Source organism: Primulina tabacum, chromosome 14, assembly GCF_025594145.1.
Source record: "Primulina tabacum isolate GXHZ01 chromosome 14, ASM2559414v2, whole genome shotgun sequence".
Lineage (NCBI taxonomy): Eukaryota > Viridiplantae > Streptophyta > Magnoliopsida > Lamiales > Gesneriaceae > Primulina > Primulina tabacum.
In genome coordinates, this window is record NC_134563.1 from 4045766 (window position 1) to 4117854 (window position 72089).

The window sequence follows — 72089 nt, forward strand, 5'->3', positions numbered from 1 at the left end:
TGTGAAAAAACAGGAAAGAAGACTATTCAATCAAAATAAGTAAAATTCAAATAAACACATATTATACAATATTTTTTTGCATAACATAATTAACAAAAAATAATATTTTTATGGTGAAAAATAATATTTAGAATAAAAAACAATAATTTCCGTGGATTGAATATTTTTCAGAAATAAGCATGATTAATAAAAAATTTGATATTTTTGCTAGCATGTTTTTGCTATTTGAATTAATTTCTACCTGCGCCAACCAATACCATGAATATGAATTTAATATTTTATCATCATGAACTATTAATTAAAAAAACAATGTCAAATTTGATGAAAAAATTCATATAAATTCGTCTCGATCAATTTTGTGATATGGATTTTAAACCCAACTCGATTTATAAGAAAAAATATTATATTTTATGTTAAAAATATTATTTTTTTAAAAAAAATTCATCTCATATATATATTCATGATCACAAAAACTCATGTGAGACAATATCACATGTCAATTTTTTGAGACAAATATTCTATTTATGTCACTCATAAAAAAATATTATTTATTGTAAATATGAACAAAATTGACTCTTTTCAAAAATAAAAAATCTATAAAATCGTCTCACAGACGATTATTCAAACTACCTTATCAAGATTTTATTTTCCCATGTATTTGTAGCAATTATTATATTTGAGTGAGGGGAGAGAAACTTCTCTCATATTTTAATAGATATATATATATATATAAATTAATGATTCTTTAACTTATTGGTGTAATGGACCACATTGCCAACAACTAGAGAACGTTTTAGAATTATACCACTGTGACAGACACTCGATAACTCCCCATCACTAATATAAAATATATATATATATATTCATACTCTATGGATGAGCACACTACTCCTGGTTCATCTCTAGCCCAAATGGAAGACAAGCTCATCAAGGACTCATGTACTCTCCTATAAATATCATATTTGAGTATTCAGTTAGGGGATTCAAGATATTGTTTTCAGCAGCAACCTTAGTTGTTCTCTCATATATCCTCAATTTCTGACTTGAGCGTCAGATAGACTACACCGGGACACCCTCTCGGCCACATTCTAACGATCTTATTCGTGATTTCTGGCTCAGGGTAATTTCAAAACCTGCGTCTGGACCAGTGACACTTACTGGAAGCGGACCCTGAACATATATATATATATATATATATATATGTATATGTATATATTTGTTAGGCAATTAAACATATAAATTATAAATATTAATCCCTTTATTTAAAAGATAATTATCATTACACATCTTTGTCACAAAAACTGTCAATCATGTCATTTTAATTGGTTGGGGTGTGGATGAAATAACATCAGTAGCCTTTCTTCCTCAACTTCTTTTGAACAAAATTAACCATTGCTTGTGTGTCTATTTACTATAATTGCTAATGATTAAGATTAAGACTATATCATCTCACAACCCGCTCCGAAAATATCCCGACACGAGTTTTCGAGATTTTTCCAGTCTCAATAAATGTCAGGAGAAGGATCAAGTATATAATATCCTCCGATAAGATCCTCGGCTCGAGATTATATTTTAAAAATGATATTATTGAGCTGTAACTCATACATAGATGGTCTAATATATTTAAACTAATTAATCTAATATAAATAAATAAATTCATATAGAATAATATTATTATTATAATTAAAATAAATTATATTATTTTTATTTTTTTTGTCCATTTCGGCTTTTAAATTTTATAATTTTTTTTTCTGAAAAAACAAAAAAGAGATTTTGTTTTGGTTAAATTATTATTAACTTGTACAAAAAACTTGTCACGGAGATATTTTGATGTTTCATGTTTCCTTGTATTATTATTCTTTTTCGTTGTGGTTTTTATTGGTATTTGTGTTCCTATGTTTTTTTTCCCGTAATCTCTTCTAAGGATATGTGATGTACGGAAGTTGTTTGATTTTTTTTTTTCATATAGACATATTATTTTCTCCCCATTGCTCCTTGCACTTCTAGACATTGTTTAGGAAAAAAATTTAGATGGACTTGTCTACAACTATTTTTGGTGGTGTGAAAGTTACACTTTGTGTTTCCATAAAAAAATATATATTGGGATGTCCTCTCTTTTATCTCATGGGATATCGGAAATTTGAGTCACAACATTTGTCGGGTATGGAATAGGGAGGAAAAAAAAGGACGGGTCCTAGCTGATTTCATCTCGAATAACAATTAATGGTGTTCTGAAACCAAATCAAATCGATCCAAGTTGTAAAACCAAACATAAATGTGTTCGGCTTTCAAACAATCGTTGTTTAGATTGGTTTTAAAATTAATCAAACCGTAAAAATTAATTTGTTTCGAATTTTAGATAATAATAATAAAAAAAAGATCAAACCAAATTGATTACATTAATACCAGGGCAATTTTTAAAGGAACATGTTGAGAAAAATGTCGGGGGTTGCCCCTCCTTTGCCCTCTCTTCTCGGGTCTGGTCACCCGATCACACTTCTCTCTCCTCAAAGCATTCCTCTTCTGCTTCTGAGCCTCATACATATTGATGTATTTTTCCGTCCGAGCCAAGATCTCTTCAAAAACTCCGGGCTTTTTCTTGGTCAATGATCGAAAAAATTCTCCCTCCCGTAAGCCCTGAGTAAATGAAGTTGTTTTGGTTTCTAGAGCACATGAAGGAACATCTAAAGCAACTCGATTAAACTTTCGGATGTATGTCCTTAAACTTTCTTCCGGACTCTGCTTCACCTCAAATAAACTTAAGGCAATTATTTTCTATTTTTTGCTGCTGCTGAAATGATGCAAGAATACTTTTTGAAAATCTTCGAAAAACTGTATGCTCTGAGGGGGTAATCCTTCAAACCACCTCTAAGCTGAGTCCACCAGAGTGGGTAAGAACACGTTGCACTTGATTCGGTCCTTATAGCAATGCAACATAGTCATATTCTCAAACCGGACAAAATGCTCATCCGGATCAGCACTCCCATCATAATCTTTGATCTTCGCATATTTGAAATTCGCGGGCAAAGGTTCCCAGACAATGGCATCAACAAAAGAGCATCCCTTAGTGATTACCCGAGAATTATTCCGGCTCTCCATCTCTCCCTCCAAATTTTTCATCTTTTGCCTCAACTCCTCCAACTCGTAGGTCACAGTAGGAGACTTAGAACCAGCACTAGACTCCTTCTCCTCCATTCCCACTTCCTCCTCTCTCCTTTCCTGATCTTGCTCATGCTCACCCTCTGGTTGAGTATAATGATGATAAGGAGCCTTTCTTGCTACGGCCTTCTCAACGACATCAGATATAATCCGAGCCAATCCCTCATGTGACAAAGTAATAACAAGTTGATGTCATGTGAGCGGAGGATCAACTTGACCAGAGATAAGTGGATCATCTCCAAGAACCCGCAAAGTATCTTGATTAGTTCTTTTGGTGTGAGTCATGTCTTCGTCTTGAACTCAAATTCCCACAGACGGAGCCAATGATGTGATCCTGTTAAATTGGGTAAGCTGGGTCGGGGCAATCCACTGAATCGAATAAGAGTTTTGTTAAGAGAAAATGAGCAATGAGATATATTCTGTGGAGAAGATATATCTCTGTAATATAGCTTCAGCTGTAACCTTCAAACAAGGAAATGAACTCGTGAATGAGCGCCAGACAGAGTGGTGTCCGGCATAGCTACTCTGATGCTTAAGTCAGCATGTGAAGATGAAAAAGGCTGTATATGTGTGAATATACGTGAATATGTGAAAGATCCTTCAAATATAAAACATATCTGTTATTTATAGGATGAAATCCTACGATTACCTTGTTTTCAGTGTCCACCTGCTAATTAGGGTAAGATGGCTGCTCATACCCTTCTTCTGACAACTTGTTCTGACACGCCAACCCATGTGGTTCTGACAGTAATGATTGTCAAGCATAAGGATATCTCATACTGGTACACTCGAGTGAGGTGTTATTTTCGAGGTATCCCGGATAAAAATCCTCCTGAAACTTGTATGAAAGCCCGTGCTTCTGGTAACCCGAGAAAAAGATGTCCTGGACATTAACCTGCCCGGCTACTAATGAGTTCCTTATGCGGCCCTATCAAAATTCGGACTATTCATTTAATATACCTGATCATCCATGATCCGGGCTCTTCAAGGGATATCATGTATGAAAGAGGTATGATACACATTTAGTTAGTTATTTATTATTTGAGTTATAAATGACTATATATTAACAAATAATTTTTTTTAATAGTTATGTGCTAATGGTATCACATATTTATAATTTTTCAGACGAATCGACTTGATTTATACTTTAAGTGAAAAACAATATTATGTTATAAAAATTAATAATTTTTACTTAAATCAACAGATATTGCACGATATTTCTTCATAGCATAATTAAAAAAATGATAGTTTTACATCGAAAAATAATACTTTAAACATAAAAAGTAAAATATTTCATGAGACAAATGCTTCAGTCAAATCAGCATGTATTATACAATAATTCAAAATATAACTAACAAAAAAATGATATTTTTGTATTGAAAAATAATATATTGTATATAAAAAAATAATATTTCTAATGAGTCGAATATTTTTAACTCAAATCAACATATATTACATAATATTTATTTATAAGATAACTAACAAAGAATGATATTTTTGCAGTGAAAAATAATATTTTGAACATTAAAAATATTTTTCATGAATCGATCCGATCAGATATCAATCTCATAAAATTGATTCATATTATATTCTATATTTATTTAAAATTAAAGTATGTATAGATAACTCATATTTCCTAAAAAAATTTGGATAACATATAATATGTACACAAACGTGAATAATATGTTATGGACGCATATACGTACATTACATAAATAAATACATACTAACACACGTAGTATGGCCCTGCAGTCTCCGCTAGGTGAGCGGTGGCGATTCAATGTGGTCGGTGCTGCGCGGCCGAGTTCTGCACTCTGCGTCATTTTTCATCACTCATCGGTGTGAAGACTTTGCTTCTTCTTCAAGTTTTTTCTCGTCAGTTCGGATTCTCCAGCATTTCACACGACGACACAGGCTTTATTGCGAAGAAAAAGGACTTGTTAAGCTTGGAGGAGGTTGAAAAAGTCCTCAATGATGTTGGAGCCAACGATGTTAGGGCTATTCCAGCTCCCAAACGACGTGAGTTCACAGATCACAAGGTGATCGCCACAGGTAGGTCTCCTTGGCACGTACGCAACATCTCTCAAGCCCTAATTTACGAGGCAGGTTTTCCCCCCATTCTAATCTGATTGTGTCGATGTGGCACCCTTAGCAGCTGACAAAAGAACGTAATCAGAGGCGAGACTTACATATTAAGGAGGTAAATTTAAACTTTTATGCAAATGTCGGGAGTGTTAATTTGATCCGTGTTTATTTGCTTAAATGACACAAGCATGGTCGTTGGTTTAAGAACTCCTATCTACACGGCGGGAGGCGCTTTGTACTTGATCCACCACGTCGTTTATGCCTTCATCGATTTCCACCGCATTTGTACACAGATTGTAATCTGAAATGTGTGTTTGCATGCCTGAATTACTTTGTGTTTGATGGTAAAGGAATTGCTTTTTATGATCTCAAATGGCGCGAGGATGGATAATGGCATCAAAGTTAATGCACTAAATTGCAAAGATAAACAAAACTTACTGATTATAAAACCATTTTATATATGTTATTGGTTTGAAAGGTTGAGTTTTGATGATAAATGTCAGTGAAATTATCGTATGTAAGACTGAGTGGTCGTGGGTTGACCAAAATTTATATTTGGTGTTATTGATGCAACCTAAATATTCTTACTAATATAATGTGATGTCTCGATCTCTATCACAGTAGTTGTAAATTATTAATCCCCCAAAATCGAAATTTATACCCAAGTTTAAATACAGAACACCTGCACATCTCCTGCATTAGATAAGCATAAAACCAATTGTTGTCATTTTATTTCGTGAAAAATCTGTTTTCAGAGCTTTATGAAAACGTTCCCACTGGTCAAACTGGTAATATTAGATAGTCTTAGCATGCTAAGCGTATGTTTTCTACTTTGGATCATTTTTTTTTTTTACTTTGCCTGCTTTTGTTGTTTCCTTCACTTGTTTCTCTATGGTACGGACAGTCATCATAAGTTATTCTCTTTAACTGTGAATTTTATGAAAGCAAAAAAATTCATGATTTAATATATGATTTTTAGTTTATCTTAGTCTACCAATGTAGTTTTAGTTATAAGTTATAACAGGCTGACATTTGATTCATGAATGTTCATTTTGTTCAAATGAGCAGGTTAAGCAAAAGCAAAGAGGAGCTGGTAGGATATTGCCGCCTACTGTTGTAGGGCAAGAAGGGGGAAAGTGGATTCGCTCCTCCAATTTGTTATTTTCTGAACTATTGCGTCACTAGTCTAGACAATCTTCATCAGTGCTGTAAGTCCTATGACTCATCCACTAAACCGACGTAATGTATACAAGGTTTGGAAATAAATTCCTTGCTGACATTTGCTACCTATGTTCGCAAACATTGCACTTGATTCAACTGCATTGTCCTTTTCCCCAACTTTCCAGCTTATTAAAAGGATATCCTATCTTCCGTATGTATGATCTTAACCGCATCTTATTTTATGGAGTTCAATTGTGTTTAGAAGTTAATTTAAAAGGGATGACATATTGGCGCAGCTAGTAGGGATTTAATATACACCTAATGATTGCATTTATTCTGATATCTGTGACATGCAAATTGATCGTGCATGCTGTTGATGAGGAAGCGAGAGCTTATTACAACTTTGAGGGGGCTTTGGACCTCAGATAAATCAAACACGGAACAAATTCAGGCATGCTACAAATCTATGTTACCTGAGGAATTAGTGCGAAAAATGGTTTCTTACAACATATTAGCAACTTCTGGCTTTCAAAATTTTCAAAAACTCAAAATATCAGAATTCGTGTTTGCAGTGTGATGTTTAATATACTTGCTTGCACCTTCCAATGTTTGAATAACTACAGGATCTGGAGAAGGCTTTTGTCAAGGTTCGCAGAAAGAATAACTCCAAAAAACCTTCAGAACCACGCAGATAATCTCGGTTGATGCCATTGACCACTGTGTTTCAGAAGCAGAAATCCCGATTCATCTGTATATTTTGTATGCTTCAAGAATGCTAAATTGCCAATGCTCATTGCTCTATTATTGGAATAACATGCACAAACATGTTTAAAATTTCATGTTTTGTTGTTGTTTATTGGGTTGCATTTGGATTGGGAAATTTAAAATCTTTGATAAATAAGGATTAGAGGAAGTTCAAATCCTTATTTATATTATAATTATAATAATCACAATAGATTTCAAATGTGACTTCAATAGTTTAAGGTTTTGAAATCCATTTTGATTAATATAATTGTAGCGTGAATAAGTGTAGAGATGAATTTGAATATCTTTTGTATAAGTCATCTATAAAACAAAAATAAGATTAAATCCATAAATTTTAAATCCTCACAATCAAACAAAATATTAATGTTTGATGTAATATCCAAATGTTCTACCGCAAGTTTGAGGCTCTAAGTAATTCTCCTATGTAAAGTTGAAGTATGACTGATTTTGCCATCTTCTCGACCTTGTTGAAAAGTGGCTCCAGTGGTAGCACGGTTTAATAAGATGCTACCCACCTAAAGTTCCATAGTGCAGGTCGCAGCAAATTTTTTGGTCATGTGGGTCTACACCTTTCCTTGTGGATCTCACATGGACGAAAGATTTTGGACTATTGAATACCTTGTAGTGCCACTACCTTCAGGGTAGTACTGTATCAACCCGGTGTGGACTGCGGGAATTCTCAGGCTCTTACTCATGAACAAAACAGGCTATAAAACATATTTATAAGTGGTATGTAACGAATGTCGTGAACGTGCAGCGTGGAGAAGACTATCTGTAGTTAGTAATGTAATGAATTCTTTGAATCATCACATGTGACTCCAGATAGATACCAAGAATTTCGAGTCGGTGTCTGCACATTTTACATGCAGAAGACTGAATATTTGAATATTTTTTCAAATTAAAACGTGTAGGTATTGTGGTTTTTAATTTAAAGAAAGAGATGTTGACAAACCGTTATAACTACTTGATTGCAATTGTCAATTGACTTAATAGGGAAAGTGATGTGAACGGTGGGTCAATCAAAAATTTATTTCATATAATTAATCAGAAACTTAAAAACTGAAGCCCGTGTCTGGTCCACTTCTTTTATAGCTGCCGTAATCATGTTTTCATGTATACCACGTAAACTTAGCTACATAAACCTTGTTCCTCTCTGCAGGGAAATTTGGGAGAAGTGTGAGGAAACTATAAAATAAAGTTGAAAAGTGAAACGTGGAAGATTATTATCTGAGATGGGTTTTCTAAAAGGACTCTTTCATCTTTTGATTAAACTATCAATCGTCATAAATTTGACTCAAATTTCTATCAACGATTGAAAAGTGACTCAGCAAAACAATCCTATGGTTCCTAATCCTTTGAAATTATTAAAATACAGCGATTGCCACAACTGCAAAATATTATTACAATCCTAATAAGGTTGCTTGAAGAGGCTATATGCCGAATGTTTGAGAAAGTAATAAAGTTGGTGTCAACCCAGTGATACTCCACAAGTGAGTCCATCACATGCTTTGACCCAATTCAAGTCCATAGCCAAGAACCAAAGCTCGGGTCTAACGCTAAATGGTATGGTCAGCCTATGAAGGTAGGTGGTGGAAGTGAGAGAGGTTTGTTAAAAAATGCAAGCCATGGGACGGGGGCTAGACGCTAAAGTGTTAAGAGGTGAGTCAAGGAGTGAGGTTGAGTGTGGCTGAAGTACTTGGAGTTAAAGTTAGAAGTGGAGAAGGGAGATGCACTAATATCCCAAGGCATGAGCCTCATTCTCATCAAGCTGAGCCCTAGCCATAAAGGCCCCTGGTATGAGCAAAGATAGCATGACAAAATAAAATGATGAATTAAGAAGAGAAGTCAAGGATTGGAGAGATAAATTGAATGATGAAACATCAGCCTCGCCTCGCCTCAAGGGCGAGGTCCGTAGCTTCAGCCTTGAATTGCTGGTGAGGTCACACACTGGATTGCTCTTGGAGGGCGAGCCCCAGATGTGAAGCTTATGAGCTACACACGCGTAGGAGTATGCGTGGTCTCTTACATTTATTCCTATAAATATCGGTTTTGTTTGTAACTTATTATTTTCATTTCAAGGGGCACCCAAACTCGTCTCTTTGCTTATTCATTAAGTCTCTGATTTGAGTGTTGGAGGAGCTACGCCGAGACAACCTCTCAGCCCCCTCTTAACACTCTTTGTTTGATTTCAAGTTCACTTTGGACTTGAAGCTTTGGGTTCAAGTTAGATTCGGATCTCAAATATGGACCCTCATATTATAGTGATTGTCACCCAGATATTCCATTAGCACAAAGTTTTTCTTGACATAATGATGTGACACATGAAAGGTCTTTCAAAAGCTTGGCCTTGAACTCGTTAATCCCCTTACGTTACCTGTCCAAAAAAATAATATCCCTAGTACTACGGTCAATTCAAAACATTGGTTTTCAGCTATACATCCTCATTTTTTTTCTTACTCGAAATTTTTTTGTATCTTTTACCAGAAATATTTGGAAGCCTTCCGTTTCTCTATTTTTGTTCCAATGGAAATCTCAAAACTTTTAACTTCAACTCTTCCTATATTCATATCATGGTTAATACTCATCTATTTATTGGGATACTTCATCATATTCAAGAACTGGGGTAAACAGTTTAGGGCTGAAGCTTCAAGCTGTCTCATGTCTTTAGCTCATGGCAACGCTGCATTCATTTTATCTATATTCTCAATCTTACAGTCTCAAAATAGCGTGACCCAACTTGAATTCGCTTCTCGAAACACTGCCTTCCAAAACTCAGTACTTGAATACAGCATCTCTTATTTCTTACTGGACCTGTTGCACTATATGGTCTTGGTCCCAAGCGATGTCCTATTCATTGTACACCATGTAGCAACACTATATGTCCTAATGACGTGCCGATATGTATTTGGAGTTGGGACAATCGCAATTCTTGGATTGTTAGTCCTTGCTGAGGCTACAACTACATGCCAAAACACATGGAGCCTGGCTAGATATCGCAAGGGCCAAGGATGAGTCGACCAAGGCTGCTGCGGTGTATAATTTCTTATCACCGATTTTTTATGCCTACTATAGTGTGGTGAGGGGGATTCTTGGACCACTGTTTGCGTACAAGATAGGATTGTTTTTCACCCGTGGTTTAGGTGGTGTTGTGTTCCCTAATTGGGTCTGGATTTCTTGGATTGTTGTCATAGAATCAGGAATTGGGGTCAGCATTTTGTGGGTTCTGCGTCTGTGGATTGCCTTCTATAGAGAGAGAGAACCAAGAAAAACACGAAGAAATTGAGTTAAGACATTCTAAGTCGGGTGCAGAAGTTCAACAAAAAAGTGTAAAGTTGCTTGGTTGCTAGCTAACCAGCTATACTTCGTTTCTAGGTATCTTTTACTCATCATTCTAAATCGATGTTGTACATGGCTGTTAAGATTGTGGTTGCAAAATCATAAATAGTTCACTGCATTTAATTACAAGGACCACAATTTATTTGCATAGTAACAACCACTCTATATTGCAGTTTAAAAACATGACAATAAAGATAGTTTATCGTACTAGTTAAATTAAATCTCCTTATATTACAGAGTTGAATCAGCACATACCAATTCAAGATTTTACAGCAAACCATCATATCGCGAGATTGTAATGCAAACTGCGAGATTGTAATGCAAAGTGCCAAGAGCATCAGCTTCAATCCCTCAGGAAGAAGAGTACGATGAGTGACTTTCAGATATGTTTTGAGATTGTATTCAATATGCCGTTATGGTATAGGTTAAGAGATTATGTAAGGTAGCCATCCATGGTTATGCCACTGGTTGAGAAACTATATGCGAACAATTGAAGCACTTGACGAATCAGGGTTGCCTTTATAGTTAATTTCTGCAAAGAAACCTCCTCCTTCGCCTCTGGCCAATCTCCCTGGATTAACACAAATACACTCGATTTGCCTTTCTCCTTCAATTCTTTCCTCAAGGGAGAGCACCTGTGCTCAAGAAAAGTCAATTTTATTTTAGTTTGTTAACTCATCTACAATAATCCACAGTGACTCCTGTTTAGAGAAATTGTGAAACTATGTTTCTTCCTTGTGATTAATAGAATTGTATGGAGAAGAATGGTTCTTAACCTTCACGAAATGAGCCAAGTCCGAAGGTAAAATGAGTATATCAGGAACTGACGATAAATGGAGAGCTTCATTTGCAAGGGAATAATCCAAGGGTACATCTTCTGCTGGGGGATATAGAGGATAGAAGCTGCTTCCGATGATATATAGGAATGAATCACACGACAATTTATAAAGGAAAAAACAAAGGAAACAATCCGAAGCATTGATCATTAAATCACCTGCATTGGTTGATAACATGCTTTGCTAGATTAGTCATGCGATGCTTGGACCCACTCGGATTTCGATAGATTTCCTCTGCACCAAGGTGCTTTAGTATGTCAACGTTGCAGCAAGCAACTTTCACCTATCGAACAAAGCAATTAATAAGGAAACTCTCTGGCAGGTAGAATCTCTTCCTCTCGTTCAAAAATTATCATTGGCAGTTGGAATTACTTCCTCTAGTACAAAAATTTCTTATTTTATGTTGGTGCAAAAAGGAGGCTAAAGAACATTTGCTATTATTCAGAAAATCGAGTGCCATGCGTGAAATTCAATGGCTGGTGGTAAAGTTTATGGAAATGCCAAACTAGGTGCTTCTAAAATCTTAGGTAATTTTTTCTCTGGAGATATTGGAAGCAATTTTTTTTTTGGGGGTTTTTTCCTTATTAAGCATAACTTTCATTTGATGTTTCATTCCTTGAACTTCAGGAAATGTGTCTTAAGAAACAATAACAAAAGCATCAAATCACATCCCCAGTAAAACACGACTATGATCATGAATATTGTCATTGTCACCTCATTTGCAGAGAAAGTTCCTGGGTTAGGCATGCTGTGTATCTGGTCCACACAAAAAAACAAGTCTATCAGTCATTTGACGTGATGAAATAGAATCATTTCTCGCGGAGCATCTTTTTCACCTGGTGATTGAAATCAGTTGGCTGAATATCGAAAGCAGGCTGTCAAAACAACATAGAGCATATTTTAATGCTAAAGTGACTACCATCTCAATTAGAGAAAAATTCAACATGCTGAGAAACGTTCATAAGTTTAGAAGCCACAACTTACCTGTGGAAAAACAAAGTCATGATTAGCATCCCGGATGGATGGTATGAGAATCACACGCACTGCAGAACCCATATATTCAACATAGTCTTGTAGCTTCAACAGATGAAGAAAACATGGGCATCAGAAAAATGAAATAGCCAATTCATTAGAGCATACCTTTTTTTACTTGACTAACCTTTCCAAGGATTTCAACCTGAAACATTTCATCAAATGTGCAGTTCACATATCCTTTCTTAAGCTCCGGATGATCAGAATCGACAAAAGGCCCTAGCTGTCAAAGACAAACAGAGAGTTGGAGATTTTCATCCCTCGTCACCAAGGACAAAAGTCAAAAGCAATGCTACATGTGGAAGGGAGGTCCTCACCAGGACAAGCAATTGAGGCTGCTTCCGGCGTGCATAGGCTAGAAGCTCAATTAAGGGCTCAAAGAATAAATTATCACTTGTTGTAAAAGGACCTGCTGCAACAATCTGTTTTGAGATTCAAGTGATTAAAGAACTGCATCTAGGATCACAAGGTTTTAAAAAATAGAAATCACAACCAATCAGAGAGTCCACATCATATAATTTCATAAATAAGTAGCTTAATTTCAAATCTAGTTCTGTAATTTATACATGCAATATAGCAGGATGATCCATTCCCTGGAAGCAATTTCAATTTAATAATTTATAGGTAAATAAAAGCAATCACAACCGCCAAATGGCACACAAAATACTCTCTACAACCTTTTTATGCTATTTTAGAACACACTCAAAACAGAGAACAATCTCAGATCCTCAAGGATTCTGTGATTAACTTATTTAGACCACTTACAATAAACATGAAGATAACATAATGTAAGCAAATCATCGGTGCATTTTTACAAAACTAAGACAATGGAAGTTCTGGATATTGTGCCAGACCCAAAAAGTATAAGCTAATCAAAGTTGTAGATGATAATCAGTACATATCAACTACCGATTCTTCCTCGTTATGTAACGAAGAAACATTTACATACCAATGACAGCTCAGGCACATCTAGAGAGCAATTTGTCATCTGAAGATTCTGATCTTTGGTTTGTCTTTTAGAAGGATGGTCCTCACTAGAATCAACAGACAAGGGGACATAATCAATAATCTTTGACGCAATAAGACAATGTCCACTAGGATTGAGCCCTTCAACACCCACAACCTGTATTTGTCAGTTTAAAAAAGTGACTCTTATCCTGCACAACTAATTGCAAATATAAAAGTATTTTATCAAGAAATGTCACCTAACCTGTCCTGGGAAAACAGAGAACTGGTTTAACTTTTGCAAATCAAGACGAACACGCTGTCCTCCGGAATGCTCAACACTGTCAATAGCACAAACCAGGCATAATGGTATGAATAACTGCCATAGACTTTTGTTAATGGATGATAATACATGCATTACTAAAAATATTGAGGCCTTGCCAACACTTGATGGAACAGTGTCACTCTCAAGTGTAGTTACCCAATTGTCACCATGGAAAGTGTGATAAGAGTATTGGCAAATTTATAACCAACCAGTCAACCACTATGATCTAGTCATACAGATAAAAGTAATTCATACTATCCACCCAGTGAGAGAAGTGAAACTGGTACTGAAAATGCATCGTTGAATTTTCTAACAATACAAGAGTTATTTCTACCAGTTCAAATGCCAATGCAATCCATTTACAGGGGGCAACAAAAAAATTGGCAGGAAACTTGAATATATTATATCCAGGACGATAGTGTATAACCTGCTTTGCAGCAAAACAGGCTTCTCCTTCAGGCGGCCTTCTTCCTCACAACAGATCATGCCAACAGCAAATATACTTTTCTGAAATAGCACAATTCTTTAGATGTTAGGATAAAGTATTTTTGTGAAGATAATATGATTGTGGCATTGAATAACAACTGCGGGAGATCATTCCTCCAGTTTAATAGCTTCTTGATTCCTTTAAACATTGCATATGAACACAATCCTGAATACTACGAAACAACCGAATTACCTGGGAAGCAATGGAAGGGTCGACTGGTTCATCACATATTCCAGCGGAGACATACAATATTGCTTGCTTTTTAATGCGATTTTCCAGGAAATTAAACTGAATAACCAAAAATAAGTTTGGGAGCTTTTCCAGCATAGAAAGGTTAGCAAACTGCAGTTCTAGAAAAAATACCTTGTCATCAATTCTATCATACAAGAACCTGCAACCTGGCTTGGGTTGAGAACTAATAATGTGCATGGTACACTTTTGGTTTGGCAGAACCCTTTTGATGATGTCATCCTCAGTATTTGTAAGATCTTCTTTGACCTTAATAATTGGTGTACTGTGATTCTCATTAAGTAAGTATTGGACTGCGAACTTGGTCTTTCTTTGCCCAAAAGGTGTCACTGAATCTGGAGGTTTTCCAGAGGGAAATTTGCTTCCATTTGTTTTTTCTGTCGAATCAGATGGTTTCTTATTCGCAGATGTGGGTTTACTGGTGGGAGTATCCAGTATGTTTTCTTTTACTTGTTGCAATTCACCATCCAATATCCTATTTAATGTAAAACATTCATAAATGGTTTTGTATATGAAACAGAAAATTGTGACAAACAAAGAACATTGTCAAACTACCTGTCGTGGTAAGGGTTTCTTTCACATTTATAAAGACAGAATCACTCATAAGGGAGATGAGCCAATGAGTAACTGATTTTGGGTGGTGAAATATCCAAAATGGGATACAAGATTCTGTTAAATAAATTGCTAGCCAAAGCATACAAGGCAAATGCATCGGAGTAAGCAATACCTCTTTAAACTCAAGCTAAGAAATTTACAATTATCATTTAAGTTAAATGCATATTCACAATTCACAAATGACATGAAAGTGTTTGTGTCATGAAATAGGTAATGACGACACTCGAGGATATATAATCACTCACATGGCAACATCATTGGAGTACAAATGCAATCCAGACTCTTTTTCTCTGACTTTATCCAGCTGTTCACTCTGCAGTTTCTCCAAAAATGCACCCATATGAGAGCTTCGAACAGTGAATTCCAACCCCCTGAGTAAATTAGTAAGATAAAAAACGAACTCATACCCCTTTGATATTAATTTGAAGCAAAAAATATTAACACACTCCTCTCCAAAAAATTGATTGAAACTTTCCTGGTTTCATAATTCCAACCTCTCCTAATTGCCTCATCGTAATTTCAACATTTCAGATACTTCAGAACTCAACTAAATAATTGCACATAATGGAAAATTACATTGACTCAAACAACTTACATAAACTTGTATCACTTCCAGAATTGCAAAACCGATTTAAAAAATGAAAGAAACATAAATTCAATCACTTCATAAATCATTCCAGCCCCGTCTTTTGCTTGACGTATAGAACACAAAAGAACTGTTTTCTCCAAACTCTAACCTGTTGAGAGAATAAACATCCCAGCTGGAGACGATATCTGAAGCACTGAGCTTGTAATTGATGCAAAACGAAAGACCTGAAAGTTCAACGATGTTTATGCATTAAAAAAAATCATACTCCCCCACAATTTTTGGGCGATTTACAAAATTGCAAAAATCGAGAAAAAGGAAACATCTTACATTTCTGAAGAATATCTTCCTCGTCGTCAAAACAGAAGCCATTCTTCGTGAATTCTGCTTTGATCTCCTCCTCCATTTTCGTAATCCAGAGTTTGGTCGAGGGTTTAGCTTTCTGAACATGCGGAGAAAACGTAAAGTTGGCGGGAATTATTGGCGGCTTTCTTCGTTGGCCCACTTTTTGGGCTTAGCCTGAAGCCCATGGCTGCCTTGGTTACTGGACTGGCCCAATTCGTCAAGGGATTGATGTGTGTGTGTGTGAATTTGTGCGTGTTTTTTTAGAAGGGAATTGTTTTTTTTTTTTTTTTTTTTTTTTTATAATTGCCCGGACTGTTCAATTTTCAAAAGCATATTGTCCATTGACCATTTGCCTATTTTACATTTGAATTTTTTGTTACACAAATTAATAAAAAATAGATTTTTATCTTCATCCATTCAAAAAATATATAGATTTTACCAACTCCGTTAGAAAAGATTGTTATAGTTTTCGTTTATTATTCGTTTTGGATGCAATCAGTCAAAAAATCCGTAGGTTTATATAGACATCAAACTCGATATCTGTCTCATATTGGAGCACTAAGTTTCCTTTCAACTTAGCTCTCAATAAAATCTTTAAATTGTTTTTAGTCCAATGAAATCAATAACTAGAATTTAGAAATCATTCTCTTATAGTTTGAAATCTGACCTTCAAAAGAAGATTTTCAACTTGTTTCAGAGTTTTTCTTTCTTATTAAGTTTGAGACACTTAGAGTAACTAACTTTAGTGTCATGGTCTGTTTTATTAATTATATATATTAATAAAATGTTAGAATTTTAATATAAGTTGTATGTAGTTCAGTTGATACAATTATTGTCACTTAGGATTAGGTTATAGGTTTAATTCCTACTGAGGTCATTTTTTTATTTTTCAATTTATTTTTTAATTTATATATCAAAATTACAGTGTAGTCCTTCACTATTTTTTATAATTATATTTTGATCCTCATTTAAATATAAATAAAATGAATTATAAAAAATATTATACAAGCACGCAACACGTGCGTCGATGTATTAGTACTTAATAAAAATTGGGAGGTGAATAATACTTTTCTTATAAAATTATTAAATAAGCCGTGCTGGTTGACGTGAAAAATAAAAACACCTTCGTTTCTAGAATAAATTAGAAGAGAAAAACTCTGAAACAAGTTGAAAATATGGCCGGAACGGCGGTGACCTAAGCGAAAATGGTTGGCGTCGGCGGCGATTCGAGTAGTGACTTAGATAAGTCGAAAGTGAACGCTTACCGCATTTCCGTGGTGATGGATCGTTTATTACGGCACGTCCGCGGCACCATTAAAAACGACGCGGAGTTCTTAAATCTCTGCCTTTCCCTGTCCAGGTAATCCTCCAGTCCAATTAGATTTACAATCTTTCTCAAGTTTAATATAAGTAGGATTACTATCTCCAAACGTGGAGCACATACAATACACCACAATGCGTAGAAAACTGTATTTTTTCTACAGATTTCTCTAAACAACTCAACGGTGCTCCATCATTTGAAAGTTTCATATCACTTCGGATTTCTCAAAATAATGAATTCAAGTACACTTCCGTGTGTGTGCGTTTTATATATATATATATATTTTTTTTTCACCGTTGATGATCAATTCTTGTTTTGTGGTAGCACAAATTGAATTGAGGTTAAAATGAACAAGAATATCAAGATTTAAACAAGTACAAGTAATCAAATATGCTTCTAAATAAAGAGTAGAAACTCTTGTGAGTAGGTCTCACGAATCTTTACTTGTGAGATCGGTCAATCATACCTATATTCACAATAAAAAGTAATATTTTCAGCATAAAAAGTAATACACTTTCATGTATGACCCAAATAAGAGATATGTCTCATAAAATACGACCCGTGAAACCGTCTCACACAAATTTTTGTCCTAACGCGATTGGTTTCTAAGATCACTTCCGGCTTTAGGCCTTTTATTAGTTAGTCCTGGTAAAGCCCCCAGGCGAATTATATTGAATCGGGCATCACAATTTGTTTAAAAGTAAATTCCAATTAACATGACTACGTACCACTAAATATATAATAACTAGCACTAAATTTTGAAGCGCCACGATTGATTTAGAAATCCCAAATTTCTTTTAAAATACCAAATTCCATAAACAATATGAAATATTTACAAGAATGGTTTCGAATCCTTAATGTCGAAATAAAATAAAATATTTATTGGTAGAATTTGTAGTTCTTGGCTGATAAAATGATGCTCCTCATTCCTCCAATGGGCGCAACTATCATCAACGCAACCCCGAGAATGATGCATATCTGAAATTCAAATTATAATATAATAATAATTATACATTTATTCCTTAAATATAAATAAATATATACACTCGCATGTGTAATAAATTTACCCAATTAGTAAACCACGACAGGCTGAAAATTCTCGGTTTTCTGACGACGAGCCAGATAATGCAAGGAAGCTAAAAACAAGAAAATGGTGTATTTAGTTTAATGAATTAATGTTGTTTTTGTCGAAAATCAAGAATTTGTAGGTCAACTTACGAAGTAGGTTGTTGGTGCCAAAGCAAATCCACCAAAGAATCCAAGAAGACCACCGAAGAAAGGGAATGTCATGCCAATGAACATGGTGAAGCCTGCAACATTGGAAACAAAAACAAGGGTTAATTTCATTTCATCAAGAAATTAATGATATTAATATATATCTTTTTAAACCAAAAAAAAGAAGAACACAAAATTCTTGATAGAAGATTACAATATTCTAGACATTGTGATTAAATTAATGTATATATCCTTACCAACATATAAAGTGCGAGTGGTGAAACGGAGCTTAAATGAAGGAGTGAATTTCAATCTCTTCACCAAGAAAGTCTCCAGCATGTCAAAAACAGGCATGGCGTAAATCTACAAGGAAACGCCACTCACCAAAAGTTAGATCCACACATCATATATAGATATATATTGAAAACAAAAGTTTCGTATATCGAACCTGATAGCTTCCAATAACGTGTATCAAGACGAACATGTTGGCCGTAGCAATGAGCCAAGTTGGTTTCTCCAGTGTAATCAAGATGTTGTCATCGACAGAGTTCCCGAATATGTAGTAACCAACAAAGGAAACGGGGAAATAACATAGTGCGACGATGATATATGCGAAAATGACACCCTTCCACATAGGTTTCTTGGATGGTTTCTCGGGTGTTGAAGGGATCGTTGCCTGAATTTCCAACACAACATTGTGGCCAGCATATGCAAAGGCAACATCTCCCAATGCATTGAAGAAGTTAAAAGTGTTCTCGGTCGCGTTCGCCCCTGATGGGGCATAGCTTACATCCTTCTGTACACCCTTATTAAGTGAGGCCGTCCAGGCAATGGTTGAGTAACTGTCCATGAAAGAAACAAGTAAGTTTTTAATAAACCAAAATATGCTAACAAGGGAAAGCCAGATTTGAGTATCTATGTCTGCCGTTTTGTTACCTGAGAGACATTACAGCAGCAGCGAGGGAGACAACAGAAATGGAGTTGAAGTTGGGAAGATGAGACAGCACAAAATGAATGGATGCAAATATCATTATGAAATAAGTGAGCTTGATCTCCTGGCTATCAGGCCAGACGGTGTGGTGGAATTTTTTCAGCGATTTCCCTCCAGTCACCATGTAAATGATACATGTACTAACTTCGACAACAAGCTGCTGAGGCACGACAATGTATAGCCCGAGTTTCTCGCCGAAAGCGTGCTGTCCCAACTCGTGGTACCTGTCAAACCTCTTGCCGGGAACCATTTCGTGCATCTCCACCATCTGCCACAAGGTGTATAGAGTAATGATCCATGATAATACCATGACAGTTACTCCAGGTCCCCTGACAAAACATGGGAAAAGTTACAAAAATGTAATAAAATGACAGGAAAGTTAGAAATTTCATCCGGTAAGTTGGTATATATATGTTTTTGCTTTTGAGTGGGTAATACTCATAGCATAAAAAGTAATATTTTTTAATGGATGACCCTAATAAGATATATGTCTCACACAAGTTTTTGCCTAGCTTTTGTCCTATATCAACAAATTTTGGTTTTAACTCAAGATTTCTTTACGTCGAATCATAATTTCACGAAATTCTCACATGAATTAGCAATATATTAGCAATATCCGGTATCACACGCATCAGCTCTCATTACACCGAGAAAAAACAACAACTTGTCAGATCGAGACTTATAGATAGAACCACGGCTTACCATCCCATGTGTGACATAGCATATGGAAGACTGAGCACACCAGCTCCAACCATGGCTGTAACATTATGGAAAGTGGAGTACCACCATTTGGCATTACGAGAAGAAGTGATGGGAAGCCAATCGTCGATGGCCTTCTGCTGCTCCGTCTTGGCATCGTCCCGTGGTTCTACAGATGGAGCCATTGTCTCCTCTCTTTCTTTGCTCTTTGAAACTGAAAAAGCAGTAGAAATTTCAAAGAGGAGATATGTATGATCTTCCTTTTTCCTTTTTTGTTCAAACCACAGAACGATAAAGATTCTTGTTCCTGTGCATTAAAGATTTATAGACTAAGTTTCTTGAAATGTAATGGCATTCCTATAGTTTCTCTTTGGGAATTAAATGGAGACCTGTGGGTGGGATTGCCAACATTTGTGGAGACTATCGAAGTTGAGAAACTGCGGGCGAAATCATTTGTTAGTTAGCAAAATTAAGGATTCTTTTAGTGTGGAAGGAATGTGCGTGAATTTTGGTTGAGATTCTTCCACATCTGTAGTTTGACCAAATCCAATGTTGATACACGCGGAATTAATTGATTTACTTTATGGGTATTTAAGAGGGAAACAGATTCCTGCCAAAAATTTGCAATTTTAACGCTTTTACTATATATATATATATATATAAATATATAAGTCATTAGTCATTTTCCAAATATATATTTCAATATATATATATTATATATATAAGTCATTACTCATTTTCCAAATATATATTTCAATATATATATTTAGCATTTTTTTTTCCTTATTTTTATTAATAAATCCCTGTTAAGTACAGGAGAAGATGCAATCATTTTTTGAATAAATTAAATAATGACAAAATGTGGGATCCCGACTCATAATAAATAACATTATCATAATTAACCTTAATGGGGAAATATTTATACAATTTATTTAACTATAGTAATACAAACAAACATACTGTTAACACAAAAGTAGATCTTTTGTGAGAGGATCTTACGAATATTTATCTATGAGACGAGTCAACTCTATCGATATTCACAATAAAAAGTACTCTTAGTATAAAAAGTAATATTTTTCATGGATGACCCAAATAAGATATCTGTATCACAAAATACGATTCGTGAGACCGTCTCACACAAGTTTGCCTTAAGACAATCCATAATTTTGACATCATAAGGTACAATTTCTATAGGATAACACACAATATCCAACTACAATATTTTCATTTTCCTATTTCTTTTGGTTCAAGTTCCGGTACTCCGATATTTGACATTAATAATAACAGAAAAGATAATAGAAGTTAAGTGTTCTAGGACTTGGTGATGACATAAATTTGGTTTACTTAATATAACGAGTCAAAATATGATATAGTTGCAATATATTTTAATATGATGTATACTGAGAGGAAAAATGGTAAAATGTTATGAATCAACGGGAAGTCAACATGTATATAATATTTATACTGGTTTCTAGAGTGAATATGATAGGCTAAATAGATAGTTCCAACCAACATTCAGTGCAGCACTTTTCGCCACCTACTCACACATGTTCAATATAATTAATTATTTTCGAGCCAAGTGAACTCACATGTTCGAATCGAAGTCGCGTTGTTCAGTTGAACCATATACCCGAGTTGATAAACTGTTGTTCATGGGACTCAATTCCGGATTGAAGCCGTATTGTCTACTGGACTCAATTTCTGGTATGATGATTGTTGTCCAGAGCTCCAATAAACAGTCATTAATCCATTCATTTATAGTAATTCCTGATTGATTAGAATTCAATATCATTCTCACATTATCAAACATGCATTACAATATGATAAATGTGAAGTTTAATATGATACAATATCTAATAAAGAGAACGATAATTTTATCATAAATGTCATATCAAATGCCAAAAAGCTATATATAAAGAAATTCGAAAATAAAATATCACCTAAACAGAGTACTCAATAGCTTGCTTTCTTACTCTGATTGCTTCAATAATTCATAGAATAATTTTTGTGATGTTATGTGTATTAGTAAGGCTATTAGAGATATTTGACTACCCTAAGTGTTCAAAATTTTGGTCAGAATTGAGCTTGATGTTACATTATATTTTACAAAAAAATAATATTATTCAAAATCATCTAAAAATATGAAAATTTCACAATAGGTGTATCTTACTGAATTCTATAATTTTTGTTCAGAAAAGTTTTCGAGCTTCCAAACTCATTTTGCCCAGATTGCGTATTTTCAAATTGATCTTTAAGGATTTGGTTTCTGGAAAAAAGTGGAGTCCATGGATGTTTAAGTTTATATATATGTCCAAAAACAGTGTGAATGAAAGCATCAAAACAATTCATAAACTTTTCAATAAAAGAACAAGTAATAGAACTTTGGTTTTCTTAAACAATTCATAATAAATCGTATACTAACTAAAAAACTCTGAAATTTAGACTCAAAGCCTAAAATCAGTGCAGAAATCTTCAGCTATAATCATATTTAAAATACATATGATAGTTTTTCTGATATAGTGTTCCTATCCTTGCTCAGGTTTCGAATTTTCTTGTTGATTTTGGTTGATGATATTGTTGCACCTCCAGCATAGATGAAATTCTGGATAGGACAGGAGTGATATGTATTTTTTTCCAGGATTTTTTTAAAGAAGGATTTGGATTTTTATGTGAATTTCTTCCCTAGTTCATTCTGTTTCTCTCAATGTTTACTCCTCCATCATCTTATTTTTCAGGTACTGAAGGCACGAAATTATCATTGTTTCTGATGGTTTAGAGTGTTTAAGTGGACAAATTTGCATAGAAAAAAGTTATAAAATGTTAAGTTTTGTGTTAGTTTTTGACACCTAGTTAATGTTGATTTGATTTAATTATCTATTTGCTAATTTTCCATTGGTTATCTACTTCCAACAGAGAATATCATAGGTGTATGTTTATATATTGATTACTTGTTACTCTTTTATTATTAATTTGTTATTGTTTATTATTTCTGATTATTTTAATCATTAGACATCTTATCTTTGAGTTCGAGGTGTTGCAAAAAAATATAAAGTTTTTCGTAAACTTTACTTTTCAATTATTTATTTAATCTCTTTGAAAAAACAAAGTTTGACGTGCATAATAGGATAACTAAAGGATTAGTAATTAGAGTGATTAAAAAATACGAAATATTGATAAATAACATAGTGAGATAAAATATATGATGTTTGGTATGATTTTAAAATTGTGGATTAATTTTGTATATTATCTTGAAATGACCAAAATATCTTCACTATGTGTATATAATCACCTTACCTAAATATAATAAAAATAAACAAAAAATAAATAAAAAATAGAAAATAAAATAATAATAATAAACAAATAGTAATTTTAAAAAATATTCAATTAATTCTTATTATTTTTTATTATTATTTTATTACCAATTCATTTCATATCGTTCATTATTATCTTTTTTTTTTCTTGTTAATATTTATTATATAATTATTTCTTATTAATTACAATGACTTTGTTTATTATACATTTATACGTTGATTATTTCTTATTATTTTGTTACTAATTCATTTTTATTTTACTAATTATTCTTCTTCCGACTCCTCACTGTTATTATTTATCAAAAAATTATTTCTTATTATTTATTATTAACTTTTTTTATTATACAAATCCTGATATTAATAGTAAAAATTTTATTATTCAATAATTTCTTGTTAATTTAATTAAATTTTTATCGTTATTTAATTTTTTATTATTGATATTAATTTGTATCTTCTCGTTTATTATTATTATTTTACATCTTATTATTTATTTATTTATTATTATTATTAATTTGAATAATATAATTTGAAAAATAATTAAAAATTAAATAGTGAGTAGTAAATCCGTAAGCTGGATTTAAGACGATTTTTAAAATTGTACAATTATATTTTATTGCATGAACTTTTATATTTTAATATTTATTTCGAATGTTTATCATAAATATTATTAAATCATATGTATAAATTTAGTTCATAATTGTTATTATTTTAAAGGGTAAAACATGAATTATACATTATTGTCCTTGAGTTGTATAAAGAATCATATGGGCAAGCTGTGATGGTTCATCTAGCATAAAATATATACAGTGTGGGCCCTGCACGGGTAATGTGAGAGCCCACAAGATAATTGAGAGTATCAATACTTGTATCAAACGTTTGATGGGGAGTGATTATTGATAGATCACCCTTTTATCATGCCAACCAAACTAACCCTACAATATTTTATATCCCAAGTCTCCCTCTCTCTATATTTGTACTTGATATATATATGATTAAGTATAATCTGGTATGATTGCGTTTACTTAGAAAGATGTGATTACATGTACATAAATCATACAATTAAACTAATTTTATAGGATGTAGAATAATGATAGATAAGTAATGACATGTTTACATTGATTTATCAATTTTATGATTGAAATTACGATTAAACTGACGAATTACAATTTTGCCCATGTTTATGATAAATAATCTTATTTTAATTTGTATTTATAAAATTGGGATTGTGATTTTATTGAAGAATATATTTTGTTTGTAAATTCATGTATAAGTTATTTTAATTCACCAAAATTATTGAATATAATTATTATTTATTTTTTAAAACATTTAATAAATTGAATAAAAAATTTCCATGAAGATAAAATAAAATTAAATGTATTGAATAATATCTTAAATTATTTGTTTTTTTATTCATGTTTTATAATTGTTTCAAATTAGTTTTTCATACACTATTTTTTCGGAAGTTTCTCACAGTTGAAAAGAATATTAATTAAAAATAATTATTTATCGTACTTTTTATTTGTGATAAATCATCAAATTTAAAGTCTAAATTAAATATGTATTGATCAACTTTACGAGTTAATAATACAAGTCATAAAAAATAGGTAAACATAAGATTGATATAAAGATTACTATAATCATATTCTATCATAGCAAGTAAACATAACCTTATATTACTAACTATTTATGAGTAGGTCTCTTGTGAGATGGTCTCAGCGAATCTTTATCTGTGAGACGGATCAACCATATCGATATTCACAATAAAAAATAATAATTTTAGCATAAAAAGTAATATTTTTCATTGATGACCCAAATAAGAGATCCGTCTCACAAAATACGACCCGTAAGATCGTCTCACACAAGTTTTTGCTATTATTTAAATCTTAACCTCATAATAAAAAATAAAAATAAAAAATTTGATCCAGAGATACGACCATAAAATGTTCTGCATATAATACAATTGGAAATATATATTTTCTTCAAATTATTTAAAAAAAAAAAACAGAACAAAATATCCATACAAAAGGTGCTCCATCCAAAACATACACAGTCCTTGTAGTCTTGCTAAATTTATTGGTAACTTGGAGAAGTAACTATCTTCTATACTCATCAAACAACATTTCATTATATAGCATTACATGTATTAAGATGTGAAAATGTTTGGATAAAATAAGACAATGACCAAAGCGAGGCACTTAGAAATTGGTCCGAACCTCGGAAAGTTATGATTTTCTATCTTTGATAGGGACCAATCTCCTAGCTTTAGCTCACTCCTACACAAATCTTGTATCCACATATGTGCACAAGAAAAGAAAAACACGAAATATACATTCGAGGTCATATGTAGTCCAGGTCCAAAGTAGAACTTTCTAAAGATTTGTACAAACACGCGAAATCTAACTCACTGCACAACTAACGTTTCCTCGTTCTGACTTTTCCTCGGAGGAGAGTTCATCAAGTTCTCGGCAGCCAGGCCTTGAGAGCCGAAACACAGGTAATTGTTCAGCAGTCTTGAATTGAAAGACTTGTGTTTACGCCTCATTTTCACGTTTTCGATGTTAGGGGATTGGTTTGAGCTCGATGGACCGGCACTTCTGCTGTCAATGTTTACAACCTTTCTTGCATCAGCAGTCGACCAAGGCGACTCAGAATAGGCGCTCGCAGGGGAACCCAAGTTTGACTTTGGCAGCATTTGCAGCACACCCTGTGTCAGCCCTGCAGCATATTTGTTCTTTGTGGATGGGCTAGGAAAATTACCTTGTACAGACGACGTCTTTTTATTGTTGGGAAACGAGGAAAACTGCGCAAATTGATGCCTTAGTGGGATAGGGCTGTTGCCGAAACTCGAATGCCTTCTGTCCGATACTACAGAATCGGTGTCTCCTAAGCTGGAAGCATCAGTATTCGAGTTTGCATTTCTTTCTTTCTTTGTAGGCCAACGGAGCAACATTTTGAAACGATTTGCAGCATTGCTTAGAGAACCAGACCTCCTATGTTTACCAGATTGCTGTATTTCACCCGAGTAACCATGCTCCGTGCCGGTCAAATCACCACTCAGGGGACACGCATCTTCAAACCCGGAGTGTAAGAATATTTCTGCATCAGGGATTTTGAAAACTGTCCCTGGACTACCTCCAATCCCATGCAATCTCAAATGGGAAACAATAGCTTTTCTTGTGATTCTATCTCGACAGTTTGAAATCCCTCCGGCTGATATCAACCGTTTGATCAGAATCTCAGAAGATGCTGATCTTGGCCGTTGCTTGAGGATATCCAAAGGTGTGTTTCCATCAGCATCGCGAAGATTAAGGTAAATGTAAGGAACTGACATGAGAAGTTCGACTATATCATACTGAATGTTCTCTATGACAGCCATGTGAAGAACCGTTCTGCCATCTTTGTTCTTAACATTGATTATGTCCTCGAGATTTACAAATTTTCCGCTAACCAACTGTTTCATGAGTTCAATTTGCCGATCGAGTCTCCGAAAAGTTGGGGTTCTAAAACCAGCAACAGCCATGTGAAGAAATGTGTCTCCATAATTGTTTGTTATTGAGGTTGAAGAAGGCGACGCAGATACAAGAATCTCGATGACAGCTAGGTGTCCTAGGTACGCAGCAACGTTTAAAGCTGTGTTACCTCGATTGTCAACGAAATTCATGATATCGAATGATGATGTTAAATACTTAACTACCTGCATATTGGTGAGCAAAAGAGTTGAAATCCAGTGCCAGAAGTGAATGTCGCGCAAAAGAAACAAATTGAAATAGGAATCAACATGAGCAAGAACGAATTTTGAAATTCTAAGGTACCATCACGATTAAATATTGATACTCTTGTAAAAGACACGTTGAGGCCTTTGAACCAGCAAAGATAACTAGATCGTGCAGCGAACAAGCATATACTACTCGGGGTGGTGCAGTCAACTTACTAAAGTAAATATGATTGTACCAACTGGGAATGAAAATCGAGCACCATGTTCCCACATTATCAATTAGCAAACACCAAGAACAATTTTTAACTAGCATAAATAACCAGAGGCTTCATACTTCTTAATTCTTAGCATATTTGTGAAGTGAATTCAAGAACTTCAATGATATATCCACACTGCTCAATAATACATAACGTTAAACACCAAAAAAATGAAACTAAACTAGGAGAGGTGCTGTTTTTTTTTTTTTGGGTGATGGAATCAACTGATCAAGACAACGAATCAATAAGAAGTTCAAGAAAGTGCATGAACAAAAGCAACTCACCTCAACCTGCCCTCTACCGGAGGCCGAATGCAAAGCAGTAGATCCCTGAGCATCCCTATAACTCAAAATATCACATCCATCCCTCAAAAAATCCCTCAACATCTCAACATTGCCACCTCTAGCCGCCGCATGAACAGCTCTATTTACCATTTCCGAATAAAAAACTGGCGAAATTTCCCTCTTTTGCCCCTTTGGTGAGAGCAGTGCGTACTCAAACAACATCCTGAAAACCTCGGAGCTCTTGCCCCTTGCAGCGGCGTAGAAGATATCAGTAACCCCATACTCCCCCTCTCCAAACACCAAAATGGGGTCCCTATCCAACAATTCCTTGACAAAAATCACATCCCCAGCTGAAGCAGCAGTATACAAAAGCCAACCACCATACCCAGCCCTGATCAAAGAATTGTGCCCTTTGTCTATTTCACATTCTTCAAGGAGTTTTTGGGCAACTTGGGACCTACATTTGGCAACATCATTAAACTTTTCCTCATCGTCCCACACGGTTTCCAGCCTTCGAATCCTTGGGAGAGAGGTCAACTTAATGAGAAGGTTTGGGTCAATGTAGAGAAGCTCTCTAACTAAATCATAATGCCCATTTGCAGCTGCCCAATCAATAGGGGAAGCAAACCACCATTGGTCTCCAGTGCTTTCCCATCTTAAGGGAAAGAAATTGGAAGGCATTGGCCAAGAAAAATTAACACAAAATTCTCAAATTTCAACACAAATTACAAAAAAGAAAAAATATATATGTAACCAGGAAATCACTAGCATATAAAAAATGATACTTTGGTTGAATAAACAGAGATTTGACAAAAAAAATTATTAGTAAAGTGATCAGCGAAAAACAGCTAAAAAAGTGATAATATTAAAAAATAACAGCACAGAAAGTAAGGGCTTGTGGGATCAAGATTTTGCTGAGTCCAAAGAAGGTTCTCTACAAAAGGGAAACCTCAACAGAAAAAAAAAAAAAAAAAAAACTGATCAAAAGAAGCACAAAGCAGCCATAAGCACCCAAATCAAAAAAAGGGATTTTACAGAGCAGTGGAAGGAACAGAGAACAGAGACTAAACACCGCTAATTATGGCAAACATGACAGTGAGTGGAAGAATTCCATTTGAATTATGAGTATTTGAAGATGATAATAGAAGGAAAAGAAAAAGGCCACACGTTTATATTTTAGTATAATATTGCTGAGTTTTTTTTTTTTTTTTTTTTTTGTGTGTGGACACCAAAATTACTGCTCCAAATTACTAAAAACATTTTTATTTTATAAAAATTTATTACTAAACTTTTAAAATATTAAAAATAAATATTATGATTAAACGGTTTGTCAATATATTTATAAAAAAATTTATCTAAATTAGTTTGAGTAAATTTTTTGTGAGATAATCTCACATTTTTATATTCATGGGAGACGACTTGGTCTATATCTTGTGTAAAAAATAATAGTATTGAAATAAAAAAAAATTCTCATGAGTTGGATCGGATAGGATAGAAGATATGTCTCACAAATTAACTCATGACACGTTCTCATAAGAGTTTTTTGTGAATTAATTTTAATATTGTCTTATATTTAATAAAAGAAAAATATGTAAAAGACATTATATATTTATATCAATATTTTAAAAATAATTTGAGGACATATTAGGTATTTGGAAAGTAAATAAAAAAATATGAATTGTATTTTTCTTTTTAAAAATATGCAAGATCATATCATTTCATTTAATTTCGAATACGATTTTTCGTTTTGAATTACTTTTATATATTTAATTCTTCAGTATTCTCTAAAATATTAAATAAATTATAAATTTTTATTATATAATATTACGTTTTTCAAATTTTTAGTGAAAAATATAATCATTAATTTTTTTGTATATTTATTGTTCATATATCAATATTATTATTATTTAATTAGAACTCTAATATAAATATTTTTAAAAATGTTCAAAAAATAATTAAAAATCTTCATCTAATAAATTATTAATTATTTTTTAAAAAATAACAGTTATACTCAATCAATAAATATATCAAATACAGTAATAAATAATTCATTTGACGTTGTGATTCTTTTTCCTGGAAAATGGTACCCCAAATTCCAAATCTTGATACCGTTCTTGGATATGTCCGGTAAACATAATCTTTGCCAGGTTCAGACCATTTACAATTCACTTAGGCAATTCCTATAATTACTACAAATATTTCTTCACTAAATAAATTGGCGAATACAAAAATTTATGTGCAAAGTCCCTTTTTCTCTGCCTTTTCTATTTTTAAATATAATATTCTTTAAATAAAAATAGTAGTAATATTTACTGGTTTTTAATATATTTATTTATTTAATAATTTATATCGGCTACTTTTTTTTTTTTTACTTTTAAACATGTGTTGTAAATATTGAAAATAAATAATCTGATTTAACAATAACTTATTTTATCGTGGATATTTCAAAATTTGCAGTCAAACTAGAGAGATCTGTCATAAATAAAATGCTAATTTACTCTTTCTTAGGAAATTTTCTTTAATATTCTCCAGATTACAGAAATTCAACGTCTACTTTGGGTTAATATATTTTTCCAAAAGTAATCAAGAAATATATTTTATTATTATAATGCTAATGATTTTATATTCAATCTTTTTTATTCTGGACTAGATATTATAATTTATTGTCAATATCACATATATTTATTGCATTATTTATTACTAGTCAATATTCGATACGTATGTATCAAGCCATCGCAAAATTTTCCTCTTTACTTGGTGCACGTTATATTGCAAATTTATATTTTTTTTAAAGAATTACAGAAAAAATTTAATTGATTTATATATAATATATATAAATGTCAATCTTTTAATTTATTATTATTCCCTACGGCACAGGATAAATAGGAAAAAGACAATTGGGAAGAAAAAACTAAAAGAAAAACAAGCAAAAGTAATAGGACCCAAAGGACTATAATTTCTTTCAAAAAGTTAATGGCTAAGGAAAATCGCATTCCTTCGAAAAAAGACCGCATGAAAATTTTTTTAAAAATAAAGATAACTAGCCTACACTTGTACAATAATGTTAAGTATATTCCTACACAAAATGTTGTGGGATAAAAGTGTTTCTCTTAACCTAAAAAAACTATTTTATACGACAAAAAAAATCTATAAGTGCTTCATAGAGCGCCCAAACAAGAAAAAGAAAAAAAAATCATCACGAAACTTAAAGATTCAGCCGAAAATTATATATTGGGATGCAATAATTGTTCATGTCATGTAGAGTAATCGAGATGTGACGTTTGATCTGTTGTACAGTTTAGAATATTTGAGTTGCACTGTTACTACCAGCTATAACTTTTGATAAAACGAAAAGTGTTCGGTCCTTAATCATAGATTTTGAGTTTTGCTTCAACTTCTCTTTATTTTTTTTAAAAACTAATTGTCACTATTTTCATCTAAGCAGGCTACTGTTTTTCCCCTTTTTAAAAAATGACATTTTATTAAAATAAATTAGCTAAGTGATACCCCACAAGAACCCGGGTCACGGATGACCCGATACAATAATTGGATAACCCGAATCTGGGTCAATCTGCAGGATAGATTCTTCAGAAACCGGGAAGGGAGACGCCCGGGACATTCTCCTCCCGAGCGATCGAAGAGCCCGGGCTCTGGTGCAAGTGCCCGAGAACCTTCTACCCAGGCTACCTCAAAAAGCGCGCTGCACTCGAGTATGCTGATACGGGAAATCTTATCTGTCAGAGTAGCATGGATTTTGCGTGTCATAGAAGTTATCAGAAAGTATGGGCAGCCAACTTTCCATATTTAGTAGGTAGACACTGAAAACAATGTATCTACCACATTCTCTCCTATAAATAGCAGATATATTTCTCATTTAATGAGTCTGAAATCTTTGAACTCAAAAGCATACACATATATTCTCACATATTGCTTGTGTCCTTCACTCTTCAACCTGCTGACTTTAGCATCGGAGTGGTAACGCCGGACACCCCTCCGGCGTCCCATTCACGAGTCCCTTTATTGTTTGCAGGTCACGATCGAAGCCATTATTCTTACTCGAATTTCCTAAACATTAAATTATCATCGTTATCCGATGGATTGCCCACGTATATCACACCCGATTCGCCCGGATATCTTCACCAAGTATTTCTACATCTATGCAAGTAGGCCCAGAAGCTCGTGTGGAAAAAAAAGTCCCAAATTTATATTTACTTAACTAATAAAGGAACAATTTAATGCTTACAATGGTCTAATGATGTAACATTAATTGTAATGAGGTGTTTCGACTTTGAAGAAATAATCGCAATGATGTGATCCAACAAAATAGGCCAACCAAAGTTGTTGTCTATTTACTTTGTACAAGCGTTTGATCTTTGGAATTTAATGAGTTGGCTCAAGAATCCCATGAATCATTCGCACCAATGCTGTTTATGCTAAGAGCTTATCCAAAAACATTTCATCCGAACAGAATCGGGTTTTTTACGTTATTTAAAATACATGAGAGATGAATATTGTAGATTTTCGTTGTGAGGAAAAAAATGTTCGAGTAAAGGAAAAAGTCGTAATTTTATTTAATTTGTTTTTGTAAAAAAATAATAATAATAACGCTCAAATCAAATGAGAAAAGTTGCAGAATAAGGTCGAGAGAGTTGGCTAGTTAGTCCTGCCAGCCAATGCACATGACCTGTTAAGTGCCATTTTTAATTGGCTTGTTTTGATCTTTTTGGACTGTGGAAATTTTAATTTCTCATATTGTTGATTTAAGTTTGAAGTTATCAATTGATTAAGTTTCGTTTGGATAACAACTTATGGAACGATTTCATAAAATTATTTGTTTGCCAAAAAAAAAAAAAACTTTAAATAATGTTTTAAAAGTTGTAGAATAAATATGTTTTTGAATAACTATTTTACAAAAAAAATATTTTTACAAGTTAAAAGTGTTTGAACAACTTTTTCCATTATTATAAAAATATCAAAAACATCTTTCAAATATTTTTTAAAAATTATACTTATTAGATAACACATTTTTGAAAAATATTTTCATAATTTTATTATAAAAATCTTCTCCAAACACATACTTCAAATTTTTTTCACTTATAAAACACTAAAAATATTTGTTCAGACGGATCCTTAGTTTTTAATTTCTAATATTGTAGGTTTCAGTTTGGAATTTTCATTTGATTAGTTTTGGTGATATGATATGTCTCACTTTGATCACAAAAGTTATTGTGAGATGGTCTCACGGATTAATTTCGTGGGTCGAATATCTTATTTGGGTTATCCATGAAAAATAATTATTTTTTATTGTGAATATCAGTAGGGTTGACCCGTCTCACAGATAAAGATTCGCTAGACCGTCTCACAAGAGACTCACTCCACTTTGATATATTTCCAGTCCATATATTTAATGTTGATAAAGTTTATCATGATTTATATATTTAATGATTAATTAATGATGGATTTGTATTAGAAAAGTGTCTAGGTTCGTGTTGCTAATCTTTCAAACTCTAGATTCGATAATGATAAGATGCAAGCAAGATTTGTTGAATTTGCTGCTGAGATTTTGTGAAAATATAGCCTTGCTAATACTTGTAGAATGTTGTGGAAATATCAGTTGAAGGAAGATGAGTTTGAAGGAGAAAAAATCAAACTATTCTTTATGTGCCGCAACAATTGCTACGATAAGGCTTATCGGTTTTGACATTACCACTATATTCATTTTGATTATGAGAGTTTCAATTGACAGTGGTGTGCATACACAATCAAAGCTTCGTGATTCATTCATCGGGAGAAGAATCTGACGTTTTTGAGAGAGGACAATCCATAATATATCGAAGAGAGTTTGATTGAAGCGGATTTAAAGACGAGTGATTTATCGCTAAGTGGAATATATTGAATGTGTTTATCGTAAATACATCATTAGAATAAAAGCTTCGTGATTCATTAGTTGGGAGAGGAATGTGGACGATCAAGTCAATCACTCGATAGGTGCAAAAATAACACAACATTATAAAGAAAACCTATCCCTTTGGGAATCAACAAAATCATCCCTACTCGATATGAGACTCAATCGTGTTCACCTATAACCCCATTCACGAAGTTCTTGTTCAGTGCAAGCCCAGCCTTGGCGTCAAAGATGCTTGATCTGTAACAAGGTGAAGAATGTATCGGATAATGCATATAGAGTAGGTCTCTTGTGAGACGATCTCACGAATCTTTATCTGTGAAACAGGGTCAACCCTACCGATATTCACAATAAAAAGTAATACTCTTAACATAAAAAGTAATATTTTTTCATGGTTGACTCAAATAAGAGACCTCTCTCACAGAATACGACCCATAAAACCGTGTCACATACGTTTTTGCGTGCATATATATTGTATGTGTGATACGAAATACTCGATCACATATCGGATATAGAAGACGTGTAAACGGTTTTACTAGATTAATGAATCAATACTTCCAGCAACTTGAGTTAATAATTCTGAGCTGTCAGCAGACTCAAAAACATGACATTATGAGTTCCTTTTAACTCTATTTATTCAAAATTTTGTCACAAGTAGAAGCAAAATCAATCAAAAAAATCACCAGTGATGGCGTGGACAGTGGTCATCTGGCACTCCACAATGCCAAACCTGTCATGAATGACCAAGAATCCATAAGCTCAGAAGAAATGGCTCTGCAAAGAAGAGAATCAAGGGCAGAAGAAGAAGAATATTGTTCATCAAACCTTGGCCAATGGAGCAAGTCCATTAGTGGTGCAACTAGCATTGGAGACAATGTTTGATTCAGGCTTGTATTCCTTCTCAGTGACGCCTATAACAAACATGGGAGAATCTTTGCTTGTACCCCGAGATTACTACCCTTATAGCACCACCCTGTTTTGATGGATCAAACAAAAGCACAAGCAATCAGGGGTGTCACATATATGTGTAGAAATGTTGCATGATTTGAGCTGCTCTAGCCTGAGCAGTCGCCCCGTGGTCTGCCCCGGCAAACTGGCTAATCAATCAAGTTGCAGAAAATAGATGAATATTTAACCTTCAACTGTGCTGCAGCCATATCCTTGTCAATGAAGACTCCAGTAGACTCCACGACAAACTCTGCACCAGTTTCACCCCATGGAATCTCCTCATGATTTCTACAAATTGTAAACCAAACAACAAAATCAACTCTGGATTTCTACATATACTTTTCAGTTTTACTCACCGCTCAACACAAATACAAGATCATAGAGAGGGAAGAGCGAGAATTCGACCTGAAACTGAATATTTTTGGACTGGTTGTTCACCAAAAAGAAGGATCTTCTCATCTTTCACACCACATGCCGCTTCCATTGTCCATGGACACTATCATACTTGAACATGTAAGTCTGCACCGAAAACAGAAATCATTTGCCTACGTGCCGTGACCGTAATATTAGTACAAGATCATATGATCTTGTAAAACAACAAAAACAACAAAATCAACTCTGGACTGGTTATAGTAATTTTTTAAACATATTCGTCCCGTGACCGTTCCGCGAAATGTCATGAGAATTGGAACGATGACCTCCACGACCGCAATTGTTAACCATGGTTGTGACTGAGCCGATGCCATAAACCCTCTAAAGATTCACCCCACCAACAATGTCGATGAACATGGAATTGATACCTTCGGCCGACGGAGGCTCCTGCAATGATCTATTATTTTACATGTCAAACTACTCATGTGATATGAAACGAGATAATACATGTTCACCATTTCTTCTTTGTTACGTTCCATCAAAGTCTGATCATTGTGTTCCTGTCACACGTGATTCTTTATTTAATCGAATCCAACTCAAGTGCATGGGCAAGCTTTAACAATCAATGAACCCGTGACATGATTTAATATCAATTTACTCTGCCATTCATTATGAAAAAAATGAGGTTGAAAATTTGATACTACATTTTTTTAGTTTGCTTGTAAATTTAGTAATTTCTTTATATTATTTTCACTTTTCATTATTCAATAAAATTTTCAAAACTAAAATTTTATCGATTTTCTTAAAAAATTTATTTAAGAAAGAGATAAAGACAATTTTTCGTATCACATGAGTAGATTCCACGAATGATTTCATCATTCAAAGATCAATTAAGCAAGACAATTTTTCTTTATGACATGAGTTGATATAAACCTTTTTTTATGAAAAAAATTGTTTCCAAAAATCTTTCTTATTTGGTGAAAACAATTTTTTTCATAAAAAAGACGTTAATAAAATATTAATAACCAAAAAACTTGTTTCACCCAAAACTCATAAGATGGATTTCCAGGAATCTTTCTTATTTTTTTTCGTGTCAAAATCAGAACTCTTCTCATTTTCTCACTTTAAATTTCTCATTTGCTACGTTGGAAATATGCATTCTTCTCTTAATGTGTTCACTTTCAGCACCTGCTGGTGAAGCTTCTTTGTTATCAAAATCCTATCACATGTGATTCTTTATTTAATTGAATTCAACTCAAGTGCATGAGCGGCAAACTTTCGCCACATATTATTGAAGAACGCAATGTAAAAAGTGAAAAAATCGATGATCGGATAATATATTTGAAAGCTCATTCTGTTCTTTTTCTATATTTTGTTTATCTGTTATAACCATGTTTCTTGTTTTTTGTTTCATATTGTTTCTTCTAAATCTATTTTAGTTGGTTTGAAGAATATGTTAGAAAGATCATTCTGTTCTTTATTTTTTATTTCTTTCTTTACAATCTATTTTTTTAGTAATTGCGTATTTTAACTTCCGTGCAGAGACACAAATAACTATGAGTAAAGCAAGTGGTAGTGGATCCAGTGGAAGTGAGATGCATACATGTCGCTTGCCAATTGCGGGGATCATGGAAAGATATGCCAAGATTTCTGTATGGATAGATCTTGAAAGTTGTCATGTCCCCAACCGAAGAGTATCAAATCTGGGTTGTCACATAGTTTTTACCCTCTAAGAGGATTGGGGTACTGTAGCAGATATATATCCATCAATGCATATGCATGCATCAATCGTATCCCCGAAAATCATACAAAAGCCCTACAACAAAGCGTAATTACATTGTCACACGTTGAGCACATAAGTATGCATATTTTCATATTCATTTTTCGTTATTTATGTTGATTTTAACTTGATGGTCATCATTTTTTTCAAATGCGGCAGACCACAAAATGTTGGAGGACTTTGGAATTTTGGCCCAAAAAAAAAAAACCTCCCGTTAATTTGCTGATCATATCGGGCGACGCGGATTTTTGACCTACAATGGAAACTTTGAGATATTATAAATATAATATTATGATGGCATGTCGTCCTTCCAAGTACAGAAACTATCCTCCAGCAAATACTGTCATGTGCTGGGATCAGTTAGTGCTAGAAAATTTGTACCCTGCCCAAATAGAATTATACTAATAAATTTGTTGTAATATTTACATTTACTTCTTGAAATTCGGTTAAATTTAGTTGTTTTGAACTTCAATATGAATTTTGTCATTAATATTTGTGAATTGAAATGATGATTTCATTGTATTGAATGGCAAAATTAATTCAAAACAATGATATTTAATCGAAAATTTCAAGAAGTAAAGATAAATATCACAATAAATTTACAAGAAAAATTCTATTTGAGCAGAGTACAAATTTCCTAGCACCAATTGATTCCAGCAGATGATGGTGTTTGCTGGAGGATACCTTCGGAACTTGGAATGGCCACATGCCATCATAATATTATATTTATATTTCATCAAAGTTTTCATTGTAGGCCAAAAACCAATGTCGCCCGATACGATGAGCAAATTAACGGGAGGTTCGTTTTTTTGGGCCGAAGTCGCAAAGTCCTACAACATTTTGTGGTCTGCCGCATCTTTCCCTGTATCAAAGAAATAACAGTCACCAAATTAAAATTAATATATATATATATATATATATGAAAATACAAGTACCTATGTGTTCAATGTGTGACAATGTAATTCCGCTTTGTTGTAATGCTTTTGTATGTGTTTTAGACATACTTTTGACGTCCGCATATACATTGATTGTTATATCTCTGCTACTGTACCCCAATTCTCTAAGAACCTTGACTATGTGACAACTCAAACTTGATATTTTATGCCGGGGACATGGCAGTTTTCAAAGTCTATTCATACAAAAATTTTGAAGTCTTTCTCCTCGATCCCCGCATGTGGCAAACCGCTTAGATGCTTTTCACTGCGACTAGATTTGCCGCTTGGATGATTCTCACTGCGACTAAATCCACCGTCGCTTGCTCTGCTCATTGTTACTTGTGACTCTACGGGAAATTGATTAAATCGTAATAATGAACATAATCAAGAAATTATCGATCTTGGAACTAACTTTTTTTAAAAAAACAAAAAAACAAAAAATCCCATAAAAACCACAATAATGCCTAAAAATAAGAAAATTAGTGCTTCTTCTTCTTGATGTGTGAGGGATCTATAAGCAAAACCATCATCTATATTTCTTTAGGCATTATTGTGATCTTTATGGGATTTTTTAAAAAAACTTAGTTCCAAGATCGATAAGTTCTTGAATATGTTCATTATTACGATTTGATCAATTTCCCGTGGAGTCACAAGGAACCATGAGCAGAGCAAAGTGGCAGTGGATCTAGTCGCAGTGAGAAGCATCCAAGCGGCAAATCTAGTCGCAGTGAAAAGAATCCAAGCGATTTGCCACTTGCGGGGATCGAGGAGAAAGACGCCAAAATTTCTGTATGGATAAACCTTGAAATCTATCCTGTCCCCGGCAAAAACATATCAAGTTTGAGTTATCACATAGTCAAGGTTCTTAGAGAATTGGGGTACACTAGCAGAGATATAACCATCAATGCATATGCAGAGTCAAAAGTATGTCCAAAACACATACAAAAACATTACAACAAAGGAGAATTACATTGTCACACATTGAGCACATAGGTACTCGTATTTTCAAATATATATATATTGATGGAAAGATGCGGCATCCACAAAATGTTGGAGGATTTTGCGACTTGGGCCCAAAAAAACGAACCTCCCGTTAATTTGCTCATCGTATCGGACGACACTGGTTTTTGGCCTACAATGAAAAATTTGATGAAATATAAATATAATATTATGATAGCATGTGGTCATTCCAAGTTCCGAAAATATCCTCTAGCAAACACCATCATCTGCTGGAATCAGTTGGTGCTAGGAAATTTATACCCTGCTCAAATAGAATTTTTCTAGTAAATTTGTTGTGATATTTACCTTTACTTCTTGAAATTTTCGGTTAAATTTCATTGTTTTGAATGAATTTTGCCATTCAATACAACGGAATCATCATTTCAATTCACAAGTATTGAATGACAAGATTCATATTGAATTTCAAGACAACTAAATTTAACCGAATTTCAAGAAGTAAATGTAAATATTACAACAAATTTACTAGTATAATTCAATTTGGGCAGGGAACAAATTTTCTATCACTAAAGTATTTGCTGGAGGATAGTTTCTGTACTTGGAAGGACGACATGTCATCATAATATTATATTTATAATATCTAAAAGTTTTCATTGTAGGCCAAAAACCTGTGTCGCCCGATATGATCAGCAAATTAACGGGAGGTTGGTTTTTTTGGGCCCAAATTCCAAAGTCCTGTAACATTTTGTGGTCTGTCGCATTTAAAGAAATGATGACCATCAACTTAAAATCAACATAAAAAATAACGAAAAATGTGCATACTTATGTGCTCAACGTGTGACAATGCAATTCTGCTTTGTTGTAGTGCTTTTGTATGATTTTCGGGGATACGATTGATGTCTGCATATGCATTGATGGATATATATCTGCTGCAGTACACCAATCCTCTTAGAGCGTCGACTATGTGACAACCCAGATTTTATACTCTTCAGCAAGGGACAGAACAACTTTCAAGATCTATCAATACGGAAATCTTGGAATCTCTTTCCATGATCCCCACAACTGGCAAGCCGCATGGATGCATCTCACTTCCGCCGAATCCACTACCACTTGCTTTACTTATAATTCTTGATGTCTCTACAGGAAACTGATCAAATCAACTTATCGTTCTTGGAACTAAATTTTTTTAATTTAAAAACAAAGAAAATCCCATAAAAACTACAATAATGCTTAAAAGTAAGAAAATAATAGTAGAAAATATGTGCATCATATTCTTGATGAGTGGTGGATTTGGTGCTGATAGAAAGAAAATTGAAAAGAAATGTATTTTTCTTTAATAATCTTTCAGAAGTTAAAATACTCATTTACTAACAAAAATAGATCGTAAAAAAAAAGATCAACGAAATAAAGAAAAACATAATGATCTTTCAAACATATCTTTCGAGCAAACAAAAATTAGATTTAGAAGAAACAATTTGAAACAGAAAACATGGTTATACCAGATAAACAAAATAGAAAAAAAGAATAGTATGAGCTTTCAAATATATTATCCGATCATCGATCTTTTCACTTTTTACCTTGCATTCTTCAACAATACGTGGCGAAAGCTTGCTTATACACTTGAGTTAGGATTCAATTAAATAAAGAAACATATGTGACAGGAACACAATAATCAGATTTGATAACAAAGAAGAAATGAAGCTTCACCAATGGGTGCTGAAAGTGAATTTCCACACAATAAGAAAAGAATGCATATTTCCAACGACATTTGTGCAGCAAATAGGAAATTTAAAGTGAGAAAATAAAAAGAATTCTGATTTTGACATGTGATGGGACACAGAAAAATAAGAGAGATTCCTCTTATCAGTTTTGTGTTAAATAAGTGTTTTGTTATTAAAATTTTATAAACGTCTTTTTATGAAAAAAAATTGTTTTCACCAAATAAGAAAGATTCCTGGAATCAATCGTACGTATGAAAAAAAAAATCTATCATTATTTTTTAAAAAAATACAGCCTATCCCGAATGAAAATTTTACTGATCAATCTTGTTATCTATCATTATTTTTTATAATCTTTTTTTTTTGTTTTTACAACCCATCTGTTTTCCAAAAAATTACCAAGATTAACATGACAAAGTAGTAACACATTTTATTCCCAAATATTAGATGATACCTATATCCTAAAAGACCTTAATGATGAAAAGTAAAAATAACATAAAGAAATTACTAAATTTACAAACTAACTAAACAAATGCAGGACCAAATTTTCAAACTCATTTTTATTGCCGCAGTACTTCGTCGGCACATACAGTTAATTTTTTTCTTTATTGTGCTTTCACGGGCGAACACAGTAGGCACAGTCTTCCATTAATTAAAATATTCTTTTTTCAAATTCAAAAGATTAATATTTTAGTTATTCCTCTGGTACGCTGTTGTCCATTGAATGGCAATGTCACGGGTTCATTATTGATTGTTACAGCTTACCAGAATGGCAGAGAAAATGACTTATCATTTTACTCCTAACTTATCATGTGCGTCTTTTTTTGGTTGCTAGAGAACCAAAAGTGTCCCCCCCTCCCCCCAAATTCAGCAGCCTGCCTGCTTGATCCGAAAGGGGCGGCTACCCTTCACGAGAAATTGAGAGTATGTTTAAATATTCTTTGATTAGTCTCTTGGTGATTTGTTTTCAATTTTGAGGATAACATTAAGTAATATAAGCTTATTTTTGTAGACAATTGGAGATTAATACACACGCAATACTTGTTTTCCCAACGGCTTATATATATAATACTAAAAATGTCGCATTTTGTTACGTGTTAAGTGTTATATTATTGTCAAGGCGGAGCCACCCTTGGGCTAGGGTAGGCTCCTGCCCCACCTATTTTTTTTAAAAAAAAAAAGTTCATATTTTTAAATTTTAAATTTTTTTCAGTCCATGTTAAAAACAGAACAAATTTTTTATCACTTTTACTTTTTTATTTTATTTAGTCTCATGTTTAAAAATTAAAAATAAAACAACTCTCACAAATCATAATTCATTACTGTTTATTGGTTGGTTTATCGTATGTTATGAAATTATGCATCTTTGAGACTAAAAATTCAACGACTCTAAAATTATATTGAATATTTAGTTATGATTATTCGAGTTGCAATAATATTGTGAATTTTGAAGTTTGAATTTTTACCCTTAAAATCTATTGTTGCATATTTTTGGAATAATAATCAATTGGTTGAAATGTATAATGATTATTGATGTACAATTATTATTGGGCTTGTTTTGTGATTTTTCTATTTATAATAACCGAAAATTGAATAAGTATGAAACTTGAAAAATAATTATTTCTTGTAAAATTTTGGGAATATTGAATTTTTCTAGTTAAATAACTCAGGAAATGAAGAAAATAAAACTGTCAAGTTATTTTTAAACCAAAAGAGCATATATCAACAAATAACGGGCAAACATCAATGTGCCAGACTCTATCTCAAAGTTTACTCTACCATAAGCACATTGTTGTTCAAAGTTTTGTTTGATATTTTACTTCAGTTACGATTTTTAGTTGCTGTAACTTTGTACAATTACATCCATGATCCAACAATCTTAGAATAGATTCCTACTAACAGGGATCAAATATTAATGATTGGTTTTGTGTTTTAGAAGTGACTTCTGATTCAAGCAACATCAGTTCCATCTCACGAAACCCAATCCCTTTTGTGTCCATATCAGCTAATCATGGAGAAAAGTTGGAGAAGTTCAAAGGGTTGAACTTCAAAAAAGGTGGCAAAAGAAGATATTGTTCCGCCTAACCACTTTGGGTCTGGCATGGTTCCGGAATACGGAAATGTAGTTATCAGCAGAAAGGTAAAGCTTCCAAAGTCTAATATCTTTAAGATAGTGATACCACAAATCTTCACATGCCGATTATCTATGAAGGACCAAGAATACTTTGACAGTAAAAGAAGCCAACTACAGAAAAGTTCACATTAAATATTTGACTTGTTTCTTTTGGTAGCAAAATCATCCAAGGCAAGAAAAGAATACTCAGCAACAAGCAAGCAAACAGAGAATTATATTGGATTACCTAAGGAGTGAACAGATGGGCATTGGATTAGAGATGAATATGCCTTTTCAACCACTGACGGATTCCTGAACTTAGCTCCCCCAATTATTACCACAAATTTTATCTTCGTACCTTCGTAAGACAAACACCCTGCAAAACAATATCAGTCCATTCCAGCAAATTAAATAAAAATCTTCTTTATCCCACCAATTCTCCTGAACAAATCAAGGTAAGAAACGTGGCCTAAGACGGGGGAAATTTACTTACATTAGCTTGTAATCCAGGCAATGCAGCTGATAAAATTGCTCCCTGAATTGTTTAAAACCAAATCAGATGATGCCATAAAGCCAACAAGATCATGTTACTTCAGTTTACCATATTTTTCATCTTTACTCAAAGCATGAAAAGATGAACATACTAGAGATTAATAGAAGTAAAGATACCTGCGAGAAACCAAGAAGACCGTCAAAAGGCCCATGTTTAATCATGCATTCCTCGATATAAGCAAGACACTCATCAAAATTCTGATATTCTGAAAACTCCTGAAATTCACACAAAAAAAAAACAATGGATAATCCAAAACCCAAGTGAAACAGCATCAGAGAAGCCTAAAATTTGATAGGAATGCAAAAGATTACTCAAAAAATAGACCTTATTGAACTGGAACCACTCAAAATATGGAGGATCAAATATCCCTTCAACGTCAGATTTCCCCTTGCAGGGAAAGGGGGCATCCACACAAACAAGATCCAAATTTTCCAGCACGGGTTCCGGCTACTTTCCGGTGACCTGTTTCCTGATTATTTCGCCGCTGGTTCGAAACCCATGAAGGCATAACAATCGGAGCTTCCTCTTGCCATGAATGCCTCCTCCTTCGCTGCCCATTTTACCAAAGAACACAACTTTCTTTCCCTTTTTCTTATTCCTGCTAGTCTCTTTTCTTCTGCCACGCCATAACAATTGTATTGTATATATATGTGCGTATATAGATAGACGCGTCAACCAAAGATTCGTATATGGGAGGGCAATAATTGAGTACATTACTCTAAGAAATTGCCCTCCCAATTTCTCTGCCATTCTCGTACGTATCAATGAACCCACCTGTGACAGGTTTTAATAGTTAGCTTTTGACACGGGATGGGCTGTATTTTTTAACACAATTATAGATTTTTTTCAGACATACGATTGGTTGGTTCCAGGAATGTTTCTTTTCTGGTGAAATAACTTTTTTTTTCATAAAAAGACGTTTATATGGAGAGAGGGGCGAACTATACATTACTGGGCCTTCTGTCCATTCTCATTAAAAATAAATTCTATCACTTAACAGATATTTCTTCTATCCATTTTCATTTTTAGATGGTAAAAATACCTGATTTAAAAAAAAAGTAAAACAGATATTTTAGCTCATTCGCGAATCGCTAATAATACATATGTAGTTCTTACAGACATAGAAACCATGATTGAAAAACAGTTTTCTCACTCAAGGAAGTATAACTAATGTCTGATGTAAATCGCCCAGATTCATCAGCTAATCTTCAGATACGAACAAAAAAATCCACAAATTATACAAAAATCAAGAACTCGTATTTCGGCAACTTACACTTTTATTCCTCGATCTTCGCCTCGTCCTTGGATAATCAGCGAAGAAAATGGTCGAACAAGAAATGCTTCAATCTTTGGACTAACAAGAGACTAGGGTTTTGGTTTGTCTTGATACTGATAGGGGCAAGTAGACTCAGCCCATTATAATGTTAATCTTTTTAATCTGAGTCCAAATAGATTTAGGCTAAAGGCCTATTTTGTTTATTTTTTACGGATGTATATTCGTACCACGAGTCGACCATGTAATTAATCGATCTAATATATATATAAAGTTAAAATTAATATTTTTGATAAATAAATAATATTTTTTTTATAGTTCGAGTCGAGTAGAAGATCCATCTGACAAAGTTTACCGGTGAGATGATCTCAAAACATATAAGTTAGTTTTTTATCAAACAAAATTCAGCTTATTAAATATGCAGACACCCTCTTACAATGAATTTAAAACAAAATTCTTAATTTTTTATTTGGATTCGACTATTACAAGACAAGTTGATTCATGAACTTCCCAAACGAAGTCCAACGACAAATTAAATAAACAAATACACACATTGAAAAAGAAACATTTAGCATTATTATACATAACTCAATTATACAAATGAGTTTTGTATGATAAACACCCTATGCTATTGGAGACATGACTTGGCTTCTTGGAACTAGACCAGGCCACGGGCCGGATTCAGTCCAAGTCCGGGTCGAGAATTCCCGAAGATTATGCATCGGGTTCAATTAACAGTCGGTTCCGTGTCCGTTTTGACTTTTTTAAAAAAAAAATACATTTTCAAAAAAATAATAAACTTTTTCTTCTCTAAATACTTTGATTAATGTGTCGACGTGTGAAATTAAGGACGGGAATTTAAAGACAAACTTCTTATTTTATAGTCTTGTAACCACTTTTTTTTCATTAAAATTTCGATGTGAGACAACGAATATTATTTTCTGATACTTATGCATTGCTCACATCGAAAACTCAGTGAAAGAGAAAAAGTTGTAAGTCTATAAAATTGAGAAGTTAATCTCTTAAATTCTCACAATTATCATCTCTAATTTATATCCGTGATAATATTAACATTTGCACAACGATCATTCTATTAAAAATAATAATACGGTTTGGACCCAAAGACCTGACGGATCGACTAAAATAATAATATGAAGACCAGTCGGGTCGATTTGGAACCACGTATTTCATTGACCAAGATATCAAGAAAAATATTATAAGATGAATTATTATATTATAGTTTATTATTTTTATTAATTTTTGCCTATATTATAAAGTTATGATGATATATTATATATGGATTAGAGCCGTCAAGTTGGGTTGGGCCTGTCGGATCGGCCCATCCCGTCACAAAATTTAAGTGCGTTGGGTTGAAAAAATTTCAACCCATTTAAAAGTGGGTCTAGATGGGCCAACCCACGAGGGTCGTGGGCTCGGCGGGTTGGCCCGTGGGCCTGGGAAGAAATTTTTTTTTGTATTATGTATTTATGACGAATTATGTATTTTTTAATGAAAGATATGAATTTCTTTGTATTAATTATATTGTATAAAATGTAGAGTTGTGAGATAAAAAAATAGAAATTTTATTGATATTTATATAAATATTTATTTATGAAATGAAATGAAATTTTTTATTTAATTATATTATTTTTTAATTTTTTATTTTTTGTGGATGGATCCGTACGCCGGCCCGTCTAACAAGGAATTTATCTTGGGTTGGGTTGAGTTGAAGATTTTCATTCCGTCGAGACGCCGGGATGGTCAAATGATGTATTTGTGGGCCGCCCGTCTGACAAGTACTAATATGGATGGATTGACTTTGAGTTGAGGTTCACTTCTCGTTTTTGAGCATTCCATTTCTTTCCATGCTTAAAACAACTAAATCTTAGCGAATGATATCTGAGCTCTCTTTATTCTGTCAGTTTCTCTCTTTTTTACTCGATTCTTGCTTATATTTAGAAATAGATAAAAGAAAACAATGAATCATTACAATTTTAGTATATCTTTATAATTTTGGTGTTTCATATTGTTAAATTTATTATTAATTAGGTAACTTTTTTATTTTTGAAAATTGTAGTTTCTTTTTTTGTATTGTAATACGGACGTGACATCGTGCACGTCAAAATTATGTCAACATCATCTTTAATACAATGACACTTATTGAAAAAATGTGACTAAAATTAAATATAAAAAAAATAATATACTAATAGCGATGAGAAATCAAAGAATATATTATGTACATTATTTATATATTATTCGGGGAGACAAAAGTCAAAACACCCGTGAAGTGAATCAAGAGAAAATTTTATTATAAAAATGATAATCGTTTTTGACTGGCAAAATAATTCTTTCAAGCAAAGGAATTAACCACACACTTCCCAAAACTAGAATGCCTAAATTGTACGATTACGTTGAATAAATAAATGAGGTCAAACATTATCCAAAATGGATTAAATAATATTTAGTGGAATGTCGCAATTTGGTTTATCACCTTTTATGGGCAAATTTTGAAATAATAGCTTCTGATTTTGGCAAATTTTAAAATAGTTTTTTTTTTTTTTTTGGTTCTTTTGATATTTCTTGATTTTGTTTTTTGTGTGTTCTTTGTGATGCCGAATCTTGAGGTTTAAAATATGATTAAATTATTGATTACTGAATTTTTATTAAAAAATCTAGTGATGTTTTATCTGAGGTCTAATTAAAGGGTGTGAATTTTGACTGAGTTTCTGAAATTTATTTGAAAATTTGTAGGGTGTAAAAGAGGAACTTTGTAAAGTTGGGGAAAGATTGTGTTTTTTTTAATAGGAATTTTGGTTTGTTCTTGGATGTTTCCTTTGTTTCCTGATAATGTGAAGGAGTTTTAGGATCTTACATCCCATCAGTTCCGATGAATAACACGAGATTTTGTCTGATTTGTTTCACTTTTTGTGTCATACCAAGAAGAATTCATTTGGTGTGTCTTGGAGATATGAGTTTTTTCTTATGAGAGTTATGGTCAAACCTAGTATCTGAAGTTTCATCCTCATCGTCTTTGTTATACAGAAATCTGTGGAAAAAGTTATAAGCTTAGTTTGTATTTGGATGGATGGATGAATGTATTTTGTTTAGACGAATATATTTGATTCAAGAAAAGATTTATATCTTAGGATCACTGACGGAAATCATATACTCGAATATCGTATAATTCATACTTTGATTTAGGATCTTTGTAATTGATTTACTAACATTTGTTCCGGAGACGACAATGTTTTTCGACGGTCCGACCGATCACGTATGGAAAGGAATCAAGTTTTCACATAAAACAAATGCTCAAATAATAGTGATATGTTTGTTGCAATCTTTGAATGAATGTCTCGGCTAATCTCATTTCTATTTTGTATTGATAGTCCTTGCATTAGAGTAGGATTAAGGAAGTTTAGAAAAAATAACCACTTCTTCCAATAAATTCAAATTATCAATTTGAATTGTTTGGGTCGGGTCGGGTCGGGTCGGGTCTCATGGGCGACCCATTACCATTAACCCATATATATATAAATTCTTACATCTCCCACTCGCACATGAGGGCTAGACATCTTGCAAAGATTTATCACGATCATATAACACCAATTTCATACAAGCAAATGGATCATGTGACCAGCGAGCATATTAAATAAGAGCTCAGAGATATACACCGGTTAAGGATATATAGCAGCTCAATTCAAAACATATTTATGAGGACATTTTACTCGTTATACCTCAGATTCATTTTATTACACTAATCAACGTATCTCTTGTCCCAAAATAAAATGAAAAGATCATACTTGATTCAAATTATTCATATCTGTATATATTCACAATTATGTTCTAACAACAAAGTTAAACATAATTAGCCGACTTGTGAATACAAAATAAGTGTCAAAATAAATCTTCCTTTCCCACTAGAATCTTTCAATCTTTATTTTAGCTGCTTTCTTAGACATGTACCTCATCACCGAATCGTCCATGGCTATTGGTATCATGCTAAAGTAGCATCACTAAAATAATATTAAAGAAACTGTTGAAAGCCTTAAGGGTATAATATTAAGTTTATATATATATATAAACCTATGGATCTCACACAATGATCTGGGACTCGAATAATCATTATCCAAATGGTCACTCCAGCACACGCGGTATGAAACACGTGCTACGATGTGTTTCTTCCTCTTTGAAATGGATGTCACAAAAAAAATTCACATCGTACAGATCTTAATTCAAGTGCATCTCAACACTTGACTTGAGTTTTCTTTTTACTTATCCTCAAACATGTATCAATATAAAAAAAACTCTAATCTGGCTATAAGACAAGTTAAATGGATTGTGGGAATATTCATTTCGATTACAATAAAATCTATATAAGTAATTTCATCTTGGTAATATATACCAAGGCAACATATGTATGGATTTGTTCTCAACAAAACCAACATCGTCTCATCTCTGCATGTTTCTCAGCACCAGAGGTGATTGCTCGTGTGAGAGAGCCAATCTCAACTTGTTAGACATACGTTCAATTTTTAGATTAGTAATTCATAAAGTGTACACATTACACATAATGAAAACATCATTATAATAATGAGTACAATGTCTTAAATACATGTGTTTAGTTACAATCATATCCTACGTAGTCCAAGAGATCTAATATGATCTATAAATATGTCTCTTGGTATTGGCTTAGTAAACGGATCAGCCACCATCATGCGTGTAGGAATGTATTTCAAAATCACTTCTTTCTTTTCAACTATATCTCTGATAAAGTTGTATTTCGTGTCAATGTGTTTGATTTTTCCATGGTATTTGGGGTCTTTTGTGTAAGCAATTGCCGATTGACTATCACAATAAATCGTTAAAGCTCCCACTGGACTGCTTACGATACCCAAATGACATAGGAATCTTTTTAACCAAACAATTTCTTGCACTGCAGAAGCACATGCCACAAATTCTGCTTCCATTGTGGACAATGATACACAAGTTTGTTTCTTGCTTCTCCAAGAGATGCATCCATCATTTAGCAAGAAAGCATAACCAGAAGTTGACTTACGCTCATCTAAATCACCACCCCAATCAGCATCTGTGTATCCTTTCAATGTTAAATCTTTTCCTTGATAACAAAGGAAGTAATCTGTGGTGCCTTTTAGGTATCTTAGAATCCTTTTAACTACACTCCAGTGTCTTCTTCCTGGATTAGATTGATACCTGCTGACCAGACCCACGGCATAACAAATATTGGGACGAGTACACATCATTGCATATATTAAACTCCCAACAGAACTAGAATATGGCACTTTAGACATCTCATGGATTTCTTCAGAAGTATTTGGGCACATTTCACGACTTAAGCTTTCACCTTTGGCCACAGGAGTATCAATGGGTTTGCAATTTGACATTCTGAATCGTTCTAGAATCTTTTTAATGTAAGATTCTTGAGACAGTGCAAGAAGTCTCTTAGAACGATCTCTGTGAGTTTTAACATCTAGGATGTAATCTTGCCTCACCCATATCCTTCATTTCAAAATTCGAGGACAACCATTTCTTAATGGTTTCTATATACTCCTTGTCATTCCCAGCTAATAATATGTCATCGACATAAAGAGATAGAATTACAAACCTTTTATTGGATCTTTTCACATATGCACAATGGTCTTCATCTATCATAATGAAGTCATATGAGATTATTGCTCTGTGAAATCTCAAATACCATTGTCTAGAAGACTGCTTAAGGCCATAAATTGATCTATTCAATTTACAAACTTTGTTTTCTTGATCTTTAACAACAAAACCTACGGGTTGTTCCATGTAGATTTCTTCCTCAAGTTCTCCATTGAGGAAAGCAGTTTTTACATCCATTTGATATAATTCTAAATCCAAATTAGCAACTATGGCCAATAATAAACGAATAGAAGTAAATCTCACCATTGGTGAAATGGTTTCTTCGTAATCAATACCCTCTTGATGAATATAACCTTTTGCCGCTAGTCGAGCCTTATACCTCTCTATAGTTCCATCAGACTTTCGCTTAATTTTGAGAACCCATTTGTTCCCAATAGCTTTACGTCCCTTTGGAAGTTCAACTAGTTCCCAAACTTGGTTTGATTTCATTGAATCCATTTCTTCTTCCATTGCATTTATCCATTTGTCCCTTGAAGGACAAGATAGAGCCTCACTTATGTTCTTAGGCTCTTCATCATCTATTGTAGATATGACATAAGCATGCCCTTCAATCTCATAGTGACGTTTGTGCATACATTTCCTATTACTCTTTCGAAGTTGGGAATCAGATGAATCAAAATGATCAGGATTGCTCCCACTAGGATCACATGAACCATTGTGATCATGATTGTTCCCATTGGAATTAATCTCACTCGGATCAAATGAATCATTTTTGTCAGGATTTCTCCAGTTGGAATCAAACAATAACTCATCTACTTGAGCTTTTGATGATTCATTTGGCAACAACTCATTATCTGAATTAGATAACTCAAATAAAGGTTCATTCCCCTTTATTTCACATTTATTAGGAAAGTCATTCTCCAGAAATTTTACATTTCGCGATTCAATCTTAGTAATGCTTCCATCTTCTTGTTCACCAATGAACAAGTAACCCTTAGAATGCTCGGAGTATCTTACAAAAATATATTTCTTTCCTCGAGGACCCAACTTTCCATATTTACTTGTTGAGTCATAAATATATGCAGCTGACCCCCAAGATATAAGGTTATTTAGGTCTGGTTTTCTACCAGTCCATAGTTCATATGGCGTGGAAGGAACTGACTTTGAAGGCACCTTGTTTAGTATATAGGCCACAGTTAATAAAGCATCTCCCCAAAAGGAGATAGGCAAATTAGCTTGCGCCATCATGGACCTTGTCATGTCTAACAATGTTATATTCCTTCTTTCAGCAACACCATTTTGCTGAGGTGTGTAAGGAATTGTCAATTGTCTAATTATTCCCTTTTCATTACATAGATCCTTGAATTGATCAGACAGATATTCACGGCCTCTGTCAGTTCTCAAGGCCTTTATTGTCTTATCCATTTGATTTTCTACTTCATTTGCATAACGTCTAAAACATTCCAATGCTTCAGATTTATGTGAAATCAAATAGACATGACTATAACCAGTGAAATAATCTATAAATGTAATGAAGTAAGAAGCTCCATGTCTAGCCTTCACATTCATTGGACCACATATGTCTGAATGAATCAATTTCAATGGAAATTCTGCCCTAATTGCTTTTCCAAATGGTTTTCGTGTCATTTTACCAGCAAGGCAGTGTTCACAATCCAACAAATCAAGTTTAGATAGAGAACCTAAAAGTTCGGCTTTGATTAGTCGATTCATCCTGTCTTTTCCAATGTGACCTAGTCTAGCATGCCAAGTGTAAGTATCCACGTTTGTATTACTAGATGAACAAACATTTAACGAAACACAACGATCAACATAATATTTAAACATTTGTCTGTCACAATCCAACACGATAAAACCATTCCTAAGATGTCCACAACCATAATACATATTGCCATAGTAGATACGAACAAGGTCACAACTAAAGTTCAAATTGAATCCTAGTCCTAGAAGAACAACAACAGATACTAGATTTTGTCGAATCTCTGGTGCATAGAGGACACCATGTAAGATAAGAGTCCGACCACCATGCAACTTTAGTTTGCAAGTACCGATGCCTCTGACTTCAACTTTCGCATTATTTCCTACATATATCCATCTTGTGCAACAAGGAACTCGACTGAAAATCTGCAAACGCTTCATGATCTCTAGTTACATGGTCTGTTGCTCCTGAGTCTACAATCCATACAGGATAAGATTCAGTTAGTAAAACAGTACTAGAGACACATATAGTACTCACAAAATCGTTAGTAAGTGCTATCTTTTTAGGCTCAGAGCACTCACGAGCGAAATGACCAAATGCTTGGCAATTGAAGCACTTCATTTTGCTCTTATCTTTCTTCTTCCCAAACCTCTTACGCTTGTTCTTTTGGTTTGGCTTGAAGTTGTTCTTCTTAGACCCTTCCACAACATTCTTTCCTTTCCAGTTTTTCTTCCAGATCTTAAAGCGTTTAAAGCCCGAAACTTTCTTGGAACTAGATTCAGCCACAAAAGCACTTGCTATGGACTTAGCAGCACCAAGCCGCTGATCCTCAAGCTCAACATGTCGAGCAGCATCAGAGAAAGTCTTAATGCTATCATTGTGAGTCAAATTGACTTTCAGATGCTCCCACTTTTTAGGAAGAGATCGGATCAAAGCTTGAACCTGTTGCTCATCAGAAAGGATATGACCAGCTGAAGCCAATTCACATATCATGTTTGACATAGTTCTCAAATGTTGTTTGATGTTGTGATCAACATGTTTCTTGTAAGTGTCAAACTTGATAGTCAATTGCCTCATACGAGTGACAGTAGTACTTTCATATTTCTCTCTCAGGTACTCCCAAATGTCATGAGCAGTGAGATGTTGTTCAAATTCATGGATGAGATCATCAATCACAGAACTAATCAGTATAGCACGAGCAGTGGAATCTTTCTTTTTCCATGCCTGGTAAGCTTCCTGATCTCTCCTCTGCTGAGCAGTGTTACCCACACCGGGATCCTGTATGACTTGGTTGATACCCTCTAAGGCATCTTGCTCATCAAGCACATACCCAATCTTATGGCGCCAAGTATCATAGTTGTCATCATTCAGTTTGTCACCCTTGTTGAGATCAGCAATGATAGATTTTGATGACATGATCTGTTTATTTTAGAGGTGATAACACATGTTAATGCTCATTAAATGTACACTTTAGTTTTGTACTTAAAATTAGCATCTATAATGATTTAACATAAGGTATAGACTCGAAAGTTCACTAAATTCCCAATCATCATCTACAATCCTAATGTTGCATCATTATAAATTTAGTTTCTAAGTAACACAAAAATATCAATTGATTTTAGGTGAGAATAACTCAGAATCTTCCAACCTAAAAAAAAAACTCTCACTTAATTTGGAGTATCTCAATAAATTCCAAAATAAACATATTTAGATAAACATGTATTAAAATTAACTAACATCAAAGTTTACAATACATGCTTCTATTTAAACGTAGATAAAACACATACTACATTACATATGTCACGTAACATACTCATAAAAAAACATCGAAATAAACATACATAATAACAAGTCATCTTCCTAAAGAAAATCTAATTTCTTTTTATTTTTACACATGCGTGATATCATTTTGGTCATTCCCTTCAAGAGCCTATCTGATGGAGCGAACTTCGAAAGACGAACTCCAGAATTTATGTCTTCTTCATCTCAAGTTCAACCTCTTTCTCTCATCTCTTAATCAATGATGACTTCAACTCATCAAGAAAGATCATTGATCCTATTTGGTTAAGTATATCATCGATTATGCTCTTCCAACGTCCAGTTAAAGAATCTTTTAATAGTCCAACTATTACATCATGTTCAAAATGATGACCCAAATGCATAAGATATAAATGTTTGTTATCCCAAACTTTAATATGTTGAGGCAAGATGTGTGTGAGATCCATTTTATAATGCTTAAACATGTGATACTTTGCTATTCGTTCCGGAGCTCTCTGAACTTTAGCTGCTCCCCGGAGGATACTTAAAGTGTGTTTAATCCTTGCCATATCTTTGAGATGAGAGGAAATATTAGATTGGACACAAAAACCAACCTTAATATTTAATATTCAAGATGAAAAATTTTCATACATCATAACAATCTCTTATTCTCAAAATTTATGTTTGGTGGTTCATTTAAAAAATGAATACGTGTGGTGATCTCCATAACCATGAACATCAAACGGTGCTCCTTCGAAACAAGATGAAAACATGGTGCATTGTTATAATCACATAAAAACAAGCCTTTATCTCATGAATTGGCCAATGAATTACATTCAACATCATAACATTAAAAAACAAAACTCATTTGTGAGATTATAGTGTCAAATATTCCATTTTGAACACGTTTGTTTCTTCATTCTCATTCTTCCTTACTTCATATATATTTATTTTCGAGAATAAATTTTACTCATTCTTCCTTACTTCATATGTATTTATTTTCGAGAATAAATTTTACATGCATATGAAGTTTTGGAATTAATATTGAACGAACATAAAACATTACCGAAATGCATAAAAACAAGTTAGAATATCAACTAGCACATGCTCTGATACCAATAACGGAAATCATATACTCGAATATCATATAATTCATACTTTGATTTAGGATATTTGTAATTGATTTACTAACCTTTGTTCCGGAGACGACAATATTTTTTCGACGGTCCGATACCGATCACGTATGGAAAGGAATCAAGTTTTCACAATCCAAATGCTCAAATAATAGTGATATGTTTGCTGCAATCTTTGAATGAATGTCTCGGCTATCTCATTTCTATTTTGTATTGATAGTCCTTGCATTAGAGTAGGATTAGGGAATTTATCTAGAAAAAATAACCACTCCCTCCAATAAATTCAAATTATCAATTTGAATTATTTGGGTCGGATCGGGTCAGCCCTCATGGGCGACCCATTACCATTAACCCATATATATATAAATTCTTACAATTATCAAAATGACAAAATGAAAATTTATCGGCTTATATCAAATGTAATCAATCAAACCAAACAAAATATCATTGATCTATCAAATCAAATGCTACATGAAAAACAATGCACAAAAGAAGGCTTACATAGTTACATTAGTTGAATCTAAGGAAACCTCCTGTTACCAGACCAGACTCTATATACATTTGAAGGTCGGCCTCTATGCATCTTACCATTCGTCTCATGCGCGTCATATCAAGAACTCGTAGTACTTTACGAACAAAGCATCCGGGGAATCTTTAGGGAGGTTTCGAATGTAAAGGTAGAAGCGTCTCAAGTCTTCAGTAGAAACTGATTCAGGGTCGATGACATCATTCTCGCAGGTTAGAATCCATAAGTCTTGTGACTCGACTCTCCGTAGACTGCCACGGCAAAATGGGCAGGATTCGGATCTTGTGTTCCTAACCATATTCAAAATGACACAAGAATACTGAGACGAGTCAGCGGACTTCAACACAAAATACCGGGGGCATATTTTCTTGTAATGGGAGTTACCAGTCCCGATAGCACTTAATGCACATTGTATGGCAGCAATTAGGCAAGACGATTTTGGTGCAAGGCTCTAAGCATATTCCACACTCATCGTCTCTCTCTGCGTCGAAGTCGAGGAATTCACCATCTCCTATCATTCTTTTCTTTCCAGTGTTTTTTAAAGCCAATATATTCTCATCGTCAATACCAGCTAGCTCAACCAAGTCATGATGGAGCTTCTGAAGTGATGGCAATATAACAGCTGAAAATTTTCAATTTTTCAGCACCAATACAACTAAGTATTTTTATGAATAAGCATGAGTTGTTCCTGTGTTTGGAAGTGGAAAAAGAATATATCAACAAACCATAAAAGTCTTTAATCGATGCTTTCCTTCCGCGTGTTGATATCGGCCGCCCATCCGTATACACCTGACAAAAACAAGGAGGATGTAGAGTACTGGCATATGATGATTATTTAGTGTTCTAGTAATGATCAAAACAAAATAGATGGACCATAAGATGTACCTTGTAAATAAGCACGTGAAAAAAGTTCAAGTATGTGGTCAAAAAACAAGTACAAGAACAGTCCATCCATTGGAAACAATAAAGGAGGAGGGGTGCCAAGTCATTGCAGACCAATTTCATCTGAACTCGTGCACCTCCCTTAGCTTTCGGAATCGCTGCAGCCCTAGAACATAAGGGATAAAGTCATTAAGCTCATCAAGTCCGGAAACGGAATTGATCATTACACTTTGATGTCAGCCTACAGGGGAAAATTTAAAGTCGACAAGTGTAGATCAATGTCTCCACATCACACCAATAATAATTCTAATACGACCAAACAACAATTCGAGTGAGATAAGTTTGCTTCACATGCCACATCCCTTCAGTCCACAATTCTAGTCACTCTTCAGAGTCAAACTGGCTTTCATTCACAGGGAGTTTGCAAAGCTCATTCCACATATCAAATTCAAGATAAAGAAGATGCCAATACGTGCTGTACGGAGCCAGTTTTAGCCCCGACAAATCTCCATGATCATTTCCTTGTGGTCAACAACACGACGCAGAATGACAAGAAATATTACATCATTGGTAAGAAAACCATGGACTAATATGTAAATATTCTAATCTCAGAATCATCATTGTTAAGATTACTATCGAGTGCAGACTGTACCAAGTCCTATTATTGAAACATGATTTGATACAACTTACAAGGATAAGGTGGTGACTGACCATTAATACCCCATAACCTATGTTCAGTTCGCATTTTCTTTCCAACTGTATAGCCTTGGCCCGGTCATAATTTGAATTTTAAGATCATTACTCACCACACCCACGCTGTGAGATGAATTATCCATGATATCTTTCTAGTGTTAAAAAAATTAGAACCACCCGAAAAATGACCATATTGCCCATCAAAAAACATAAAGGAAATGAAACAATGGACAAAGGAGGCATAACTCAACAAAAAATGCACAACGGATTACACCAAACAAAATATTAGTTATCACTCCTTATTGTTTATCCCTTTACATATTAGTTATCACTCCTTATTGTTATCACCCTACTGTTCCATTGGACTAACCAAGACCAACCTTAATGTATAAAGTGCAAGAACGTGGGATTAACTGCACTATCAGGCAAGAAACTAAGGGTCCAGGAAGACCACTCTCGAGAAAACCATCATCAAGTCGCGACCCATAAGCAACTCGAGGTACCATAACTCTAGTGTTGCTCTAACCTCCACGATAATGTTTCACGGTAGGTTCTGGTGTGTACTCCAATGCTGAGGGGTGTCAATAGGCAAGGTCTACTTTTGGCTGATATACTCGTATACCAATGGATAGGATACTACCTTAACCATCCAAAATCAACAAAAAACAGAGACGGCAAAATAACATCTAAAAGCTCAGGAATCTCTTTACAAACCATCCTATCGAGCATCAACCATAGGAATTTATACAACCCAATAAGCAGAAATCATTAATTGTACCGAGAAATATATAAAAAAAAAACCATAAAAAGAGGCAACAAACATATCTCATTAGAATTTGCAGGCTTATATTTTCTCCTCAGGTTAAATTTGATCCATCCACTAATTTAGAATACTAACAGCGAACCATCATAAAGCGAAAACACGGATGCACATAAATTTAAAGTAGATGCACAAAAAACCCAGATGAAAAAAAGCTTACAGAGCATTTGCATGCTGAATATCAGCTTCTAAAACCTTCAAAGAGTCTTTATATGTACCGGTCCTCAGCTGCTGATAATACATCATCTCCATCCCTCTGTTTTTTCTTCTTCTGTTCTGGTTTAAGCTTAGTTTATAGAAGAAAAAATGCTTTCTTTTAACCCAAGAATAACGTAAAAGCCTGAAAAGAGCTATTTTTAGACAAGTAAAGATGAACCCTCCAAGGTGCCAGAAGCTACAAGGCCTAATCTTCTTATGTGAGAAAACCAAGTTTCATCACAAGACAACAAATTGCTTAGGGAAGAAAGTCCCTTTCTTTGGTTATTCTTCTTGTGCTTTTATTTCAAGACTCTTTAATTTATCTGCCCATTTTTTTAATGAATAAAGTGGTGGGTTTGAGCCAGTTAGTCTAGATTCTTGTTGGCTCAGAACACAAAAATTAATGATGCCAGAGGAATTCTTGTTTTTTTTATTTTATAACAACCGTTTAAGCTAGGTTTGGTATCCCGAAAAGAAATGGGAAAGAAAGAAAGAAAGGGGGTTGGGTTTTGCGTTTGTTACAAAAATTATGCCATGGCTAATTTCATTTCTTGCCTTTTCTGGTTACTTTTTGTGAGAACCTCATATTCTAGCCGTAGCAGCAGCTAGCATATTTCAGCAGAAGCTATCAATTCCAGCAGCAACTCATATTTCAGTAGATGGTATTTTTCCAGTAGACAAAATCCAGCAGCATAAGAATTCAGTAGCGAGATTCCAGCAGATAGCTACTGGTTCTGCTCAGGACTTGTAACTGAAGCATTTAACATGGAATAAAGACTATTAATGGCAGATTATGATCATTAATTGGAAGACTAACAGTCAGATTTTGGCCTATAAATAGCACACTCAATCTCTGAAATGGTTGTTACCAAAATCTTGAGATCACTTTAAATTAGACCGAAGAGAGTGCATTTTTTGGAGCAGTAGAAACCAATAGCAAGAACAAACAGATTTCCAGACTTCAACCGAAATATTTAGCAAATTACAGTAAGTGGGCTTATTTATAAATATCTTGAATCCAATTTGATGATTTATGTTTTAAATCAAAATTTCTGTATGTTCGATTTCTGATATCTGATTTTGAAGCACTGAAACCTAGTGAACTAATAGTAGGAATATATATTCTGAATATTACTGATTACTGATTACTGGCCTCACCCCTTAGAGGAGTGAATATATAGGGGACTGATATCAGTTTAGCCATGAAATTCGCGAACGTGCTCAGTGCTTACTTGTTAAACTTCTGATTTCTGTTTACTGAATACTGATTTCTGACTACTGAATACTGATTTCTGTTATGAAAATAAGAATTTCTGTATATTATTCGCATTACTGTTTCTGTATGAAAACGATTTCGAAAACTGGGAGTTATTCCCGCCCCCGCTTACTGAGTGGCAATAATATCACTCACCCACCAAACCCATCTCAGATAAGAACAAGGAAGAGTTGTTAGAAGAAGAGGAGCAACTTCAGTTTTGGGGCTGGTGATGAAGATCGTTGTTCTTAGTTCTGTTTTGTAATTAGATTCCGCTGCATCTGTTAAGACAGTATTATGTTCGGTTCTACATTTCCGCTGTAAGACATTTGTATCAGACAATGATTATTATGAATAAAAGACTGGTTTCTGAATTTTGTACTTCTGAGGCTTGTTGTTTTCGAATGTAAATTTGAGAGCAACACCGGTGTCAACTTACCCCCGTCCCGGGGCGTGACACTAGACGTGTGTATGTGTGTGTGTGTGTGTGTGTATATATATTTTGTGTATAAAAATAATCCCTCCAACTTGATTGAATCTGTGAATGTAAATGGAACTTATTGTAATTTGCTGACAATTGTTTAATGATATTTTGAGAAATGTCAATGGTGTTGTGAAAAAGTAAAAATTTATGGTAAAAAGTAAAAATCTCAAACTCTCAAAATTTACCAAACTACACACTTTATAATATTTTTCTCTACTCAATTGTGATTTTCTTCACAAATGAGAGATCTATTTATAGGAAATCTTTACAAATAATCCAAAAATAAAATACATCATTATCTACATCATCACACACTAATTTTCAATATTTACAACTCTTATTTTCAACATTCAAATATTCAACATTCAAATATTCAATACTCACATTTTAAATATATTTTTCAACACTCCCCCTTGTGATGATGATCATAATGATTGTCTTCATTACGTGTTTTTATACTGCCTCGTTAAAAACCTTACTAGGAAAAACCCATTGGGATAAAAACCATAGTAAGGGAAAAAGAGTGCAGTCACGTAAACTCCCCCTCATGTTGACACGAACAATTCTTCACAAATTTCGTAGATTGCGCATCCCAATATTATATATGTGCTTTCTGAATATTGACGTAGGAAGTGCCTTTGTGAAGAGATCTGATGAGTTTTCACTTGATTGAATGTGACGAACATCAATACATTTATTCTTCTCTAGCTCCTTAGTGAATGCGAAGAACTTAGGAGGAATATGTTTAGTTCTGTCGCTTTTTATGTATCCCTCTTTCATTTGAGTAACACATGCAGCATTATCTTCATATAGTATCACAGGCTTCTCGTCGAATGATAATCCACATGAGATTTGGATATATTGGGTCATTGATTTTAACCACACACATTCACGACTTGCTTCATGTAATACAATAATCTCGGCATGATTTGATGAAGTTGTTACGAGCGTTTGTTTCTGTGAACGCCAAGAAATTGCAGTGCCTCCACGAGTAAATACATATCCAGTTTGGGAACGTGCCTTGTGTGAATCAGATAAGTATCCAGTATCAGCATAACCAATTATACTTGGATTAGTATCTTTTGAATACAAAAGTCCCAAGTCTGTCGTTCCTCGTAGATAACGGAATATATGTTTAATTCCGTTCTAATGTCTCTTTGTTGGATATGTGCTAAATCTTGCCAACAAATTTACGGCAAAAGATATATCGGGCCTCGTAAAATTTGTAAGATACATAAGGGCACCGATAGCACTTAGATATGGTACTTCTGGACCAAGAATAGCTTCATCATCTTCACATGGACGTAATGGATCCTTTTCTATGTTTAATGATCTAACAATCATTGGAGTACTTAAAGGATTTGCTTTATCCATATTAAAACGTTTAAGGATCTTTTCTGTATAATTTTTCTGGTGAACAAACATTCAACATTCTTTTTGTTCAATTTGTAAACCCAGACAATACTTGGTTTTTCCAAGATCCTTCATTTCAAATTCTTCCTTCAAGTATGACACAACTTCTTGAATTTCCTTATTCGTTCCAATGATGTTTAAATCATCAACATATACAGCAATAATTACGCATCCGGATGTTGTTTTCTTAATGAAAAGACAAGGGCATATTGAATTATTCACATATCCCTTTTTCATCAAGTGATCACTTAGTCGATTATACCACATTCGACCTGATTGCTTTAACCCATATAATGATCTTTGTAATTTCACAGAATAACATTCCCTGGGTTTTGAACTTTGTGCTTCAGGCATCTTAAATCCTTCAGGGATTTTCATATATATATTACTATCAAGTGATCCATATAAGTAAGCTGTAACAACATCCATAAGACGCATTTCTAAATTTTCAGATACCGCCAAGCTAATCAAATACCGAAACGTAATTGCATCCATCACAGGAGAATACGTTTCTTCATAATCAATTCCAGGCCTTTGAGAAAAACCTTGTGCAACAAGTCGAGCTTTATATCTTACTATTTCATTTTTCTCATTTCGCTTTCGAATAAAAACCTATTTGTATCCAACAGGTTTTACACCTTCAGGTGTAAGGACTATAGGTCCAAAAACATTACGTTTTTTTAGCGAATCTAATTCAACCTGGATGGCATCTTTCCATTTTATCCAATCCTGCCGATTTTTACATTCACCAAAAGATTTTGGTTCACGATCTTCGTTATCATTTATGATGTCGATTGCCACATTATAAGAAAATATATCATCAATTTCATCTATATCTTTTCGGTTCCATATTTTTCCAGTATTAATGTAATTGATAGAGATTTCATGATTCTCGTCAGTTTGTGGTTCTGACAGAACATTTTCATCATCATGTGTTTCTTCAGGAACATCATTCTCTATTTTGTGATCATCATGTGTTTCTTCAGAAACATCATTCTTTATTTTGTGATCATCGTGTTTCTCTATGCATTTTCTTTTTCGAGGATTTTTATCCTTGGAACCTACTGGCCTTCCACGCTTCAGGCGTTTAATGACATCATGAGTATCTTCAATTTGTTTCTTCGGAATTTCAATTCGAGCAGGGGCATTTGCAGCATATATATATGATTTAGTTACCCCTTTTGTGTCTGTAAATGCATCTGGTATTTGATTTGCTATTCTTTACAAGTGTACAATTTGCTGTACATCTTTTTCACATTGTTTTGTTCTTGGATCCAGATGTAACAATGATGATACATACCATGTAATTTTCTTTTCGGTATGTTTCTGTTCTCCCCCTAACATTGGGAAGATTTCCTCATTAAAATGACAATCAGCAAAACGTGCTGTGAACACGTCGCCTGTCTGAGGTTCAAGATATCGAATGATTGATGGACTATCATAACCGATATAAATTCCAACCTTTCTTTGAGGTCCCATTTTCTTTCGTTGTGGTGGTGCAATAGGCACATACACCATACATCCAAAAATTCTCAGATGAGAAATGTCTGGTTCTTTACCAAATGTAAGCTGCAATGGAGAGTATTTATGATATGCACTTGGTCTGATGCGAATTAATGAAGCAGCATGTAAAATTGCATGTCCCCATATAGAAATAGGGAGCTTTGTTTTCATAATCATTGGTCTAGCAATCATTTGCAGACGTTTAATCAATGATTCAGCCAATCCATTCTGTGTATGTACATGAGCAACATGATGCTCAACAATGATTCCCATAGACATACAATAATCATTGAAAGTCTGGGAGTAAATTCACCAGCATTATCAAGTCTAATTTTCTTGATTGTATAATCGGAAAATTGATTCCTCAATTTTATTATTTGAGCAAGTAATCTTGCAAATGCAACATTTCGAGTTGACAATAAACATACATGTGACCATCTGCTGGAGGCATCAATCAATACCATAAAGTATCTGAATGGTCCACATGGTGGATGGATTGGTCCACAAATATCACACTGAATACGTTCAAGAAACATTGGTGATTCAGTTTGGATTTTGACTGGTGATGGTCTTATAATAAGTTTTCCAAGAGAACATGATTTACATTGAAACTTATTATTCTGAAATATCTTCTGGTCTTTCAGTGGATGACCATGTGTATTTTCTATGATTCTTCGCATCATTGTTGAACCAGGATGTCTCAATCGGTCATGCCAATTGGTTAATATTGAAGAATTATCAACTACCATGTTTGATTCAATGGGACTTATGTGTGTATAATGCAATCCAGTAGGGAGCATTGGTAGTTTTTCAATCACATATTTCTTTCCTGATTTATATGTGATAAGACACATATATTTCTCATTCCTTCATTCATTGTTTGAGTATCATACCCATGGGAATATATATCATTAAAACTCAACAAATTTCTTTTCGATTGTGGTGAATATAAAGCATCATTGATAAAAAATTTTGTACCATTAGGTAACAAAAATTGTGCTTTACCACATTCTTTAATCAAGTCTACAGGACCTGATATTGTATTCACCCTTGTTTTTGTTGGTTTTAGTTCCAAGAAATATCTTTTATCTCGGAGGATAGTGTGCGTTGTACCACTATCGGGTATGCAAACTTCAGCTTTGCTCATAGTATTTTCCATATTTCAACTTCAAAAAATATATGCAATGAAATAAAATTACTGACAATAAAATGCAAAAATATAGCACACAATAAAACATTATCATATGGATACATAAAATATTTTATATATTTATTCCACCAGCAAATTGATCATTGTATGAGAAATCAATCAGAAAATCTCCAGCATCAAAATGAGTTGAATCACTCAAAGGTTCACTTTGTTCAGTGAAGTTGGTCTCCTTTTCTTTCCCCTTTAATGATTCTTTATAAAGTTTACAAAGATGCTTAGGGGCTCGACAAATACGGGACCAATGTCCTGGAGTACCACGTCTGAAACAAGAACTTTCATATCTTTTTGAGTGATTCTCATTAACACTCATATTTTCATGATGCCTTTTCTGTGGATGGTTTGGGACGTTCTTTTGAGATGAGTTATAAAAGTAACTATCTCGATTATTTTCAAAACCACGGCCGCGTCCACGACCACGACCACCTCCACGTCCACATCCACGACCACGACCTCGATTTCGTCCTCGACCAAAATCTTGTTTATAACTTTGATTTTGGTTTCCAGATTTAAATTCATTTTTGCTTACGACATTTACTTCAGGAAATGCCGTTGAACCAGTGGGTCGTGCCTGATGATTTCTCACTAAATTCATTTGTTCGAATCTTTCTTTAATCCCTTCCACAAAGCCATGGGATGCCAACGCAAAAATATCATGACTTTTGTCTTTTCTTGGGATGTCGATATGCCATTTTCTTTTATGGTCTCATTTAGACCCAATGACTCAAGATGCATTTATACATCGAGAGTCCATGGCATATAATTTTTTTCCGTGATATCAAGAGCAATGAATTCGAGTTTTGCCAAGTTTGACATGGTGGTACTAAAAAAAAATTACGATGCATTTTATTAGTTAATGAATATTGCAATACAAAGTAATGGATAAACAACAAGTACAAGTATTTGTAAAAATAAAGAAAACACACGAGGAGGATATTCTCCGATAAATAAAAGACTCGTGAGTATGATAACCAAAATAATTAAAAATAACTTTGAGAAAGTCATCTTCTTTTTTCTTCGAAAAATTTGATGATGAATAATTTTTAGAGAAGAAGAGAAAGTTGGAGTGATTGAATGTGTTTGTGAGATGATATTTATAGGGTAAAAACTAACCGTTTTGTTACCGTTTATGACCGTTGGTGTACAAAAAATAAATGTATGTATTTGTATAATTTTATGGTAATAATATGGTGAATATAATATTAATCATGTTTAAATAATTATGTATATCATATCACATTATTATAATGAGGTGTCGTAAGTTATTTTGTTTAAAAACCTTATAGACTTTTATACTTGTCGTATCCCTTACCGGGAGTGTGGGATGTCGTCTTAACATCCTCCCAGGATTTATAACAAGTTTTTGAAAAATTTATTTTTATTATTTCTAATAATAATATTATATTATATATTAAATATATACACAATAAAATAAATATTATTACTTTTGTTACCTTTTTCTTCTGTTTGGAGCTTGGAAAAATATGAAGGACTTTTAGAGCTTCATGCTGATAACGTGTTGTGAAAAAGTAAAAATTTATGGTAAAAAGTAAAAATCTCAAACTCTCAAAATTTACCAAACTACACACTTTATAATATTTTTCTCTACTCAATTGTGATTTTCTTCACAAATGAGAGATCTATTTATAGGAAATCTTTACAAATAATCCAAAAATAAAATACATCATTACCTACATCATCACACACTAATTTTCAATATTTACAACTCTTATTTTCAACATTCAAATATTCAATACTCACATTTTAAATATATTTTTCAACAAATGGATTCTTTATCTTGATTATTAATTTTTTTGCTTTCAAAAGGAGATTCTACTCATAAGATTAACAAAATCATTATGCTCATTATTTATATGATTAGTTCAGTATTATAACATTAACAGCTGGTGTCGCCTACTTTATAAGAACAAGAACTTATTTTTATTGAAAGCAACATCTTGAAAGTGTATAAATTAATTGTAGGATTACGGAGCATTTGATCAACTAATTGGAGTTTTTTTAATTGATTACGTAGATCATGTCTATATTTAATTAGTAACTAGTAATCATGTATACGTATGTAAAGCTAGGGATATAAACGAGCCGAGTCGAGCTGGACAGTATCAGGATCGAGCTCATATTGTTTAGAGTATATATACGCTCGAGTTCCATTCGAGCTGTAATCATGAGGCTTGAGCTCGGTTCGTTTTAAAATTATTAAGTTCAAGAGCAGCTCGAGCTCGACTTATCAATAACTCATTTATCATCTTTAACAAGTCTGTCTCGATTTTGGCTCCTTAAACAGACTTGTTTTCAATCTCGTTAAACAAATTCATTTTCAATCTCGTTTTAGAACTCGTCGAGCATTCTTAGCTGGATAAAATTTTCGTGCTCGAAATCGAGCTAGATAAGTTTAACGGACGATTTCAAACGAATTTTTTACAAAGCTGAACTCCGAAAATTTTCGAGCGGTTTGATTCGTTTATATATCTGTTCATGGGAAATGAATTAATTTTTATTTATAATATTTTGAAATATCAAATATTTTTACATCATAAAATAATTGTTAGTAATATATCTTTAGTATTTCGGGTGTATATAATATAATAAAATAAATATTGTCTACTGAATTTTATATTTAAAAAAAGTTATTGAATTTTAGAAAGCAAAAGTTTTTATAAAATTTCAAAATAAAAAAAGAATTGAAATCTAGTTGCAAGTTAATAAATTCGAACTTTAATTTCTTTCAATCTCTACATAATCCTCCTTTAGGAGGAGATTGGATGATAATTAAACAGTTTGATGTTATAATCTTGCGAACGTATTTCAAAATATTTGACTTTATACCTTTAGAGGTTCATTATTGTTTGGGCAAAACTATAGTGTCTCACTGATTAATTTTGTGTAACAAATTCGTGACAGATCTCAAACCTAATTCGACTCGTGAAAAAGTATTATTTATTTTCTTAAAAGTATTACTTTTTATTGTAGATATGAATCGAGTTGACTCGTCTCAAAGATATCTATAACTTGGTTGACTCGTCTCATGATTGAATTTTTTTTTTGAGTTTAAGATATCAATTTATTATAATTAAGTCTTGAATTTAGATAAAGTAGAAATAGATATTTGAGAAAATTATTGATTGTGATAAATAATCAGTTGTATTTACTTTTGAATTAATAAGCTGTATTGAGTAGATGGTTGAAATTTGTTATTATTTTATAATAAAATTATTAATTTCGATGGTTGCGAATCATATCTACCAACCGCACCAACGCATGCGAGGAAAGCAACAACAAGCCTTTAATAATGTTGTTTGTTTTGCACTTCAGTCCTTTTTGTAGTTGTATTTGACTACCAAAAACATGCGAGTATAACGTTATGATGAATAAAAATATGATTTATATTGTATATTGTTAAATATGAAGGAGGAATTGTGAAATAAACAACAAATTTGAAAACAAAAACATTAATATTTATTTCAATTTATGAATGAGTAGGTCTCTTGTGAGAGGAACTCGCGAATCTTTATCTATGATACGGGTCAACCATACCGATATTCATAATAAAAAATAATACTCTTAGCATAAAAAGTAATAATTTTTCATCGATAACCCAAATAAAATATATGTCTCACAAAAGACGATCCGTGAGAACTTCTTACATGATTTTTTGTCTTAAAAAATATATATAAGATTTGTATTTGAATCTCGAGAGAAACAAAACTACCATGAAATTCACTAACTCGTAATCATATATGCTAACAATGGACTAAAAGCCACATGAAATATTTATTCACTTTCCAACAACATAATTATAATATAATAATAATCAAAATACACCAATAACGTCCTAAACTCTTATCATTGTCCACACGTTATCAACAGGGTTCTTTCCAAAATGTCATTTGCACTCATTGGCATCTAATAAATTTCTCAGTGTCACCATCTCCGAATTATCTCAAACAAATATGTTTAACTTTGATGTTTTTAATTACGAAGTCCAGAAAAACAGATGCATCTTGCTGGTATGGTCTCTCATAGCTTTGCAATGTAGGATTTACAAAAGGGCTTCTCTAATGCTCCTTCACCCCAATTTCGTGTTTTCCCCGAGATTTGTCTCACCATCAAGCCGCCATACAGAGATGCTATGATGCCACTTGTAAATCCCTAAATTCGATGATTGTCATCATTGTACCATCACGAGTCTTTCCAACATCTATGTTTCACTCACATGCACTATAGTAAATTTACTACACATCCAAAATTGTTTCAAATCAAACACGCTTAACTTTGGATTTAAAGTTTTGAGCTACCGAAAAGAAGATGAATATTGTCGATATGAGTAGTACTTCTCAATTTTTTTAAGGTTTTTCCTCAATTTTGATGCCAACATATTCCCCATGGGTTTGCGAAGTGGGACTTGCCTGAGGTCTTTTCCAATGGTTCCGCCAACTTCCGTTTACTTCGTCCCCAAACCACACTATACTTGAAGATGTCAGATCTGATATAATTATGTAATGCCCTAGATTCGACGAGTGTTCACTGTCCTCACAGTATCAACACGATCCTTTTCAATGTGCTTATATCATCACTCGCACGTTCCGTGATAAAATTATCAAAGAATCACCCATCCCAAAATTGCTTCAAGTCGAACACGTTTAACTTTAGAGTTTTAAGTAAAGAGTTCTCGAAAAAAATATGTATCTTGATGATATAAGTAGTATCGATCATGTATTTAAATACTCCACAACTGTATAATTTCATACTCTTTGAATCTTTCTTATTCCGGCGTGAGATCGGTTCAATCATATTATCTTCCTCTATAATCCTACCAGAAGATGCTCCTTATTTGTTCAACCTCTTCACATGGGCAATCACTTCCTACCCTCTTCACCCTTGGGCTTCACATGTAATGTCCTGATTCGACAAATGTATCCATTGTATTAACACCAATCTTTCTAGCATGATTATGTCCTCGTTCACAGGCTCTTTGAGAAACATCTAAGGATGGCAATAGGTCATGTCTAAACCCAACCCCGTAGGTACGGGTTTAGATCCGGCCTAACAGGTCTAAAAGAGGGTCTGTGGCAGGTCCCGGGTTTGGTAAACCTCCTCCGTCAAAATATGCTATATATAAAATATATATGTATATATATTATTAATAATATAATTATATTATTTATATTAAATAATTAACACATTTCATCTATTATTTTAGTTTATAAATTTTTTGGATTGAAATTATTTTATTTTATTATTATATGTTTAATATAAAAATATATCATTACAAATTTTTTTGCTATTCATTAAATACAAAGTTGATATATTTTAACTCGTGATAATATTGTTTTTGTCTTGAATATTATTAATATAATTTTGGGTATATAAATTTAATGAATTAAATTTTTTATTGAATAAATATAAAATTATATATTTTTTACAGGTTCAACTTGGATTGGACCTATCGGATTCGTGGGGCGGGGCGGGTTTTGGGTTAGGCCGAACCTATCCCAACATGAACCAATTGCCATCTCTAGAAACAACCCATGACTCATCTCAAATTATTTTAAATTTAAGCGTGTTTGACTTGAAATAAAATAAATGAAATATATCTTCTAGAAATCAAAAGAATAAATGAAAAATAGAGAATTAAAAGACTAAAAATAAGAAATATTTTTTTAAAAGCATTATATAATATATTTTAAGATACAAAAATTATTCTACACCATTGAGGTTGCACGTATCTAATGTATGTAATAAAACATATTCAAATTGTACATTCAATAGACGAATATCAATTCATTAATAGATACAAATGTTGACACGATTGGTAAACAACATATAAATATATATACACACACATTATTTATATTGATCGAGCTACGTCTCACTTGAGATACGCGAAGACCATTAATTTAAGGCTCAAACTACCATAAGATTTGTCTTTTCTTAAACAACTGCCATAAGATTGTTGAGAATTAAATATTACAGCAATTGGAACATTTCCAATTGCTGTAATATATATATATATATATGTATATATATAACACTAAAACCTCGTGCATTTTATCAATTCCGGGAAGGTCAGGAAGGCGTTACACAAGTACCTATTTGGTTTGGTGTCACCTTTAGAAGTTCACACTACTATGGAAGACGATGGCTGTCTGTAAAAGCTAGAGAATCTGAACTCATATCACAAAACTGGAAGTAACCTGTAAATGCCATTGCGCGAAATTTCTAAAATTATTCAACTATTTGTCAAGCCAATTTGTTGCCGTGAGGGATAATTCGAAACTGCTGAATTTCTAACCTGACTGGACAATAAGGAATCTGTATCAAAATTATATGGACGAAGAAACATCAAGACTTCAATTCCTCGAAACTGCAGAATTTAGTACGGAGAACCACGTAGAAAGATAAAATATACAACCATTTCCCTTGTTTATGTACAAAGAAGAAGCTCAATGTCCAAAAGAATAAAAATAGTGTGGTTCACCTTTAACCAACCTGGTAATGTATTTCTTACAAGCTCAAATAGTAAGAAACTTCGCAAAAAAAATTCTGACATCCGTATCTTCCAGCCACTCCACCAGAATTTGAGTTAAGCAATGCTCTTGAGATTTTAGCTCCCTGATGTTAGTTTTCTCTCCAAATTGCAAGAGAAAAAATAACAGTGGTTTGTTGTATGTTCACGGCATTTTTACAAGTCATTGTAGATGTATCCTATTTTGGTTTTGCTCAGTAAGAAAACTCGTAGCCTCTCAGAGATATGTACTTCTTGACCCATATAGCAATGTCCTCACAGCAGGCCTGTGATTGGGGGGTTTTGAGGAGTAACTCAAGGGTTGCAAATTCATGAATGGCATCTTTGTAATCAAGAACAGGGGCATCCACGTTGACCTTTCGCAGTGCCTCTGAGTATGCAATGGCTCGATCACGCATCAAATCGTGTTCAGCAACTACTGTGAGCGTTGGGGGCATGTTCTTCAGAGGCACCCTTCCTGCAGCCACAAGAGGGTTGGCAGCCGGGTGGTCCAAATTAAATTCTTCCTCTGGCAGGAAGAGTTTCCATGAAAGAAGTAACATGGATTTGTCGTACAGATAGGAATTACTTAGTTTGATCTCGGAACGAGTCGGACTGCTTCCAATGAAGAAAGGATACATGAGGACTTGAGCTACCACTCGTACAGGATCTAAAAGCTTGCCCGCCTCGACTGAATATTGTGCAACATAATTAGCAATATTGGCACCACAGCTGACTCCAAGAAGAACACATCTGTTTCAAGGTCACAGAAAATTACTTCACGAGACCAATACTCATAACAAAAGACGAGGGTCTGAATAATAGCAAAGGATACAGTTGATAATTTAACAATGATAAAGAACCGGTACTCCTACAAGAAACAGGTGGTGAAAAGCACATACAGTGGACCTACAGAATCGAATCATATAGTTTTCAACGCAACATTTCTACAGAGGAATCAGTCAGTTTTCACTATTGCTCATCATCAGGCCGTTTCTCATGCAAATACATTTCTTTCAGAAAAGATTGGTCAGATATCAAGCAGCGGGAAAAAAGCAAGAAACACATTAAAAAAAAGAAATAACATTAAATGGTAGACAAACAGGAATATCCTTGATATGAAGCCAACCCATGACCACACACGGAGTGGAGAAATAAATAGATGATGCTTTAGTAGTGTACTTCAACTGCTTCAATTGTTATAAAGCTAAACTAGAATAAGCATTCAAATCAAACAACATGAACAGAAAATCACAGTTCTAACTTGTAAATAAACTTGTCAAGATCTACAACTCCATCTCCATAAAAAAAACAAAACAAAAACAAAAAACAACTTTTTACAGATTCAACAGGCAGACATTAACTTAGTTGCTTGGTTCATAAAGACAGCTCGATTAGGATAATCAAAGAACATACCTAGACAGATCACCATGAGCAGCCAGCCATGGCTCAACCATGGATGTCCCGAAGCCGTCAACAATCTGCCTCCTTTCACCTGCGGCCCCGTAACTTAAGCCACCTCTTCCACCCCTTCCACCCACAATGGTACGATTATACTCTGCCAAATTCGCCTGCTTCCCCAACCAATCCAAGACCTTCACCCCATCCTCAAATGCAGCAGGGAACCTACTCTCTGGCGCCAACCTATAACCGACAGCCACCACCACCGCGTCACACAATTTCGCAAGTCTCCTACAAAAGACATCGTTCGCTAGAGTATCATTACCCCCACTCACCCATCCCCCTCCATGAAACTGCAGTATAATAGGAAGTTTTCGACAGTTCCTCCCATTTTTCTCCGGAAAATACCCCCCATAAACCCCATCAACTGAAACTTTCTTTGAACCCCTGCCGGAAAAGACCTTAACTCTAATATCTGGAATTGATTTAGGTGAAACAATAGCTGAATCAGGGAGGAAAATTCTAATCGAAACGGACGTCAAGGGATCGATATGGAGATCTTTAGTGGCCACCCCATCTTCGGAAAAGCTGGGATTTGCGGAGGCAACGGTTTCATCTGGTCTTGAAACAACCCCATATGGTTTTGAGCTCGGAGATTCGATCAGGGTCAGTAAT

General features: G+C 33.7%; 4 protein-coding genes, 2 long non-coding RNA genes and 2 pseudogenes across 7 annotated transcripts in view; 3 read left to right on the forward strand and 5 right to left on the reverse strand.

The window, feature by feature from the left end:
- The first annotated feature begins 4859 nt into the window (after window positions 1-4859).
- LOC142525570 (uncharacterized) lies at window positions 4860-7241 on the forward strand. 2 transcript variants are annotated; one of them, XR_012815098.1, is made up of 3 exons: window positions 4860-5359; window positions 6313-6856; window positions 7029-7241. It is a non-coding gene; the product is annotated as an uncharacterized LOC142525570 (long non-coding RNA). The 2 variants fall into 2 exon arrangements; XR_012815099.1 differs by having other exon boundaries at window positions 6313-6497.
- A 1258-nt stretch (window positions 7242-8499) lies between these two features.
- On the forward strand, window positions 8500-10471 carry LOC142525181 (TLC domain-containing protein At5g14285-like; annotated as a pseudogene).
- A 9-nt stretch (window positions 10472-10480) lies between these two features.
- On the reverse strand, window positions 10481-16053 carry LOC142525180 (uncharacterized). Its single transcript, XM_075629365.1, has 16 exons — window positions 15912-16053; window positions 15733-15808; window positions 15241-15366; window positions 14495-14855; window positions 14324-14419; window positions 14072-14151; window positions 13585-13660; window positions 13324-13497; window positions 12692-12796; window positions 12502-12597; window positions 12327-12419; window positions 12179-12217; window positions 12057-12098; window positions 11501-11625; window positions 11283-11409; window positions 10481-11141 (listed from the first exon to the last, which is right to left on the reverse strand). Exons 1-16 carry the CDS (start codon window positions 15985-15987, stop codon window positions 10983-10985), a joined length of 1851 nt encoding a protein of 616 aa, XP_075485480.1. The 5' UTR covers window positions 15988-16053; the 3' UTR covers window positions 10481-10982.
- A 1881-nt stretch (window positions 16054-17934) lies between these two features.
- Window positions 17935-28858, reverse strand: LOC142524159 (uncharacterized). The gene is made up of 9 exons (XM_075627964.1): window positions 27720-28858; window positions 25999-27157; window positions 20156-20321; window positions 19399-19782; window positions 18911-19304; window positions 18720-18825; window positions 18466-18557; window positions 18315-18383; window positions 17935-18225 (listed from the first exon to the last, which is right to left on the reverse strand). The coding sequence occupies exons 1-9, from the start codon at window positions 28398-28400 to the stop codon at window positions 18127-18129; spliced, it is 3150 nt and encodes a 1049-aa protein (XP_075484079.1). The 5' UTR covers window positions 28401-28858; the 3' UTR covers window positions 17935-18126.
- A 7164-nt stretch (window positions 28859-36022) lies between these two features.
- Window positions 36023-44485, reverse strand: LOC142524078 (rhodanese-like domain-containing protein 6; annotated as a pseudogene).
- Window positions 41589-42673, forward strand: LOC142524079 (uncharacterized). The gene is made up of 2 exons (XR_012814823.1): window positions 41589-42390; window positions 42475-42673. It is a non-coding gene; the product is annotated as an uncharacterized LOC142524079 (long non-coding RNA).
- Window positions 44486-54886: 10401 nt separating the features above from the next.
- On the reverse strand, window positions 54887-58113 carry LOC142525446 (E3 ubiquitin-protein ligase AIRP2-like). The gene is made up of 5 exons (XM_075629742.1): window positions 57588-58113; window positions 55918-56080; window positions 55758-55821; window positions 55417-55654; window positions 54887-55322 (listed from the first exon to the last, which is right to left on the reverse strand). Exons 1-5 carry the CDS (start codon window positions 57677-57679, stop codon window positions 55112-55114), a joined length of 768 nt encoding a protein of 255 aa, XP_075485857.1. The 5' UTR covers window positions 57680-58113; the 3' UTR covers window positions 54887-55111.
- Window positions 58114-69862: 11749 nt separating this feature from the next.
- LOC142524849 (putative carboxylesterase 11) overlaps window positions 69863-72089 on the reverse strand; it is a 2448-nt gene continuing 221 nt past the window's right edge. Inside the window, exons 1-2 of the mRNA XM_075628978.1 lie at window positions 71430-72089; window positions 69863-70766 (exon numbers count right to left, since the gene is read on the reverse strand). The exon at window positions 71430-72089 is cut by the window's right edge and continues 221 nt beyond it. Of these exons, the coding sequence (XP_075485093.1) occupies window positions 70229-70766; window positions 71430-72089 (1198 nt within the window). The 3' untranslated portion in view covers window positions 69863-70228. The remainder of the gene's footprint in view (window positions 70767-71429) is intronic.

What these genes read in the sequence shown, in the direction of transcription:
- LOC142524159 (XM_075627964.1), bottom strand. Translation starts at nt 28,400, where the DNA reads ATGCCTTCCAATTTCTTTCCCTTAAGATGGGAAAGCACTGGAGACCAA. An exon ending in GCTATGTCACACATGGGATG is followed by an intron (nt 19,783 to 20,155) that starts GTAAGCCGTGGT and finishes ATGTTTTGTCAG; the next exon opens with GGGACCTGGAGTAACTGTCA. An exon ending in ACGTTATTGGAAGCTATCAG is followed by an intron (nt 18,826 to 18,910) that starts GTTCGATATACG and finishes GTTTCCTTGTAG; the next exon opens with ATTTACGCCATGCCTGTTTT.
- LOC142525446 (XM_075629742.1), bottom strand. Translation starts at nt 57,679, where the DNA reads ATGGAGATGATGTATTATCAGCAGCTGAGGACCGGTACATATAAAGAC. An exon ending in TTCACGTGCTTATTTACAAG is followed by an intron (nt 55,822 to 55,917) that starts GTACATCTTATG and finishes TGTTTTTGTCAG; the next exon opens with GTGTATACGGATGGGCGGCC. An exon ending in ATTAAGTGCTATCGGGACTG is followed by an intron (nt 55,323 to 55,416) that starts GTAACTCCCATT and finishes GAATATGGTTAG; the next exon opens with GAACACAAGATCCGAATCCT.
- LOC142525180 (XM_075629365.1), bottom strand. Translation starts at nt 15,987, where the DNA reads ATGGAGGAGGAGATCAAAGCAGAATTCACGAAGAATGGCTTCTGTTTT. An exon ending in TACTCCAATGATGTTGCCAT is followed by an intron (nt 14,856 to 15,240) that starts GTGAGTGATTAT and finishes TACATTAAATAG; the next exon opens with GATATTGGATGGTGAATTGC. An exon ending in CCTGTTTTGCTGCAAAGCAG is followed by an intron (nt 13,661 to 14,071) that starts GTTATACACTAT and finishes TGCTATTGACAG; the next exon opens with TGTTGAGCATTCCGGAGGAC.